We start from the raw sequence: 72,089 nt of genomic DNA on the forward strand, positions 1-72,089 counted from the left end.
CACACACACACACACACACACACATATGCACGAGCATCAAATATCATTTTTCTGATTGTTTGTGGAATTCGATTCGCTGCATCTGTTCAGACTCCAGCTACCAGAAAGTTTGTTACGACTTGCATTATTGCGTGGGTGTATTATTTTTCATCATCTTTCTGGACAATCCGATCGGCTGCAGTAAATAAATTCGGAAAAGATATACGGCAGGAAGCAGCAAGTGATTGAAATGGTTGGCAAGAATTATTTGCCTATTCGAGATGCATTATGCTTCTGCTTATGGTACTTTTTTGGATGAACTTCTCGTCGGTAGTACTATGATCATATCGTCGGAAGAAACGGCGCCGGTGGTGTAGTGGTAAGCGTGATTACCTCTCACCCCAGCAGGCCTGGGTTCAATTCCAGTCGGCGCCGCTGGGATGTTCTGAGGCATAACATCTCTAATCACGCCTTCCTTCGGATGGGAAGTAAAGCCGTTGGTCCCCGGTTCATGAGTTGATGGGTCGATAGGTAGGGTCCAGGTGTGGGAGCTGCCTTCCTGGCACGTCGGTAGCATTGGTGCTCAGCACGGAAAACAAGATCGACGGAAAAAACAAACCAAAGGAAAAAAAAAATATCGTCGGAAGTACTGTGAATTTCTAGTAGGAAGTTCTCTGTACTTCTCCTCGGAAGTTCTTTGTACGTCTCTTCTGACGTTCTCTGGATTTCTCATCGGATATTATGTGAGTTTCTTCTCGGAACTGCCCTGAACTCTCCACGGATGTTTGCTAAATCTTTGAATTCCTCTTAGGAAGATGTTTGAACTTCTCGCTGGAAGTTCTCTGATCTTCTCCTTGGAAGTTCTCAGATCTTCTCCTTGACCGTTCTCTGAACTTCTCCTCGCAAGTCCTCTGGACATCTTGTCGGAAGTTCCGTGAACTTCTCCTCGGAAGTTTTGGTAGCTTCTCCTAGTAAGTTCTCCGAACTTCTTTTCGGAAGTTCTCTGATCCGCTTCTCGGAAGTTCTCTGAACTTCTCGTTGGACGTATCATGAACATCTTCTGAACATCAGAACGTCTTGTCGAAAGTTGTCTAAACTTCTCGTTGGATGCTCTCTGAACTTCTCGTCGGAACTGAATGAAATTCTGTTAACTTCTCGGAAAATCTCTGAACTTCGCGTTGGAAGTTCTCTGAGCTTCTCGCCGGAAGATCTCTGTACTTCTCATCAGAAGTTCTGTGAACTGCTCGTTGGACGATCTCTAAACTTCTCATAAGAGGTTCTCTGAACCTCTATTCGGAAATTCTATTAACTTCTTGTCGGAAAATCTCTGAACTTTTCGTTGAACTTCAGGGAACTTTGATAGTGAACTTCAAGGAAGTTCTGTGAACCTTAGGGATTTTTAAGTATTCTGAACTTCAGCGTAGATCTGTAAACTTTTCGTCGGAAGTTATGTGATTTTTTTTTGTTAGAGAGCAAAGTGCACTTCTGTGAACGTCCCTTTCAGTTCAGATAATTTCGCCTGAACTTCAGAGAATTTTGCCTGAAGTTCGAAGAACTTCGCATGAAGTTCAAAGAATTTTGCCTGAAGTTCAGAGAATGCCGCCTGAAGTTAAAATAATTTCATCTGAAGTTCTAAGAATGTCGCCTGAAGTTCAGAGGATTTCGCCTGAAGTTCAGAGAATTTATTTTGAGCTTCAGTAAAACTGCGTTTTCTAGTTCAAAAAACTTTCTTTTATGATCAGAGAACTTCCCATGAAGTTATCAGATCATTCATAAATTACATAAGCACTCTCTAAAACTCCATTGGAGTATAGTCACCGACAGACCAACATGAATGAACATAGCAAAAACAAAACAAAAATTGACCAAAGCACACTACTGACATCTGGCTCAGTGTTCGCAGGAAATATTTAGGTAAGCCATGAACCCGCATGCAAAAGTTATGAATTGTTCGTGCCTGATCTATTCTGGACAAATTATTTTTATCTAGATAAAAAAAAACCTATGGTTTTGACAGTTCAAATTACGGCACATTTAAATTGACCGTTTACGATTTTCGGGGAATAGAATTAAGTGTAGTGTCGGTTTTTCTGTGGTATAGTTCTAGGATGCTCAAGGAAGCATTGCAAACTCTTAAGAATTTCAGTGCACTTCATAGCCATAAATTAAAATCCCTGCACTATGCATAGCGATAGTGCTCGTAAACAGATGTTTCGATATCATGGTGATCGTTTAGTATTCTCCCGTTGATCTCTACATTTTCAATTTTAGTCCCTGCCAGGCGTTTACGATGATCGTCGATTTGGAAAATGGAAACTTCTTCGTCCGGTAGATGACGAATCGACTCCTTCCTGAAGAAACCGTTAAAATACATTTGCTTGCGGAACATCACTGCTTTGATCCTGTTGATTTCTGCCGTGTTATCGTTCTGGTACTGTTATAACGTGTATATAACTGAAGAAAGAAACTAGCTTTCCCTTGGCGAAGTCCACCCACCAGTCAACCCAAGATTGATAGCTTTACCTTGTCCTTTTCCAATACGTCCACTTCCTTTGCACCTCTTTTAGGTTCAACCATTCCATAGCAAAACGATATAGTTGGTGGTTCTCAGAATTTCGTAAAAATTTGAAGTTTTATTCCTAATCCTGATATAAGGCCCGTATTTTTTTGTTTTTTGTTTTTCTTTTTCATAATAGTGTCCATTTCCATGTTAGGGTGGTCCAAAAAATCGATTTTTTTTTTCAATAATGGCACTTCAAAAATTCATAAGTTTTAAACCCTTGGGCCGATTACAAAGAACAAAACATCAAATGAAAGGTAATTAAAACAACTTTTTTTAGAAAAAAAAAACATAATGATATTCAGAAAAAAAAACAATTGCATCGAAAAAGATTGGTTGTATTTGTGTTTTTTTATGGTTTCCATGGTTTTTAAAATGAGGGCACAATATGTTTTTAAATTTTCCTAGAAAATGTTGGCATTTTTAATCAACAAAGGGGAAATGGCTCTAATGTTGGCCTATGGATCTAAGATTGGGCCCATCGCTTAAAATCTGCTGTTTATCAATTTTATCTATCACCTCTCAAAAATTGATCTAAAATCATCCTAGATTAGGATGATCTTCAAGAAGTTGAGGAGGAGATCGGTCGGCTGAAGAACAACAAAGCAACTGGTGTAGATCAACTACCAAGTGAGCTATTAAAATACGGTGGCGAAGCAATGGCTGGAGCGCTGCACTGGGTAATTGCGAAGACAACAAATCAAGAAGACTGGCAACTTTGCCAGAATCCAAGCGACAGATACAGTAGCGCTGCGCTTGAGCGAAGGTGGAAGCAACGCATAGAAAAATGAGCAAATACTCAAACCCTTCTTCTGATGATGTAATCTTTGCTATCAAATTCGTTCGAAGCATTTACCTTTAAGCGGCAGATGACGTGATTGTACCTGTCTCATAGCGTTCGTATGAGAAAATGGAAGAGTTGCCAGTCTTCTTGATTTGTTGTCTTCGGTAATTGCCAAGATTTGGGAGGAGGAGATATTACCGGAGGAGTGGATGGAAAATGTTGTATGCCCAATCTACAAAAAGGGTGACAAGTTGGATTGCTGCAACTACCGCGCGATCACACTGCTGAGCGCCGCATACAACGTACTCTCGCAAATTCTATGCCGCCGTCTGTCACCATATGCAAGAGAGTTCGTGGGGCAATACCAGGCGGGATTCATGGGTGCCCGCGCTACCACGGACCAAATTTTCGCGATTCGGCAGGTTCTGCAGAAATGCCGCGAATACAACGTGCCCACACATCATTTGTTCATCGATTTCAAATCCGCTTACCACACAATCGATCGAGATCAGCTATGGCAGATTATGCACGAGTACGGATTTCCGGATAAACTGACGCGATTGGTCAAGGCGACAATGGATCGAGTGATGTGCGTTGTTTGAGTATCGGGGACACTCTCGTGTCCCTTTGAATCTCGAAGGGGGTTACAGCAAGGTGATGGACTTTCGTGTCTGCTATTCAACATCGCGTTAGAAGGTGTGATCAGAAGAGCTGGGATAGACACGAGTGGCACGATCTTCAAGAAGTCCATCCAGTTTCTTGTTTTCGCCGATGACATTGACATTATGGCACGGAACTTTGAGACGATGGCGGAAACGTACATCAGACTGAAGGCTGAAGCTAGGCCATCAACGCATCAAGACAATGTTAACCTCCCACCCCGAGTTCAGATTGACGGTGACGAAATCGAGGTGGTCGATGAGTTCGTGTATTTGGGCTCACTAGTGACCGCCGAAAATGATACCAGCAGAGACATTCAAAGACGCATTATGGCAGGGAATCGTGCCTTCTTTGGACTCCGGAGGACGCTCCGGTCGAATAAAATTCGCCGCCGCACGAAGTTGACTGTCTACAAGACGCTGATTAGACCGGTGGTCCTCTACGGCCACGAGACCTGGACTATGCTCGTGGAGGACCAACGCGCCCTTGGTGTTTTCGAACGGAAGGTGTTGCGTACCATCTACGGTGGAGTGCAGATGGATGACGGAACGTGGAGGAGGCGAAAGAACCACGAATTGCACCAGCTGCTGGGAGAACCATCCATCGTCCACATTGTAAAAATTGGGCGACTCCGTGAGCTGGGCACGTCGTAAGAATGCCGCACGATGACCCAGTGAAAATGGTTCTAGAAAGCGACCCACCAGGAACAAGAAGAAGAGGCGCACAGCGGGCAAGGTCGATCGACCAAGTAGAAGGTGACCTGCGGACCCTTCGCAGACTACGAGGCTGGCGAACTGTGGCCATGGATCGAGTAGAGTGGAGACGACTTCTTCGGACAGCAGAGGACAACAAGGCCTTAGCCTGATTGGTAAGGTAAGTAGGATGATAATCATCCAAGTTGATATGGTTTTAACAGATGATGAACTGAATGACAATCATTTCAAAATCATCTGATAATAGTTATAGGGCTTGAGTGAAGCAATAATCATTTGATCAAAGGATGATGTTTAGGTTCATTGTATAGGAGTAAACAGTTGCAGAGTCGTCGTTATCAAATAATGTTCGTACATGGCCAATCATACCAACTCAGTGACTGAGATTAATTGACTCAGAGAATTTTCTTTCCATACGAAATTTACTCAGATTTGGTAAAAAAAACTGCAGTTACTCAAAGCTTGTGAGTTGGTTTGATTGGCCGTGTAGGCCATAATTAAGAACAAGGCTCAATATGAGGTCCGTTAGGCTCATAATTATAAAGCGCAAAAAGCGTTGATATTTCTCAATGAACAATTACAGTCATACCATTGATACTTCTCAATGAACAATTACTGTGGTATTTATTTATTACGCTAGCATGTTGCAAAATGGTAAGTCTATTCAATTCATGCAATTATCAGATTTTTTGATGGCCACCGCAGTTTAGATTTTCGTTGGCGCAATAATACGGCACAATCATGACGCTTAGAAATCGAAAAGTATGAAAATTTCACTCAACTTTTACTTTAAAAAAGATCAATAAATGTACAAAATTTCTAATTCACTTACGGATTACAATTTCGCAGCTGATGTGATATTAGTTTTTCATCACTATTGTGTATTATTGCAGAATTAATAATTTACTTGCTTGATAGGCTGAACTGAGGGGCAAGAATGAAATTACATCCCGTAAACCAATTAAAAAAAAACTTTAAGTATTGTACCTCTCACCATATTTGAGGACATAGCATCAACTTTTTTTCAAAATAAATATTTAATAAAAAATCTTTTCAGAAAATTAGCAATTTTACATTTATATATGATTGTGAAAATATTTTTTCGGCTTGACGATGTTGTTACCTACAACTTATTTTCAAACGTAATTTTGATCATATAGGGGAAATGGCTCTAATGTTGGCCTATGGATCTAAGATTGAGCCCATCGCTCAAAATCTGCTATTTAAAGGGTGTCCACGATGAAATTGCCACACTATGAAATTGCTCTAACTTTTTAACCGTTGGGTAGAATTTAATGAAAATTTGGGTGGATTTAGTTCATAGTGCATTATTTACATCCTGCAAGTTTTAAAGTCCTGTGATCAAAACTCGCGGAAATGGAGTCGAAAGAACAGCTCGTGCGTGATAAAATCTTGCGCATTCATCACGAGAACAAGGATCTCTCGCATCGTTCCATCGCTAAAACGTTGGGAATCGCGAATTCCACGGTGTCGCGAGTGATTAAGCGGTTCGAGGAACGGTTGACCACCGATCGGAAGGCCAGAAGTGAAGGAAAAAGTATTCCGTACAACACCAAAAATCACAACCGCGTAGTTGGGACCTTCAACCGAAATCCGAACGCCTCCGTTAGGGATGTGGCTAAGAAGCTGCACCTAAGCCGAAGTTTTGTCCAGAAGGCCAAAACTAAGGCTGGGCTTCGAACGTTCAAGGTACTAAAGGCCCCTAATCGCGACGAGAAGCAGAACAAGTCCGCCAAAACCCGTGCGAGGAAGTTGTACCTCAACATGCTGACGAAAGTTGAATGCTGCATCATGGACGACGAAACATATGTGAAGGCCGACTTCAAACAGATCCCCGGCAACCTGTTTTTCACGGCCAAGGATAAGTTCAGCGTTCCGGAGCATGTCCGCACTCAGAAGATGTCCAAATTTGCGAAGAAATTCCTGGTTTGGCAAGCCATCTGCACGTGCGGGAAGCGGAGTGCACCTTTCGTGACCCAGGACACGATGAACGGACAGGTGTACATAAAAGAGTGCCTCCAGAAGCGGCTGCTTCCTCTCCTGAAGGCCCACAACGTCCCAACAATCTTCTGGCCGGATTTGGCCTCATGCCACTACTCCAAGGACGTGCTGAAGTGGTATGCGGACAATAAGGTCAATTTCGTGCCGAAAATGTTCAACCCTCCCAACACTCCGGAGCTCCGCCCCATCGAGAAGTACTGGGCGATTATGAAGCAGCACCTTCTTAAACGACCTAAGGTAGTGAAGACAGTCGAGGAACTGAAGAAAGTATGGGTTTAGATGCAAAAAACGGTTGATTCACAGGTTGTGCAGAATCTTATGGCCGGGGTTAAGGCCAAGGTGCGGGCATTTGCGTATGGACTGTAAATAAAATACGAGTAAAATGGTAAAATGAAGTTTAATAGTTATTTCTCAATCCCTGAAAATTTGATGGCAATCGGATGAAAACTCGAATTTTGCGAATCAATTTTGTGTGTGGCAATTCCATCGTGGACACCCTTTATCAATTTTATTTAGATGAACGCGTCATTGGGACGGTACTAATGGATATTTTTGATCGCTATTGAAAATTTAGTCGATTGCTGAATTTATGTATGGGCCCAAATTAGGGGTATTTAGGCCGACATTACATCCATTTTCCCTATACTGCCCATAATCGCATATCAGTCCCATCTCTGTTTGATTTCCTATCCATATGGGACTGATATGCGATTATGGGTAGTATACTGGTTTCAAATCGTGACTTTTTGAAAGAATAAAACCCATTTTTTATGGAGGCCCTTATAAAAAATGTGTCCGGAAAAATCTACAATTTTTTACTGGGAAATGTCATCTTGGGTAGCAACCAACATATGCGCAAAGTTTATTTAATTCTGAAAGTGTCCGGACAAAAGAGGTATTATGTTAGCCGTTTTGACCTGGAAATACTCGAGGGAGCCCTCTGGTTTCTAGACCAAGTGATATTTTGGGCCACCCTAACTTGGTGGAAATCCAGGCTACTTCGATCACTTTTCTCATACAAGTTTCTGCAATTTACATTTGTAACTTGATATTCTCTTCAACTCGATGATCCCCGAGGATGGTGGCTCTTTGATCTATGATGCAGAAAATATTTATTGTTGCTGTACTGAGCTACACGCATGGTGAATAGATTGAATAAAGATGAATGAAGATTTTGAAAATTTCTTGCTAAAAAATTAAACACGATGCACGTAGGTTTGAAAAATTCAAGTAGATTTTTCGAAGATTGATTTGTTTTGACATTTTTCGAGCATCTAAGATTGAAAATTAGATGTGTCGCACCCCCTGATGACCCCTTCAATATCGATAAAGAGAGAGTTTACCCAAGTAACAATTAAGGTTTTATTACAGTTTTGAATAATTTCATTAGCCATGGTCTTCAACATCATAAATTCAAAAATGTTGCATGAGTACTGTATCATAAAATTGTTCACATTAACACCGCAATCAATTTTTTGGAGTAATTTTCAATCAATCAACTCCTCTCCGCTACGAGGCAAAATTTGTAAAATTCAAGTTGCAAAAAAATCACAACATGTAAAAATCCCGTAAAACTGCACACCGATCCCAGTTTTGGGTGCACATCATTCTCAAACGCCATGCATTCCATCTGCGATGTGCAAAAAGCCATACAATAAGGTGGCAATCTGGCAGTGGTGGTGGCTGAAGCTTTTAGAGCGCGGTGAGGAGTTGTTTTATTTTGGATAGATATAAGCAAGTCGGGGAACCGAGAAACAAAATCTTACCCCCATTCTGCCCACCATCACCGCAGTTCACAGCGTGCAAACTGCAATGGGAAGTCGGCTTTTAACAAGTGAGGAAAAGGAGGTTTTTTTATTTGCTCTCTATCTGCCTGAAAGGCAGCCCCCATTCGGGAAATATGTGCGGTTTCTGGTTTATTTATGTTACACCATAATGCACTTTGTTTGGCGGAATTGAATGAGCGGAAACGTTTTTAAATTTCCATTCTCGGCTTCCCGAGATTTTACTTTGCTTGATGTAGCGCAAATCTGACTCATCAGTGGAGCATTTCGAAAGGATTCACTGGTTCCAGCGATCCAGCCTCCGAATGCGCAAAAACAACGCTCATTAACTTCGCAATTACTGCTGAAAAGATTAATTTCTATGATTGATAGAGGCAGTAGCGTCCGCGCTAGTTCAGTTCTACATTTGCGGGAATGGAAAACAAGCATACAAATGTCCAACTGGAAACGAATGCAAATGGCTCTCATTTCATATTTTCAGCATCTTTTCTTGTATTGCATTATTTTGTCAGAAGATAAATTGGCAGTAATGGAAAATTAAATCCATTCACCATTAGCCATCTCGACAGAGATTGTTGCATCAACTATAGGGAGCGAGCGTTTGCTGGCATGTGCCACAACAACGTTGTAAGGGAAACGTGAAACATCACATCAGCGCAAAAGGCTGCAACCGGTTGAATTAATTGGCAAATTCTGACTTGGCATACTAATTCCGGTGTCATTAGTTTTGATAAAATTTATAAAATGAAACATGCTGTAAGCACTCAGGTGGACGGGTGGCTGGTTGTTCGTGGGACGTCGCCAGATCTTCCATCTGTTGTAAACGCTGCTGTCTGACTGGGGGGAGAGCGCTGCTGTGATGCTGATGAGTGAAAGGTGAATGCCGAAAGGATGACGAGATGAAAATATGCATTGTAATGCTTGTCGTGCTTGTTGGATGGCTGGCTGGCTGGCTGGCTGGCGTACTTTATGCCTTACATGTGATGTGCGTTCCAAGCTATATTACCACACATACCCTTGGATTAGGGTGGTCCAAATCGAAGAATAAAAAATGTTGATCCAAAATCCTGAATATGAGCGCCATTCAATCCGCGGTCAATCTTTATTTTGGGAGACCCTAATACGGCGGTGAATTCGTCAGCATTCCTGGATCAACATGTACCCACCCAATCTCAGGTATCACCGAACGGCATCCGTTCGTTCCACAATTGTTTTTTTAGCTCACCATCGGTGTACTGGAACTTGAATGTGCCGCGTGATTCCCTTCCATATCCCGGAGATGGATTAATCTCTGGCTTTTCCGTTGATTCACGCTACGATACGTTACTGAGGGCGAGGGATAACACCGTTCTGCAATATCGTTGCCTCGGCATGTGTGGAAACCGTAAGGAAGGGTGACATTATCACCCTTGAAACTATATTTCCCAAGCCAACCAAATTAACTCCCATTTACTGTGCGTCAAGCGAAGCAATTTTTGTCAACCCACTTACGGGGATAGCTCATCAGCGATCAACACCAAAGGAGTTCAGTTAGCATGCTTCCATCATGAACGCACACAAAAACCTATAGGAGCTTACCATCCAAGAACGGCACTCGGGCGAAATTGTGTTTGACAAGAATTTATGCAAACAGAAAGCCTTGTCACCCGACTCTCTCGGCCCAGGAAGGAAGAATGTTTAATTAAATTTGACGTTTTTCCGAAACAAAACATGTCGTTTTCCCACGGCAAACCACCACCGAACTTGGTTGGTTTGTTGGTTGGTCACGTCATCGAGGGCAAATGGGTGAGCGGGCAAGAAAAAATAATTGACGGGTTCCAACGACGAAATTTCTGTCTTTTAGAGGCGAGTGGACGAGTTTTCCTCTCCTGGCCCTGTCGTCATAGTAATGACACTTACCTTAATTTACTTACAACACCGACGTGAACGGCGGCGGTGACGACGGCGATGACGATGGTGAGATGCTAATTAAAAATGAAATACAAGGTTCAGTGAAAAGTAATTGAATTTTTGCTGCTGTGTTTTCGTCTTGCGTGATTTGAACACTCTTGACATTTTGTGTACCAGTTTCAAGAGCAGCTCTAATGGCGGTAAGCTCCAAATCGGATTGATTTTATGCCGACCCTGATCTTTTTTTTTTGAAAATTGATTCATTTGTACAGGCTCAATCGAATAAACTTTACAGAGCCAAATTATCATTTGCGTTATATATTATTAATGTCTTAAATCTATAGTTGAATTCTAAACTTAAAAATTGAATCGAGTACTTGCGGTCACCTTCACCCTGATATGCCAATGTTTACTTAGAGTCGTGTTGATTAACGCTGATGTCGACATCAAAGCAGCCGGATATTCTTGATCGGATTTAAATCCGAGGCAGCTGCGTACCAGGCTTGAGGATACGTCACAAACAAAAATGAGTTTAGGAAGAAAAAAATGGAATCAACCAGCAGATGGAAATGATGTGGAAATGGTAATGACGTTTTACTATATGTGCATGGAATAGTTTTTAGTACATCTTTGGTTTTGTAATTACAGATCTAAAAACTTGGTGTCGCATGGCCAGTTTTAGCTTTGCAAAGCCAAAACTGGAAATGCGACACCTAGTTTTCAGATCAGCAATTACAAAAATGATGATGTACTAAAAAAAGGGTCATGCAATTTGACAGATATCAAAATGTCATAACTATTTTCACCCATACGCCTTCTGTGAGTCAATCGTCACTTTGATTCTTCAATAGTAAGGATAAAAATGAATCGCTGGCGTAGAAAAGGGCTCTACTTTTCTGGAGGATTTAGTTAGGCAAACAGTTGAGTCGTGCCTTGTACCAAGTACCTGACGAGGCGAAATTATGCACTCGGAAGCGAGAATCACCATCATCGCTGTCAAGAAAAAAAGGGCCGTTCATTTTGTCGTGGATTAAGCGGAAGCCGGTTGGGAAGGTCCCGGTAAGGATACCGTCACTCTACCCTGCCTTTGGACTCATGATGGGATCCGTTGATTTTTTGGAAGCAATAAGTGGCACAACTGAAACCTCTACAGCAAGTGAGTGCAGCCGATTATCCACACAGGAAAAAAATCTGAATTTTACTGGTGATGTAAACATCCATGCATGGAAACATTCATGCATGTTAACTACCTTTTCACGTAAACTAGCAGCTTGCAAAAAATGTTGTAAACAAAGGTGGACAGTTTTTTTTTAACTAGTCCGTTTATTTGGAAGGCTTAATCGCGTTAGCTTTACGGAGCCGATAGTTCATTGTTCTTTGTTTGTAACAAAATTCTCTTAATTCTATGTGTAGTAGGAGTTGGGCCGAATACTCGCGGCTTACTCGAGGTTAGAGAGGTACATTGTCGAAGGATAGGATCACGGGAATCCCATGAGTTCCTTGTTTCATGGTCAGATCATATTCAATTAATCATTTTATCAAGCTTCTGCATTCATGTTCCATCAGATGTCACTGCTGTTGTTTGCGGTGACATCAATCGGAAGCTACACATAATTTTTAATTGTTCACAGAGGACAGTGCAGTGCAAAACATGTCTGGTACCTCTATATATGCATTTAGATTATTATTTGAAGTCCCTCCTTTTTTACACATTCTGCACACAAAATAGCTCACCCCTCACAGAATTTCCCGCCGAATTTTATGTATGGGGCGGGGCATAAAGTATCTTTTGCGCAGAATATGTAAAAAAGGAGGGACTTCAAATGTTTAAGCAAATGCATATATTGAGGTACCAGACATGTTTTGTAGTGTCAGGTACTCTATTTTGTAATCTGTGAAAGGGAAATCACAAATCGAGTGTCAACAAAATACATGGCATGTTGAGAGATTGAGGTCGTGAGAGCAAATTTTCTCTCTCTAATTTGAATTTTTTGGCTCTCTGGGGACTGGGAGTAAAGCAGGTAAAATTGTATGGGGAAAAATCATTTTTATTTAATTGTAGCTTGTTTAGCATTAATTTCCGGGAAAAAACTGAACGACAAAGTCCCTGATTCATTTCTTTAGGTTGTCGTTTACTTTTTTTGACCTGAATATGCACCGAAAGCGAATTATTCCCACTTCTCTCCATTTTTATATGGGGATTTTTGTCACTTCCTACCAGCGGAACAGCGCCAGCTCTGTGGAAAATTGTCGAACAAAATGATTAATTGAGGAACGAGTGAAGTGAAGTGAGCACGGTCTGGAGTATAACAAGGAAGACACATATCCGACGATATGTAGTGGTGGTAGGTTCTCATAAATCGAGATTGTGTGTTCAGCCCAAGAATTTCTTCAAAATTTTCAATTATACGTGTGTTCTTCACTCCGCATTTGATTAGTATTCTGAGAGAAAGCTCCCAGAAACGGTTCTTGAGGGGTGTTACTCCTGCCAGACCTCGAGACTCATGTTATGCGTTGAGTGCATACAGCTGAGAGCAATACGCATACAACGATATTGAATTCATTCCAATTTTATAAGGTGACATTTTCTTGCCGAGAGAAAGCAGAAAAAAGGTGGAGGGTTGCATACAATATATAGAATATTGCATGACATATTCTGATATATTATCTCATAAATTTACACTACCTATAATGTGAACATGTCGGATTTATGACGTTCCATTTATGTACATCATAGTAATGTAAATGTACACTATTTTTTTTAGCTGTGCATGGCATGCGGCCGAAATCTACAGGGCAAACAACCGACCTGGAGAGCGGTCTCTTTCGTGCACCGATTAGGATGGTCTAGCATTGGGCAAGAATCGATCTTACTGAATCGATTATTTTTTGTTTTTAATAATCGATTCACCGATTTAATCAATCATTTTGAATCGATGGTTTTGAATCGATTCATTTTCAAAATGGCACAGAAATGTTTCAAACATAACGGATCATAGGAAAGTTGGTGCAAATTAACGCCAAGTTCAGTCTAAAGTTGATATTTCGTTACATAAGCTATCTTGTAATGACATTTCACTTATAATAGTCATTTAGTGTGATGATTGATATAATTTTGAAATAAATTGTGTAGTACGTACGCAGTAAAGGTTGTGAGTGTTACATACATTCATGATGAGAATATAATAAATGACTATTTTGATTTCATTTGACATGTGGAAGTTTTTGCTCAGGATACTTAGTTTAGCTATGGCTTCGCTGAGTTGACCGTGCAGGTTTGGCAGCCGTCCGCATGGCAGGTATGCACATGCGACGGAGATGTTCGCCGGTGCCGCCAGCTGGACACCAAGTATGGGAAGCTCGGAGTCCATATCGACAACCTGGAAAGGTATCGTCTTCAAAACCCCGATGGCCACGGAGTGCCGGAAGTTGTTTCCCCGTTTAGCTGTCCACGTATACTTACCGCCTAGAGAGCGGTTCATTTGGTCTGTTGTCGCTTTGTTAGTTTCCTGGAGTGCAATGACCCGTCGTGGCAAAGGAGCTCTAGATCACCAATGTGGTTCAGGAACCCGTTAATGTTCCACTGCAGGATAAAGTTTACTGGCTTAGGCAAGGTAGGAGTGGGGTACGAGCGCGCTGTGATTGTGGAACTAGTGTCATCGCGACGGTGACTGCCACTATGGTCGACGGGTAGATCTATATCGTAGGTGTCCGATCCATCGTGATAGTCGAAGCCAGCTGACAGATTGATGACGTATGCTGAATAAGACAGAGCCCCACCAAGGGCAGGTGTAGAAGTTCCACCCACCCAGGGCAGGGATGACCCAACAGAGAGAGAAGAGGTATTACATGATGGCGTACTGGGTTTGGCAGCTTCGGTCGTTGTTATAGCAGCGTGTTCGAGTCCCTCGAAGTCCTTCGGGGAATGGGTCGCGATACTTGAAGCAGACTTGACTCCCTCGTCATCCATAGGGGGATGAGCGTTTCCGCCCTTGTGCGTCCCTCTTCCAGACATCCCCCGGCGAAGGGGGGTTATCGTCAGTTCCGGTGTGGAAATGGCGTCCGCACCGACGGGGCCCCAACTACCGGGGGCTATCGCTGGGCTCTTCTTTGGTTTCTTCGTCCACGGGCCGCAGAGGTCCGGTAGTTCCGGTGGGGTTATGACGTCCGCACTGCCGGTGCCCTGCGTGCCCGAAGCACTCGTTTATTCGACTGGTTGGCTCGGGCGCCGAGGGGTGTCCGAAGATTCCGGTTGGGGTATAGCTTCCGGTTCAACGGTGCCCCGGATACCCGAGGCCAAAAACAGACACGGTTGACGGTGGCTGGCAGTTGATGGAGGTGATGAGGTGAACATTAGAGTTGTCAAGGTGAATAGCGAGGGTCGAGGTGCCGTTGAAAGTAGTCAGCGTATAACGTACTACTTCCACTTTTCTTTCATTTGCGTGGCCTTTTCCGGAGAGACTGGCGAGGTACGGGCGAGAGTCGATCTTTGGATTTTGGGAGCTTGGGCTATGCGAGGGGGGTGACCAAGAGGGTCTAGCTGGCTGATGGGTCGCTTCGATGATTGCGGTGTTGAGGGCTGTTCAATGGATGTAGCGGGAGTCGATGGCATAGGGGTATCTTGTTTGCGGCTGGTTTTTAGGTTTGGGCTGTTTTCTGGCGTGATGGTGGCATCGCTGCTGGATCCCGACGAGATCGAGCCATCACTTAAGACGGTGATGGAACCGTCTGCTCTCTCGGGAGCTTTCTGCGATATGGGCTGAACTTTCTCCGAGGTGGTCCGCGAAGGTAATGACGGGGCTGAAGGAAGGACGACGGTCGACTCGAGGACGGTCCTTGTGGGGGTCTGTATGGTAGATTCCAGCTGCTGTACTTTCTGTTGCGTCTGTATCATGACGGTCATCATGGTCTGGACCATGGACTCGAAATGTTTGGCTTGTCTCTTCATCATCGCCTCAATCGCGTTCAAAGACGGATTGACTGAGGCAGCGCTAACTGCGGCGGCAGCGGCAGTGTTTCCAGAACCATTCAACTGGAGTGCGGCTTGCAGCTGGGCGATAATAGTGTCCTTTTCTTTGACCGTGTTTGCCAACTCATCGATTTTCCGACTCATTTCGAGGAGGGCGTTTTGCGTGCTTGCGTTTGTGGCATTGGCAAAGGAGTTGCCTCCGTTGCGTTGTTCGTACTTTTTCCTTGCGTCTGGATACGAAAGACCTCTGTCCACCTTGATGCGTTGAATTTCATTCTCCCGTTTATAACTCGGGCAGGAGCGATTAGACAGTCCGTGGTTGTCTGCTTTGCAGCTACTGCAGAAAGGTTTCTGGGGACAGGGACGGTCATTGGCGATCGGATGATCACCCGAGCAATTCCCACAAATTGCTTTTGCAACTCTACACCGGAGCTTCCCGAGCAGCACACTTGTCACTGAACAGTTGTCGATACTTGTATGTAACTTATTTCTGTCACAATCAAGTTGCAGCAACCTATTATGATGGACGTGTGTTGCTTGGGTTGGTATGGCCGAATGCCCAGCAGTTGAAGCACCGCGCATCCTGGTTGGGGATCTGAACGGGCACCACCCAAGCTGGGGCTGCCCCCACTCCGACCCTCGAGGTGTTATTTTCGAGAAGGAAGACATGGTGATTCTATATGACGGTGTGCCCACGTACTTTAACGGGCGGTATACTTCTGCCATCGACGTATCTGCTGTCAGCCGCTGCTTTACCGGAAAAACTCAGTGGAGCGCGAACACTGATCTCTATGGTAGTGACCACTACCCCATCAAAGTTCAAATTTCGACCGCCATCTTCCCGATGACAACACGGAGGCCCCGATGGCGCTATGAACAAGCGGACTGGGATAGCTATGGTGAAGCCTTTCAGTCCTTGTTACTACAGCGTAATCCGAACAGCATTGAAGACTTTTCAGAAGTGGTATACGAAGCAGCAACAGCAACCATCACAAAGACCAGCAGCGTTCCGGGGCGAAAAGCGCTACGCTGGTGGAATGAAGATACGAGGAAAGCCGTTAAAGCCCGGCGTAAAGCACTTCGGCGTGTAAAGCGCCTTCCTATCGGACATCCCGATCGCGAGGACGCTCTCCGTCACTACCATGAGTCGCACAATCAATGCCGGCAAGAAATCCGTGTCGCCAAACGAACCAGCTGGATGGACTTTCTGGAAGGAATGAATTCGTCACAGTCTTCGGCCGACTTATGGAGGCAAGTCAACGCCCTCAGTGGGAAACGGCGCATGACACCGCTCCACGTAGAGATTAACGGTGAAGCTGTCAGAAACATCAGCTGCAATTGTAGCGGACGAACTCGGCTCGTACTTTGCCGATCTCGCAGCCATCGAGAAGTACGAAGACGAATTTAAGCGGAAAGCTAAGCCTTCGACGTCATTCATTGCAAGTTTTTCTGTTTCTTCTGACGCTGGAAACTCGGACATCAACCAGGCATTCTTCTGGCAGGAATTGCAACATGCCCTCCGCTGCAGCAACGGAAAGTCGGCGGGTCCTGACGAAATCGGGTACCCTCTACTCAAGAGGTTACCAACGCCAGGCCAGCTACGGATGCTGGAGCTTTTCAACAAGCTCTGGCTCACCAACTCGTATCCAGCGTCGTGGAAAGAGAGCTTAGTCATCCCCATCCCAAAAGCCAATGAAACTACCCGTGAAGCTAGCAAGTTCCGGCCAATAGCCTTGACATGCTGTATGGCCAAGGTCCTGGAGCGAATGGTCAACAGGAGGCTAAAGCATTTCCTTGAAGCCGAAAACCTTCTAGACCATCGACAGCACGCCTTCCGTCAAGGGTACGGAACGTCAACTTATTTTGCAACATTAGGGGAGGTCCTCAAGAGTGCCAACGATAGCGGTCTCCACACCGAGATCGTCTCGCTGGATATATCGAAGGCCTTCAACAGGACGGGGACGCCCCTCGTCTTAGAGCAGCTTGTTAACTGGGGGCTGTGTGGACCCATGGTCCACTTCATCAAAAATTTCCTGACCGATCGCTCTTTCAGAGTCGCAGTGGGCAACACGAGGTCCCAGCTTTTCAGAGAAGAGACGGGCGTCTCTCAAGGTTCAGTTATCGCCGTTACCCTCTTCCTTGTGGCCATGAACGGAGTTTTCGGAGGACTGCCGAAAAATGTTTACATTTTCGTGTATGCAGACGATGTACTTATCGTAACTACCGGCCCAACAGCAGCACGCAACAGGATCAAGGCCCAGGCAGCAGTCTCCGCTGTAGCCAGGTGGGCCAGCGCGGTAGGCTTCCACCTTTCGGCCACGAAAAGCGTCAGGTACCACATGTGTCCATCCCGGCACCGTGTCAGCGGACCACCTATTAAAGTTCAAAGCCAGCCAATACCACTGAAGAAGACGGTCCGTATTCTGGGGGTACTTGTTGACCACTGGTCCCTCAACTTCGAGCAGCACTTTAAGGTGATCAAGAACAACTGCCGCAGTAGGATCAACTTGATCCGCACTATCTCTCGCCCCCACCGGTCTAACAATGGTTTTGGTTGAGGGGACAGATGTGTGCATATTATCGTATACTCTTTCGGTACTATAGATCTGCTAAGACACAATTTTAACTGCCCGAGCGTAAGTTGAAGACTCCAGGTATAGTGTCTTTAAACGGGGATTAAGGATCGTTGCAATAGCAAATGTATCCACCAGATCAACGTCAAAATGGTATATAATCACCTCTGGAGCTCCAAACTTTCTCTTTCTCGTTCTTGCCTACCGAACTGTCACACTGGTTGTTTGGTAGAATCCATGTTCAAGGCAAGTGATGTGCAAATCACTTCAATATCTTCAATATTAAATTGCAAATGCACTGAAATTTTCTTTTTGGATCGAATGAAAAGGATCGATCCAGTCGATTTTTGTCGTGTTTGGGATCGATTCAAAAAATCGATTAATCGAACCAAAAGAATCGAAATTTTGTGTTTCGATGCAAGATCGCCCATTGCTAGGATGGTCCGGTGGAGGCGGTGGCTTGGAGAGACACGTTATGCGTACGGTATGCGTGAGAACCTGTGCCTGTACGGTATGCGTGAAGAAATTTTTTTATTTGTGTTTCTTTATTGAGGAGACTTTTTGCCCTGGACTGGCTCATCTCCGGCAAATGTAGAAGATCATTCCAGAGAAAGTAGGATTAGGAGTGAACAGTAGACAAGGGACTAGAATATAATGTGTATGTTAGTCCATAAATAAGTCGTCTCTAATTAAAGTTTGACAAGAATACCCTTTTGGTGGCAATTCAAGAATGATAAAGAGGGTTAAAATTACAAAATATATCTAAATACGTGCCTAATAACAACACCAATTTCAACACAACAACAAAACGAAGAGATAAGGATTTGCTTTCTTCTTAGAAAATGGGTATTTTCAAAGCACTTAATATTTATATCAACTAAATTTGTAACGAAATTAAATGATTTGAGCAATACAATTACATGCAGCCGTTAATGTGAACCAGCATCTACGTCCTGAACTGCCTGAAATTTTGATGAAGGTTTTATTGAGGATCAGTGACTATAACAATTTTGTCAATATCGCGCGAAAGTCTGTCAATGACAATGATAAATCTCAGCACTGGTAAGCAGGCATGGAAAATCATTTGCATTCATGTCGTGCATTCATTTACATTCATTTGCCTCACATTTTTTTTTTTTTACTGCATTCCGCAAATAGATGTAGATAGCTTTTGTAGGTTTTGTTATTAGCTACAACTTTTGTTAGTAAATCAAATTCGTATCTCTTATGCACGACAAACCAGAGCGAACCGAATGTATTTTACATTCACTGAAAAACAGTAACAAGTGCTGTCCGCTCTAGTTCGTGATGCATAAGAGATACAGATTTGAGTTATAAGCAAAAGTTGTAGCTAATAACAAAACCTACAAAAGCTCTATACATTATTTTGCAGAATGCTCTTGATGAAAAAAGTTAGAGGCAAATGAAAATCAATGAATGTACGAAATGAATGCAAATGATTTTCCATGCCTGCTGGTAAGGCGTATCGCTTGCCCTTTACCAGATCCTGTTTTGGGTTTTGCAGGACAATTCTGTTAAATCAAATTCTCAGATTTTATTGATACATAATACTGGATCTTTCAGATCAGATAAAATTTTCGAGTGGCCTTCTTTAGTATGATATTCCATGCTGATTTTTTTACCAATCCTATAAACTCAGGAGTGAATGTTGAATTCATTTCAAACCCAGCGTGCTTCCATATCAGATATTAAATGGAATAATTATCCTTTTTGAAAAACCACTACGGCCTAAAACTGGATCTTACTGGAATGGTTAATAAAGGAACAACTGATGCTGAAACTGGCGTTGAAGCAAGAAGTTTAAAATTAATCATTAGGATTATTGTGATGCAAATTTTACAGCTTCGGTATCGTTGTATCATTCAGAATGCTTTAAACTTCAATTCTATAATATCAGTTAATACACGACATGCAAGTTTATATAAAAAAATGCGAAAACAAAATATGCTTACTGTGCCAAAACTGCATCACTTACCCTATTCAACTTTGACGGCATTCTGTTGACTTAAACCAAAGATAAAGCTATATTAGTGAAATTCAAAAATGTCCCACGCTAGTTCGCCCTAACCTCCATACAATCTTCAAACCATTTGCAGGACCTATAAACCATAATCAATCTTTGGCATTTTTTGCACAGAGTTATATTTTGGGGATACGAATCAAACCTATTAGTTTGCAAATACTTTTTCAAAACGAAACACCCTACTATACATAGGGGAAATGGATGTAATGTCGGCCTAAATGGTCCTAATTTGGGCCCATACATACATTCAGCAATCGAAAAAATTCTCAATAGCGACCAAAAATATCCATTAGTACCGTCCCAATGACGCGTTCATCTAGATAAAATTGATAAATAGCAGATTTTTAGCGAGGGGCCCAATCTTAGATCCATATGCCAACATTAGAGCCATTTACCCCTCCACGTCACGGCCAAGATTTTCCACTTCGCCAGATTAGCCACATCATTATGCAACTCATAAGCTTCTTTGACCGTTTCCATTCAGGCTGATGAAACAGAAAGGGAAGGAAATAGTCAAGTGGAAGGAGATGTAATTGTCGTGTTATTGCGGCTTGTAGGCGGATAATCGCAAACGCTTTCCGGAAGGTCCCGTTCTCTAGCAGCAGTAGCATTCCAAAGGAGTACAGTTAGTAAATAGTCCAGTGTTTAATCGCATCACCTGTCGGCGGCGAAGCGTGAACAGGAAATTGAGCGTGAGTATGGAGATTCTCAGAGATCGGATTATGGTCGGGTTGGTCGTTTACACACGGATGCGTGCGTATGGCAATCCTCAGGGCGCTGCTGATGAGCTTCGGTCGATGCTAATTGTTTCTAGTTGCTCCGATTAGTGGCTAGGTGAGAACTGTGTAATTTGCATTCAAATTAGAGGATTCATTGTTACTTGGAAGGCGGGTATCCGTCTCTTCATGACTGCATTTAATCGGTTGATGTTCCAATTCAGGATTAAGCTGAACCGCATTGTTTGCTTCGAAAACAACTCCTATCATGTGTTGTAGCATATTTTAAACGACCGACGGGAAGCTGGAACCGCCATGCAATTGATGGAAAGTTGTTTTTCTTTTTGCTTTAGGCAGTGTACCTATGCAAGTGAAAAACATTCCATACGGAACAAAACTCCGAACTCGGGATCAATAATTTACGGTGCAGCAGAAACACCGGACTCTGGCAAGTACGGCTCTATGCGGTCGGTTGCGCGTCTGGCCTCGGCTGTCCGTTCCTGTAAATAAAGGCCAATAGAGCCATCGCTTCCGGCTGGACCTCTTGACATGTTCCCATGTTCGGAAAGAAGGCCGGCAGTGGCATTGTTTGATGCCGAGGAAGTTGTTCTTCTGCTTCGGCACTCTCGAAGCCAAGGCTTTGTGAGTGTGTGAGTGTGCCGAGGCTGGTTACGTGGGATGCAGAAAGTCAAACTTTGAGTGCTGGACCACCGACCGGTCGTTGATGGGACGACAGGAAGCACTAAACACAGTGGCTAAAAATAGGAAATTTACTGCTGCATTGTTTTCGACTCGACTTGATTGGCATCTGGAAGTGGTTATAAACTTTATATACGAGTACGGATACCAGCTGGATGACACCGCCGACGATGGAAGGTCGAAGTGTAAAACTGGTGTTTGGGCAAAAGTTCCATTAATGAAGGTGGGAATGAAAAATTCATTTAATGGTTTGAAACTCGGACGTTGGACAGGTCGTAGGCATTCCACTCTGTTTGTGATGCTGAATGGGAGTGATGCATGTTTTGAAATATGTTTGAAAAATGTAAATGTGATTGACGTTTATGAACAAATTAGCCGATTCCTAAGTTTGATTCTCGCTTAACAATAACGGTAAGTAATCTGTATTGTATCATCCAATCACGCTTGTAGTCCTATAAAAGCGACTTAAAACAGTTTCAATATATAAGCGAATCTGATGGATGGTTTGGTTAAATCCGAAATTTGCACTAATGATTTGATTTTTTGTGGATTTCAAATGAAGTAATGAAATTGGGTTGTTAGCGGAATGCTTAAATAAAACAGCAAAAAAGGTAATCTTCCATTTAATTCCACTTTGGGGATTGGGATTTTCCTTATTAGAGAGTTGATTAGATTTTTCTCCTTTAGTTTACTTAAATCTTTGGTTTTAATTAGCTAGGTAGGTTCCGATTCAATACATTGTAGTTTCATTTTTATACCTGTGATCTTGACTTTTATACCTAGGGGATGAGTACTTAAGGGGGTTAGATTTTGAATAGTTCTTTAGTGGGAATGGCACTGATGAAGACTGCAAATTGTAGTCGAAATACGTATCGGTCATGGATACCAAAATTAATTAAGTGGAATTAAATGGAAGATTACCTTTTTTTGCTGTTTTATGTATTTCAAAGTTTCTATTCATTTATCGCACTTTTATCTGCTGAAATGCTTGACAACTGAACTCTCATCCGCATGCCTTAATAGATATGCAGCATACGAGAAAGGCACATGTCACCGATAAAAGATCTAGCTGCACGCTAGAAGCCTTTTGTGTTATAAGGTTATAAGGATAATAAAGGGCTACCCATCCCCTTGGCTAGTTTTTCCACCTTGCTGTTGGTGGGTGGGCTTAATTTCATGCTTTTTGGTGGAGTGTTGGAGACGGTGGGTTTGGGGCCGGCGTTGCTGGCTCATGCCTTGATATAATGGCGTCATGGGCAGGCAATAAGGATTACTAAGCTTTCCCTCTCTGATGAACCACTATATGATCTAGTCCAGCAGTGATAGTATCACACTTGTTACTCCTTTGATTGAGAGCCACGTCGTAGTACGCTTACGTATAGGCACTTCATTTTGATTTGGGATAAGTGTTTGAACTATGGCTCGGGATTTCCACTGTGACATACCCATATTTCTATTGTGTATATTGTATTGATTTCTATTGTGACATACCTATACGTATTTTTGTGGTGCGCCATAGTGGAAGCGTGTGAGCATAGTTGGAGCATATACCCTATATAATTTAAAAATCAGCTAGGAAACTTCAAAATGAAGCATTTTAGTCACATGAAGGAGTGGGTCGAACTAAGATATAATAAATAGGTATAGGCCAAAATCAAAAGTACTTGAAACACGTTTAATTTTAGATTACAAGCACAAGTGCAGGTACTTAATAAAGCTCGGGTTATGATTGATTAGGTGAATTAGAGCTTATAATAATTACTTAAATTAGACTAATGAGATACCATAATCATCAAATGAACTTAAATAAGAAACTTCAGAAAGTCTAATCACATTAAGGAGATTAACAAAAGAATTAGGATGGGGGGGGGTCCGCTTAGGGAGGCAACTAACCTTTAAAATTGTAGAATAAATCTTCTTATTTAGTCTTGAATTTAAATAAGAAAACGCAAGCAGACCAATAGCATTAAGCAGATTAACAAGGAGAGGAAAAGTTTAGGAAATAAGAAAAGGAAAGGAATGTGACAATTATTGACTTTTAAATTTTTGGAGGTATTGTATTCCCCTGAGTTTGTTGTACTCGATTACTATATTATTCTCTCAATACGCGAAATCTCTTATATATGCGGTTAAAGCATTTGAGTTAACTTATTTCTTAGTGTTCAAGTACATACATTTGTAAACAGCAGTAAATGTTAATCTATGAACTAAACCCTACGTAAAATCGATCTTTCCTGATGTGGTATTGATGCATGTTTAACTTTTCGCGGCTGTCGGAATCAATGCGCCTACGTCTACGGAGCTTACGCAGAAGTGATTCGCAATTCGGAAGAGCTTACCAAAAGTTTTTTTTTTGAGCTTATGTAGCATAGAATTTGTTCGGTGTGGTCGCTAAATTTTGAAATGATTGATACGTACGGTAAAATAACTAAATTGAAACAAAGCTCAATAGTAAAATATGTAGAATATCTAGGGAGGAAACCAAAATTAATCAACTTGCCAACATAGGCTATCACATTTATTTCGGTGGCACTCTTTAAATGATAATAAGCCTTTTTTTTTCGCTTCGGTGGTCTCGCACAGCTTTCGGAATTTGCTTGGTTTTCGTAACTTACATATTTTAGATATTTCGTTCGAAACGGATTTACTTATTCAATCGGTTTACTACGCGGATGCATCTACGCGCACACGTCACAGCATTTTTTCTATAACTATCTTGAAACAATACATACGGAATCCAGTGTTCAAGCGGCCAACATACACACTAAAAAAATCTGAATTTTACTGGTGATATAAACATCTATGCATGCAAACATTCATGTATGTAAACTTCCTTTTCACGTAAACTAGCAGCTTGCAAGAAATGTTTCAAACAAAGGTGAAAAGTTGCATACAATATATGGAATATTGCATGATATGTTTCATAAATTTACACGATTTATAATGTAAATTTGTATGATTTATGACGCTCCATTTATGTGCATCATAGTAACGGAAATTTACACTACTTTTTTTTAGCTGTATAGGCTAGTCCTTCTGCTGTATTGTCAAAGATAGAAGCGAAATTTATTCAAATGGCTCAAGTCTTGTAAACTAAGCTGTCACGCAGCTCCAGCTTGATAGGGTAGAGAACTACTTCGGCCTAATCGCCCATTTTGGGCCTATCGAGCAGGAAACTTCAAATAAATCCATGATTTCAGAGTTAACAAATCAATTATGCGATTGGTACGATACTTTAGTTAATAAGCTGAGGGACGAAGTCAATGCGAACGCGTGATATGAAGGTTTGCACCCAACATTCCCAAAAACAAAAGAAGCGCTCCGATCGACTCAATTTTTATCTTCATCCGATAGGCCGAAGTGAATTCATTGGCGTTTCAATAGCGTTTTAATGCATTAGGCCGAGTTTAGAATCCGTAGGCCGAGTTTAGCGTCAAGAAGCAGTGTTAGACTTTTGACAATATCTCAATGATTGGTTTCTCTTTATCAAATCTTACGGTACGTACGGAGAGGTAAATAAATTTGGAAGCCATCAGTAATAATAACATTCCGTTTGGTGCTAAACTGCGCTAGATTAAGAGAGACTAAGTGTGGGTTGTGCATAATAGGCCGGAAATGGGGTAGTTAACCCTACTCAATAAAAAAAAAATAAGGGTAATAAAGGGCTACCTAAATTTATATTAGTCATCCCTGCGCTTTGGTCAGAGAGCATGTAGGGCGCGTTGTGCCAATTTGGTCGTGGCACATTTCGAGTATGAGAGAGTGATTGTAGTTAGATCAAAAGTGCCTGAGAAAAATGCAAGCATTTTCGCGGATTACCCGGAGTTGCGACAGTGAAGGTATGATCACAGAAAAGCAGGCATAACATGCTTAAGATGTTCATCGAAATCGCTTTTAACGGTCAATTTAAATGTTTCTTAGCTGAAGGTACCGCTACTTGTGGCGCACATAATCAATTTCCTTGCGTTTGACGTTTACACATTACACCCATATGTTGAGTGTATTGCCCATCACAGTGTATACGACAGATATCGGTAGGGTTTACGATGATAAATGTTCAATGTGTTGTGTCTGTTTGTCTGTGATATAACATTGAGGTAACGTTAGGATAAAATCAAAACATTGAGAAATATAACGCATCACTTTCAGGAATACTTACACTTACACTTCGCAACCGATGAACCATTCTGACGGCCATATGAGTACCCAAGTAACCATTTAGTCACAGACAAATAGACGTAACTCTTTGAAAAAGTTTTTCTTGAAAACATAGTATCTCAAAACATAGGACCTCAGTAGCGACATCTTTCGGGCTTCTCGCGGAAAACAAGCTTGCTTGCTAACTCGCAAACAATATTGCATAAAAGTTCTATAGAATGTATAGAAACGTCAAAGTGATCCGATGCCAGCGGTGCAGCGAGTAGGTCGCGGAACTGATAATATTCAAATCAACCGTTAAATGCGTGAACGAAGATACACAATGAAAAGTTACGTCTGTTTGTCTGTGATTTAGTCGCAATGTAGCTTGTATTTACTTACTTTGCTTCAGTATGGAACGTTATTGACGATGAATTACGTCTATTTGTCTGCGGTGTGATTCTTCGCATTTCATTTGCCCCGTGGCAAAGCAGAAACCATTAACCAATTCATTAAACAAAGTTCACCTCAATCCATTATTGCAGGAAAAAGTTAGCACCATTTGCAACCGATCATCTAATTACATCTTAATTAATCCTTCATAATGATACCTACCTAGAATCTACCATGTTCTCATTTTTTGTTTCGAATAAAGTTGTGGTTTGTTTGAGAACGTCTCTGACCAATATATATTACAATGTTCTCAAACAAACGCAAAGCTCCACCACAATCCGATTATGTAGATTGAAGCATGTCAATGCATTTCGGAAAACGATTCATTTAAATGCAACCTACCAATGTTTCTTATGTTGCGGGTAGAGACGATCCGCTCTAATTGACTTTTTATTCATCAAAATATGTCTTGCATGAAATAGTACATAGTAACTAACACAGCATCCCGGTAATGGAATATTACATTGCAGCAGAATTGTGGCTTCCTCTCCGTCGTCGTCATCGTCGTGTAATCAGGTAAGTGCGCATTTGCTTGTGCATGTTTGAGAGGTGGTGACGAGACAAATGGAGGGAAAACCAATAAATTGACCTCAGGGTTTCTGCTTTTAAGCTTGCCTTTGTGTGATTATCATTACGATGGCAGCTGCCAGCACTCCCAGCACGAGGAACGAACCTTCGAAGATGGCGAGGAAGTTTCTCACCGCATCCAGGAGCCACTTCAGTGGAAGATTGAGGGCTTCCGCTGGCGTGGGGGCTGAGGGAACGCCAACATCCTTAAGTTTCGTTTCCAGGAATCCGTCGTCTAGGGTGTAGGCTGGGAAGTAGTCACTGACGCGTTCCCGGGTCCAAAAGGTTGTACTGTTACCTTCAAACCAGGATGTGTAGCTGAAGTGATACAGAGAAGCCCGGATGAACTTGGGAGCTTTTGATGGAATGTGATCTTCATCGAGCAGTTTAATCACTGCTGGTTCGTTTTGCAGTAGTCGTTGAACCAGTGGGTACAGCCACTTTTGAGTGTTTGGCTTGGAGTTGGAGGCGTCGTAAAATTTGAAATCAAACCGAGGGAAGTAGACCCAAGCGTATGGCATGGAGCCTTCTTGATTCCACGGTTTGTACTGGAAACCGTATTCCTTCCACGGCCCGGTGAGATCATCGGAGTATTCTAAGATAATCTCCAGTCGTTTTGGTCGCATTTTGATCAGATGCTGACCGTACTGATTAACTACGTATAAGTTGTGGAGACCCTGGTAGGGTTTCGTGAAGACCGATGTGCTAATCGCCGTGGATTCTGTCAGTCGGAAGTGCGGAACGATCGATGCAAAAAGGATGGTGAATGCTGCCAATGTCGGTAGGAAAAGCTGCCAGTTTTCTGTCATCTTGCGGATTCCATCGGCCTGTAGGGATCAGAATGGATTGTAATTTCAATCGAGATTGACAAAGAGTAAAGCTTACCACACTAGTAACACCCGCTTGCTTGGTAACGATCTTTAGTAGCTTTTGCACCATCATGCTCATGACCAGCAGTGGTGCCATTCGAAGCATCATTTGCATCATATTCAGATACTGAGAACGGTTGAAGAGCAGCTTGAAGGCAAGTTCCCCGTTCTTGTACCCAACCCCAAACACCAACCACGTTCCCACTACTACCAGGATGGATATTACCTTCACGGTCAGTGCCCCCGTTTTGTCCTCCTTCCGGGGTTCCTTCCTGGCTGGTGATCTGTCCAACTCTCGATCATCTACCAGTGTCAATAACAGCGTCAGGACGATCAAGCTTAGGAAGCCATAGTTTCCGCTACCAATGATATTCAAATGCAGAAATACCTGCCACCATAAGGCAAACATCCGAACCTTCTGGTTCGGAGCGAAGAACAACCATGAGCACACCAACTCACTCAAATAAACGTAGATCGTACTTAGCCTGTGCAACCCATCCGGTTGCTGATAAGTGTACCAACTGTACGAAGTTGGCAGAGGCATAGTTTCAAAGTGTCGCTTCAGGCCGGTAAGATCCCACCACATAGGGCACCCGCTAGCCAGCTTCACCGATCCCGATGCAAACACGAACCTAAACAGGAGCCACTTCATCAACAGTAGGGCCAGATCCTCGATGGGACCGCGAGGATCGCCGAGTTTCGATGGGGCTAGAAGGATACATAGGAATCCGGCTTCCAGTAGGAGTTCATCCGATTGCTGCCGAAAGGATTGTGAGATTTGAACCAGCGAGAAGTACAGAGTCCACAGGGCGATGAAGCTATACAGCCGACAGAGATCTTTGAAGACAAAGCCCAGGAAGGCGATTACGCATCCGGCTAAACAGAAGAGATCGATTGCAGATCCGGCGTCCAGTCCGACGATCGGTGCGAGCCGAAGAAAGTTGATACGTTCCGGTAGGGTGCCATTGGCGAGGATCCGGTTCGCTGGGAGGATTCCTGAGTTGCCATAGAGACCTGCCGAGATAAGTGAAGCAAGAAGAAAAAAAATAAATGGATTACGATCTGAGTTTCTAGATATCAATGCATATTACAAAATATAAATAAGCTTTACCTATAGCAATTCAACATAACCAGGTCAAAACGAAAAAGGGGTGTCAGAATATCAGCGCAATCGACAAAATCGATGCGACGAAGGGACTGCTAGCTTTTTATTTCTGTTGAAGTCGAATAGCTTCACAGGATTCTAGAACCTCAATCGGCGTCTACAAACAAATGTTCAATCGCTTGTCTCTCTTTCTTCCGTCACTTCATTGGTGTTTCTTTCAGGCTTCAGTAAAGCGGATGAGTGAAAGAGCGCTTGACTTTGATAGTTTCGTCTTTCATGAAACACATCAACAAAGGTTTCACGATGTATATGACAGAAAATGAAAATATCTAGATAGAGCTGGAATTAGGACGTAACAGCTTTTGTAAACAATGACTTCTATCGATGATTTCTAGGAACTCAATGCACGCCCACGCAGACCAGCATAAGCATCGGATAGAGAAAGCCTTTCCCTACCCGATGAGAATGTTGGTTTGCGTGGGCGAGCCTTGAATTTCTAAAAATCTTCGATAGAAGTCATTGTTTACAAAAGCTGTTAGGCCCTAATTCCAGTTCTATCTAGATATATGTATATTTAAAGCATTTCTCGCGTGAAAACACTTGAAGAAAATGGAACTTAACGCATATTAAACAAATTGAAAGAGTGGTGATAGAGTGTCGGTGAAAGGGATCGAAGGCCACAATTAAGTTTCGTTTCAACTCAATAATCGGCGTTACTTTCATTCAAAGCTATGAACAAAGCATCGACGAGAAAATCCACAACCAGCCGTTCGTTCTAAGCGTGCTTCTGTTTCATTTTCGTTTCGTGTAGATAGTCTTGCTAGGCTTTATTGAAATGATGCGTTGTATGAAAGAAACAAAACTCGAGTTCATATTAGAGCTTTGAAAATGTAGAGCCCCGATCCTCACATTCAAGCACAGTCAACGACCGAAGAAAATTAAACCCCACAAAGGGTACTAGCATGCTTCCCTTTAGCCACCGCATGTGTTGCTACAAGAAACTGTCTCGTCAGCGAAACGAGCGGCCAACAACCCGAACAAGCGGACGACACGATTCAAAATTAAACCGCTTTTGCCCTCCGCCATAAATGCTTTTAACATTAATGGACAACCCGGTCAGTCAGTGGTTGAATCCTATCCAAAAGGCAACCAACCCAACTTCTCGGATGAACACCACACACACACAAGACGGGAGCAAAAGAAAAGGAGCAAGGATGAGTTATTTTTACTTTTACCAGCGTTCTGGTTCTGCAGTAAATGCAGAATAAATGTAACCGAGTGGAGAAAGTAAGTCCCCTGCGGTCGTAAAAATCCATCCATCCGAAAAGGGTACCAACAAGGGTATTTTTTCAGTTGCCTAATGGCTTCAATTATGTAACAAACACTGCACATCAATAACTTCAACAACCAGAGTCTGTTCCGCTTAGCTAGCGATTGAACGTTCCGGAACGAAGATCTGAATCAAGGTTCCAACCAACTCCAACACTAATAATTACGTTACCCCACACTTTGTACCGGAACCACACTACAACACACTCACCAGCAACGCAGGGATAGTGTCTTTGTAGTTCAAGTTCATCAGCATCAGATTTAGTTGTGGATCCCTTTTCTAGTTGAAGGAAACGGTCCAAGAGGATGCTTTCAGGAAAATTATCGATTTCTAATTTAAATCGAAATGTGTGGCTGTGAACGGAAAAGAGTAGGATGGTGAAACACATTCATCTTGGATCGTTGATGAAATTATCTGTGTCGTCTTTTGAGTGGGTAGTGCGTGTGAACAATGAAGAAAGACGAAACTTTTGCGGTGTTGAGTAGGACGCTGTAGCAGAGTCTAATCTAATTTCGAATTAAAGAGTACTGGAGTGTGCACAATTTGAAGTGGAGGGATTCAGAGTAGTTTAAGTGATTCAGCGTCAAACAGGTTAAGTTTTAACGCCTTTAAACAAATCAAAGGCTTGTGTCCTATACGTATGACGTAGAACCACGCAAAATTGATGTATGTCATCCATTTTTCGGGTTGTCGTTTAAGGCGAGGGGGAGGTGTTGTTTTGCATGTATAACCTTTCCAAGTTCCTCATTTCTTCATTGTGGTAGGTGGTCACGCCATGATCCACCTTAATCCACTGACCTGCTCCTGCTTGCTGCAGGACCAAGTGCCACGCCGTCCGAAGCGGTAATGAGCAGAGGCATGACAGCATATATTTTCAGGTTCAAGGAGAACGATGTACAACCAAATGGTACTCGATCTGATTTGATAATTTTATCTCTGTTTTCATGAAATAAACGATTTTCCCTAACCCAGTCGTCATGGGTTAGGGAAAATCATTTATTTCATGAAAACAGAGATAAAATTATCATTTGTTCATTGTTTTCAAATGTTTTTTTTTTTTTTGTGTAAAATTGAAAACAAAAATTTATTTCAGCAGATTTGTAATGTAATATCCTATCGATTGACGTATTTGGATTTTATTTTCATCTATAAATGACAAAGTTACAAGCGTTCAAAACTTAACACTATTTCACCACACATATTTTTTGATTTGCACCCCAGTATAGTCGACAAAGACGTAGTTCAACGTCAAAAAAATATCTCAAGATTTTTCCTGGGAAATAAGTCAAAGTGCACAATAGGGATCGATTATGTAGCATTTTAAGGAATGACTTTAATTCTTTTCCAAAAGGCTTGAATATCTTCGATACAAACATGGGAACTCAGAAACAGAAATTTACCATCAGCAGAGAAAGGTGGAGCAAAAGTTCGACCATAGTTGAAAAAAATAAAATTTCTCAAAACTCCACGTATTTGAAATCAAACGAATTCCATACACAGGATCCCTCATTCAAGGTTTACAACTTTCTCTTACAGAACTTTTGTGAGTTTTCAGATCATTCAAAGATCGTATGCAAAATGTAAAGACAGTTTTTGAGAAGTTTTGTCACTACAAATCTTGAAATACCCCATGCTGGCATAAAGAAACATGACATGTCCATTCACTTGTCGTCGGAATTTCCAGGACACATTCCAAAATCATTCTTTTCCAAATTCGAATTGAAAACTGCTCAGAATATCCTTAGAATACTTTGTAAAATTCCGGGAAATCTTCCAAAGAATTATTTTGAACCTACCCTCACATGAAAAATCTTTTCAGAATTCCTTTGAAATTATCCACAGGATTCTGTTTAAATTCACTGTTTAGATATTTCGCATTATAATATCTTATTTTCATCACGCGGTAGAATGCATAACGGCCTCCTTTTCCTAACTAAAATAATCGTACCGAGTACTACTTTCTGGCACTTGAAAACTTGTAAAAAAGTAGTACTTTTCGGCACTCTTCTGAGTATTGCATGCTTATTTGTCTGACCAAGGTTGAGAAATTTCGTTACTTTTTTCATCAAATAAACAAATCAGAACGTTCTTTCAAACTTTCAACTTCGCGTCTACCAACTGGATTTTGTATTTCGTGCGTTCGTAAAGCACGCCCATGTGGCAGTCCGAATCGGAGTCACTGATCCTGAATTATTTATGATTTTAAACCTCGAACGATCTTGATACCTTGAAAACTTGTAACAGTCATGTTCCACCAAGTGCTATAGGTAGGCACTAGACTGATGCAAAATTTGACTTTTTCGCTCCACAGTGCTTAAATGGTTTCAAATCGGGTCCTGATTAGCCTCCCAAAGTTACAACTCATTTGGTTAGAAACAGACTTCGCACAAGCCATTTGAAGTTTACCTGTAAATTAATATGGGAAATCTCAACTTTTTGTTCATTGCCTTCTAGTCTTTTTCCATATTGAGCTGCGAAACAGTTCGATAGCCATTCTTATAGAAAATTTTCTCAGCTACAACTTTACTGAAGCTTGTTTCTATGTAAAACAAAACAGGAAAAAGTTATTAATTCTTTAAGAGATTGGTAAACTTATGACATGATCAAGCAGCTGCTCTGTAGGCAACACTGTATTTTGCAGTGTGACATAGTAGCCATGATTTTTATGTCCTATTCAACGCCCCAGAAACACCAATGTTGCCTGCTGAGCAGTTGATTGAGCATGATCATAAGCAAGGAATCAAAAATATCTCCAAATGACAAAATAACAAGCGATCAACGAACCGAATAATAACGCTATGTCAGAAGTTGAAAACAATAATGATATAATCTTCACCGTTCTTTTTCATGACAAGCAGCTCGTGCGACCCGATTCATTCGGGGCGGTAGAAGGAAACGAGCAAATTGTTGGCAAGCTGCTTCACGAAGTAAAGCCGAAGATGATACACGTGTGTTAATGGGAATTTTTTTGTTATGTCTTTTCCCGATTCATATCAAGCTATGTCCTCATCCGTGTATATTGCAACAAAGCAGGCAAGCAATATATCATTATCCTTCTACCACTCGGATCGAGCTTTGTTACAGAGCGAGTTTGTCATGGTAGTCGTAGCAACCGTTTTGTCTGTATCGTTGGTTGCTTTATGTGTTTGGATTCGCTGATCATAAGACATCAGCGCATTGAACCATTGATAACTTTCGATCCTTGCATTTAATCAAAAAGTGGTCTTGAGCAATGTTGTAGCTGGGAAAAGATCCTACAAGTACAGTTGAAAGCTTTTGAAGCAGACCGATATGGTGAATTATTGATAGACATGAATAAAAATCTTGGTTTTACCAAAGTAATTCCCATACAAACTTCAAATGGTTTGTGCCATCTCAGTTTCTCACCAAATGGGTTCAAATTTTGAGAGGTTAGTCAGGATCCGATTTGAAATCGTTTAAGTATTGTGGAGCAAAAATTTCAAATTTTGCATCACTCTAGTAGGCACTCTACACACTTATTTTGTACCAACAATTACGTCTTTTGGCAACATATTGGGGTGCAATCTCAAAAAATCAAAATCGACCGCGTTACCAAAAGTGGTCAGGTTTGGACCACTTATAACTCTGTCAACAATGGATGAATTTAAATTCTATACAAGCCAATCGATTGGAAATTCTGTTAAAATGAACACCTTATCAATAGGTTACTATTGAAAATTAGACAAATGTACAGCTGTTGCAATGGTGATCAAAATTTTCACCGATTGCCTGCAAAAAGCGCTTTCCCTAACACAGATTTCAACCACTGTGGGCCATCTATTCCAAGCACGTCATCCTCTCTCCAAACACCATACAGCTCACCAGTCGCAACCGTGTTGAACACCCTAATAGCTCAGCATTACTCAACCATCACGACAAAACGGTTCTTTTCAGGACCACCATAAATTACTGTTGTTCAAGAGATAATTTTCATTGAACGTTCGCTCGCTTTGCCACATCACCCCCAAAGCTCTTTGATAATGCACCCAGCAACCAAACGTTTTGTGGTCAAATCTACCGTCTTGTCTAGGATACAACCATAGAGGTCATAGAAGGACTGGAAGAAACGTGCTCAATTTTTTGGCTCAGCTCTGGTACTCTCTTCGGCCCCAAGCTAATCGATGCACCCCTCGAAACATAGGAAAATCCACGAACCCCTCTGTTAGTTAGTTCGTTTAGGTCAAATTCTTAATTCTAAATTTGTTTAAATACCATTGCTTAAAAGTAAACTTACCACATGCACTTAAAAGTATTTATATTAAAATCCTTTTCCTAAAGTCAATTATATAATCCTTTCCGCACCACCCTATTACCTGTAAATCGATGTCGGTGTTTTACATGTGCCTCACTGACCCGGGATTATCACAATAGCCTATTATGTGATAGCACCAGCTTCTCTGGCTCTCTGAATAGTAGGTAGTCATCTAGAGTGTAGCAGACTGTAGTAACCGAGATCGGGATATATAGAGAAGACAGTTGATCTCCACCCGGTCACCGATCTGGACGTACACACGTTGCTATCGGTCGTACAATATAGGTCGTACAATATAGTTACGAAGTATAGAACATTTTTATTCGGTGGAAGAAAGACTCGGTCCGTTTGCCTTCTCTTGGTGCCCACAAGATTGCCGTGTCGGCGGAGTCGCGAGTTTCCCGCGAGTGTCCGCGAGTTTCTTCGTTTCTCGTATCGAACACCCTCTTTTGTATCTGCCAAAGCGAATCAAAACAAACATAGTGTATTACCAGAATTTTGACTATAATGGGATACGTTAATCGATTTGCTTGGGACCAATAGGCTAGTCAAGCAGTGAGCCAATTTAAAATCGTTAGTTTCCACCGGTTGATACAACCTCTTTTTTTTTCAGTGTGCTTGAAGAGTGTCGCAACTGTGCCGGTAGTGCCGAGAGCACCAGTCATTGGACTGACTTTGTTTGTTTGTGAATAATGGCATGTTTGGTAACCCGGTATTTTGACAGCTTGCTTTGTTTTCCTTGTTGCAATATGAATGCCTGAGGATACTATCGGGAATTCTCCAATCACAACTGAGATACGGAACTGGAATGAATATTTTATGGTGATGAATGATGGAATAGCCGGTGTAGAAGCTGTAGCCGTCGTAGAGCGAAAAATATCAGCCATGTATCACGACAAGCAGCTCCGGTCGGATAGTATTTCTGGTAGACACTTAACATAAGTCCGTAGTCAGCTGTTCTCCATAGAGAAACAACGGATACAGTGCAGACGAGAGGAACTATTTGGATTTTATTCGTCGTCAAGCAGTGTAGACCGTTTTACAATAGTGCTGTTGCCTTACATGCTATTTTAAAATATACGTTTTATTTAAAATTGTCAACATAAACAAATATCTAAAAAATAACAATTGTTTTAAACTCAACGAGATGAAAGCCTAGCAGTTAGTGTTCTCCTTACTGTATATTAATTACAATAATTATTATACTGCTTCTCACGCTGAAAGCCTTGAGTTCAAATCTCATCCGGACAAGTCACGAATGACCTAAAATGTGTTAAACAAAACAAATAAATAATAATTGTTAGTTCAGAGATAGATGAACTTAAATTAAATTTTAAATTAGACGATAACAGCAGAATTTTAAATTATGTTGCTTTCATTTAAAAAAAAACTCTTGACTGTATAGTAAAATAACAATATGTTTTAAGATTTATGTCACGACAATTGAAAGCAAAATGAGTTTTCATTATGAACTGCAAAATTTAATATCAATTTGCTTTCATTTTGCTAACCGATTCAGCGAAGCTCTTTGCTAAACTACACACTTAGATTTTTTTGCCGAGATGGGCACCACCGAGCAGCTCGGTATTTTATTTTGCTGGATCTCAGCGAAAAACTTGCCGAGATTCAGCAAAATTTATGTTTGTTAGCTAAGATTTCGGCAAAATTCCCGTTTGTTAGTTGAATCTCGGTTATTTTTTGACTGAGATCCAGCGAAATAAAATGCCGAGCTGCTCGGTGGTGCCCATCTCGGCGAAAAAATCTAAGCGTGTACGCCCCAAGAGGAAAGTCACTCAGCACATTGTGCCAAAATTAGACTCGGCACAGCTTGGGCACATCCATCGGTACAGCTTCAGCACAATCTCGTAGGTATTGGATTGTTGTAAATAAAATGGGAGCGCTGCTGGACAACTGTCATTGACGTTGTTCACAACATTACGTACTGTTTGACTGTGTATTCAGGTGCAACCTCTAATAAAATATACCAGAGGAACTCAGAACAGCAGTTCACTTCTCGGTTCACTTATAGATCTAAATACGAAATTGTGTTTCTAGCGTGGGCTCAATAGAAAAAGGCAGTTAATCATACCCCTTAATTCTAATAATGCTGCAACTCACACAAAACAAACTAAAGAAGTCATATTCATCATCCTCTATAGTGAGTCTCCAACAATGTTCCGCACCGGTTCCAACTCTTTTCGGCCGCTCATAGACCGTTGCTTTTCACATCACGAAAGGCTAGGTTTCTGGTTTGCCTTAGAGAGCATTATAAAACCCTAAAACATAGGACTTCTATTATTTTATGAACACCAAACACCAACATTCCGCACACCCGCCACTTCCCTCGTCATTCTCAATCCGATTTATCCTTGCGATTTCAAACCAAAACATTCAAAGTGTTAGAAATACCGGGTTGCCGGGATGGGTATTTTACAAACACTCGCAGCTTGCTCTATGCCCGGCACAATTGGTACACCTGCGGCACAATAGCGGCACACTGACAAAAAAGATGACCAAAGATTGGGATGCGGAGTAACCTACCTCTTGGTACGACCCATACTGAAAAAATGTTCTTTTTACAACTTGTTGCTTAAACAGCTATTTTGGTTTTAAATGCTGAAAAGCGACACTTCTGGACACTATTTTGAATTCCATTATGGTCTACTTTCTAACTAAAATAATAGTATCGAAAAATACTGCTTTTTAGCACCCAGTGCCGAAATATTCAATTTTTCGACACTCTTTTGAGTGCGAAAAATGTTTGTCGGAAACTCTTTACAAAATTCGACTTGTTGCATTAATAGCAATTTTATGCATAATAATATGCATTCAATATTGCCAAAGACATCAACTATATAGGATTGAGCGTCACTTCAAATCGGAATCGACGTCTGAGACCAAAAATACTAAAAAAGGTTGTTTAGGGGAAATGGATGTAATGTCGGCCTAAATGCTCCTAATTTGGGCCCATGCATAAATTCAGCAAAAAAAATATCCATTAGTACCGTCCCAATGACGTGTATGTATCTAGATAAAAATGATAAATAGTGGATTTTTAGCAATGAGCCCAATCTTAGATCCATAGGCCAACATTAGAACCATTTCCCCTACTTAAGCATGACAACTTTCTTGATGATACTTGAGACTGACCCAAGCATAGTAAGCCCATATGAAATTATTGAAAAATACATTGTCAAGTGACATGACCACGCTAGAAGGATTGATAGCAAACGAAAGTGAAGGATCCTGGCATTGAACTCACGATCAACTCATTGTTCGGTATGATATCAGTAAGCAAAAACGGTAGGTACGGTCACCAAGCCCCTTAGGTCGATGCCATAGTGAGAGTGAAGAGAAGCGAAGAAGCGAGCGAAGTGTTGAAGCGAATGTTTGGAATAATATCATTAATGGAAACTCCCATTTGTGATATTATTCCAAACATTGGAATGCAACAAACCACACTGCAATCGTTGGACATTTAAGACTGGCGACATAAGTGGAATAAAGTCTCGAGAAGAAGTCATCTAACGATATCAAGCTTACGATATAATTTACTTTTTCACACCGCTTTGACCAAGTAGCGATTTCCGACGTTTTCAACAAGCAAAATAACAAGATGCATTGACAGATTTGCAAATTGAACCCATGATCTCCGCTCAGCAATATATCCCAGGTAACAATTTGATGCTTAACAAGTGTTGTTTAACCAATTTTAATTCAGCCTTAGATTGAATAATTGCTGTACATAGACCACGTTCACCTTTGTTCAGCTTTTAAACATCTATATCTGGTGATTTTAATGAGCCAAAAGCTTAACAGTAATATACATTATAACCTTTTTAACGCGTTAAATAACAGTCTTTTCCCACACTTATTCAGCCTTCTAGTTTTATTTCAAAAATAATAATGGAAGACCATTTCAAATTTTATGCATTTAAATGGAACTGCTTTAACTTTTTTGTACGGACTTATTGGATTTACATATGTATATTGTTAATTTAATATAATTCTAAAAACTACCTTTGCATTTCGGGATTCGAACCGGCAGTCGCTGATTCACAGGCGTAAACCATTTCTACTGGACTATTTAAGCATATGTGTGGCAAAAGGTATGATAATCAACTTGAAGTTTCTCAATAGTTATAGTAATACTATCGACTTGTGGACTGTTTTGTAAATAAATTGTATCGGCTTTCAGTCTTTTAGCGAGTAAAACGATGTTTTTCCTCTACTCCTAACGTTTCAATGGTATTCCATCTTTTTCAAGGGATCTACAAAGAATTGTTACATAGCTTGAGATGTTTCAAAATTTACAAGTTTGGTGACTTACAGAAAATAACGTTTTTTGTCAGGTGGTCTGTGATTAACAGTGATTATCGTCACTTGATCGAAATCTTGCATCAATTTACCTATAATTAATCGTCAATTAGTTGTCGGAGTCTAAATACACATTCTACAGTCATAATTACTATCAAACAGGAAAAACAAAAAAACGGAAAAGCTATCGGTCATTACTTTCTTTGCGCTAGTCACTTTGGTTTTAAACTGTCATTTTGTATCGTTCTAGTCAAGTGGGTAGCATTTGTGGGTCTAATTGTCTGTTGGGTGTAAGTTGGTTGGTATTTGTCAATCTATTTGTTTGGTTTGTTTTCGTTTTCCTTAGTGTGTGTAATATCCCTGCGTAAGTTGTACTCAAACTGTCACAATCGCTTCGCTTGTTTACCGCTTTGTCTGTGTTGATGATGTGGCAAACCTCCAGCACGGGAAGCGCCGATCGTCGTCGGTGGCAGTCCAGAATCTCTGTCCTTTCTAGTGCGAAGCGGTGTTGGTAGAGGAAAAACATCGTTTTACTCGCTAAAATACTGAAAGCCGATAAAATTTATTTACAAAAAAGTTTCTCAAAAGTGATGGAGTAATACGACATGCACTAAACTAAGGACACGGGATATACTACAATAGATCAATTTACTGGTCGCAGTAGTATTAGGTCCCTAACAGAGGAAGTTGAAGTACGTCAAATTTAAGTTGAATAACAGCAACCGGAAGAGTATAATTCAGCGATGCAGAATTTTAAACAATAACTGGTGACAGTAAAACATTCCCCTCATTTTCAAGTGCAGCCTACACAACGTAGACGCAAGTGCGTGATTTATGTCGGTGGTTATTTGGATGTTATTTTAGTGCCATAATTGAGTAATATTTTTGGAATGCGATCTTAAGCTTCAGTGCAATATACAAATTTTAATACTTCCGACGTCATGGGAGCCCACATCTACCTGGAGCTTTTTCTAAAAATCTCCTTTTCCTTGTCTCTACTGCTGCCACTGCTTGTAATTAGAAAGGTAGGCAATGAATTTAGAAGAACTAGTTAGAGTTGTGTTAAGCTTAAGTAAGGTTTGTTAAATCTTTAGATCAGCTAACTTATTGAGGTTGGATTATGGGGATACAATTCGCTTCATGCACTACTAATCAAGTGTATATTCAGCCTGATGTTAATCAACTTTGTACACCTTAAATCAACCAATAATTAGTTTCTGTTCTTACTGTTCAGCTTGAATTGTTACTTGGGATATGCCACCGAGTTCTTTACATCACAAACTCTCTAAACATAAAAAAAAAACTATCATATTGCACTAAAGTACCTCATTTATAGATGCGATTACCCTACCAGTATCATCCTGAGAAAAAATAAATCCCTAATTTCACCGAAAATCACGATTCGCAGTTTTGGGCAATCGAGTTCAATTTCCTGGGAAACAGCTAATAAAAATGACACGCTGAATATACATTTAACCTAAAGATAGCCGACACCAGGAAACCATTTCTGGCTGACCGACTCTGTCGAGAAATAAACATCGAGGAAAAGTCAGCTGAAATTTCTCAGGAAGTCGGCAGACACTTCCGGGCAAGTGAGCAGGACTTCTACCAGAAGAAATCTTAAGAATCTTCCGGTGGTAATACAACAGAAACTTTTAGCACAAGTCTGGAAAAAAATTCCAATTGATGTCGATAAAACTACAGAAGGAAGCCACTTCTAGTCACATAAAAATCAGTATGAATTTCATTGTTTTGCCCTATGAAAAATAATGTTGACAAAAAAATAATAAAATGCAGCAGACTGGAACCGAACCATGAACGCTGAGGTTACGGGCCCCGTGTGTTAACCACTAGTCTTTTAACGAAATGAAATGGTTAAAGGCCTATAAGAGCTACCTGTTGTTAGACGAAAATCATTCATAAGTCACGCTTATGAAATTCATATGTGTCGTTCATTTGCCGGTTCCAGTCTGCTCCGATTTATTATTTTTTCGTCAACATTATTTTTCATAAGGCAAATCAATGAAATTCACACTCATTTCTTATGGATAAAATTCATAAGTGTTTCTTATGGAATTCTTACGTTTTTTTGCCTGCGTGTATGAAATTCTTAGTTTATTCTTGCCTCAGTTTCTTTACTTCCCTTCCGGTGATGAGGAAGCTTATTGTGTTCGCGAGCCCTCCGTTTAGGCTGGACTCATTGATTTAAAACTTTAAGTTTTTTTTCAGCTCTTCGACATTTTTAGATTAATATTATAATGATTCACTATTTTCAGCCTTCGTTCAGGAAAATATAAAAAACATTGGAATGCATGATATCCATTGCATAAAAACTGTTAACTGTCCAAATAACCTCGATTTTTTCTAACTATTGATGCATTATGAAAGATTATCAATATTTTTAAAAGCATTCCATATTGCGTTAAGAAATTCCATGGTGCATAATAAAGTGTTTGTTTCAATTCCAATAAAATATCAGAAGTTGAAATCAGTTGAATGTATTGAGGTTAACTGAAATTGAGCTTATTTGTATTTTGTAATACTTGTCTATTTTACATTCTTTTATATATTGCATGACTAGTAAATTACTTTTATTTCACATGTTTAAAATCTCATTATATCATTATAACTAAAAATTTCATTTCTAGAAAATAGTTGTCCTGCAGATCCTGAAGGACCAGAAGGTGTATCAAACAGCTTATCATTGTTATTTACCTTTTATTTTATTATAATATAATATGAATTTGGCCGGTTGCTGTTGGTGCAGCTTCACTTGGTTATTTGGCTGAGATCATTATTTTTTATTTATTTATACAGTAACCCCTCCCTATGGTTCAAATAAAAATTCAGCTTATCGTTTACCAAAACGAACCTTGCTGCAAACCCTACCCTCTTACCCAACATCCCAGTGACTCCTCGTCGAAGTGCAGAGGATTTCTCGGCTTCCATCAAAGCGAGTGTTACGTCAACACATTCCTACCCATTCCTTTCCTGACCTGCGTTCAGGCGCGGCTGGCGCTGGTATTGCCTAATTTGAGATCACCAGTTTTTACACATTGAGGATGATTGCTAGTCCCAAGCATCGTCTATTGGTTCTCTGTGTAATTACAGCTGATCTGGCAATAACAGAGTAGCAACCGTGGGCGGTCAATCATGCTCATGCTCAGTGGCTTTACTTCCCTTCCGAACACTGAGGCAAATAGACCTAAGAATTTCATAAGCCTCGACTTATGAACAACATTTATGAAATTCATAAGCGCGACTTATGAATGATTTTCAGGTAGCATGAGGTTGTTCTTATACGCCTTTAACCATTTCATTTTCACAAGCGTTGAAAGACAAGTGGTCAACATACGGGCCCCTTAACCTCAACGTCCATTTGCCGGTTCCAGTCTGCTCCGATTTATTATTTTTTCGTCAACATTATTTTTCATAAGGCAAATCAATGAAATTTACACTCATTTCTTATGGCTAAAATTCACAAATGTTTCTTATAGAATTTGTACGTTCTTTTGCCTGTGTGAAGGTAGGCGTGATCAGAGATTTTATGTCTCAGAAAATCCCGGCGGCGCCAACTAGGATCGAACCCAGACCCTTTGGCACCGCTATAATTTCAGCTCATGCCAGTGTGGCCACCGTGGAACGTCTCCTCCTGGGAACATCGTCCTTTGGAGCAAACACTACCAGGAAACATATAATATCAAGAGAAAATTTTCATTACGTCGAAAGTAACAAAGGTAAACAAAGTCGAACTATCAGTGTCAATCGATGCTCCTGTTCTTACACTATATACACACTTAGAAATAACTAATTTTACACGTGACGGAATCCGTCTTTGTCATAAAGAATAAGACGTAAACAAACATGTCATGTACAATTGAGTGCTCCGAGACTGAAAAGTTCGTAACTCGACGAAAAGTACGTTTGATTTAGCTGAATCTCGCGTCTATTATGGCTCAAATTTATGTCAAAATTGACGCTCGTTTATGTCAGTCTCAGAGCATCTAAATTTACACGAATTTTTCTAAGTGTGTACTGTCCAAATATAGGATCACATCCCAATTTTAATTTTATTTACTAGTCAAACTGCGTTTTGACGTAATCATGTTTCTATGCCGTTTGTCTTAAGGAGAAGCTCACCGGCCCAAAAATAAAAAAAAATATTTTCGGTACGTTTTTATTTTTCTAAAAATATTGGGAAAAATTATCAAAAATCCAAGAAAATCAGTTTCTTCCTTAGATTTTTGTCAAAAATGACATGCAAAAATTTTTTTTCTATCCCATCATGAAAAAAAATTGAACTCTCAGAAAAACCGAAAAGTTGATGTTTTGTGGTTTTTTGAGTCCAACTTTATGCCATAATGACTTATAAAACATGTTTTTGCACGTGAATTTTCTTTTAAAAATTAAGAAAAATGTGATTTTTTTAGATTTTTGATACTTTTTTTCAATATTTTTAGAAAAATCAAAACGTATTTTTTTTTTCGGAGCGGTCTGCTTCCCCTTAAGTAACAGCGTAGAGAAACCCGTGAAAAGTGTACGTTCGTCTCATTATTAAAGTGAATAAATCGAACTGTTTGTTGCAAAGATGATTTCAGCCGTCCTCAAATGATGAATGGGCTGCACGTAAGGAGACGTGATTGATAATTCTACCAAATATCTTAGTAAACACACTTTTACTTAAGTAACCTTAGGGAGCCACCAAACGACGTATAATAACTTTTTACTCAAAAACCAGTATTTTGTAGCATGAAAGTTAGTGATCTGCTTTGTATCATTAAAACTCATGCTATCACTATGAGACTATATGTGTTTAATTGCAAATAGGAATAACTTTTCGGTCATCAGAACAAAACATTATTTTTCTCGGATCGGTGCGAATGTTACTGAAAATTTACTCTTAACTATAATGTTTGTCTTAGACGGATAATGTCAGCTCATACAATGGACAAGCAATTTTTTCTAGAATGTATATTTTCGTACAAAACCATCATGAGATGATTTTCCACCCACAGTACATTTGGGGGAATACGTTTTGTTAAAAAAAATATGTTAATATAAAAATTACAAAATAATTTAAAAAATCTTCCGTCGGCCTCATAACAGAATCTGTTTAAACTGTCTGAAACATAAGAAATTCTTAGTGCTTAATCTTGAAGTTGATCCACCACAATTTCTCATATGGGGTGATCAATTGATTACTCTTGTATATCATGACACGTTCGTCCCAACGTACTACTAACGATTTGGTTCTGACACCTCCAGTTCAACTAAATAGCATGTGCCTCCATAGAACGAAACATTTTACTGAGTGCCGAAATATACCTAACAATATCACTTTCCCTCAACTCCAGTGATCAGTGAGCAACATAAACGTTTAACTCTTTCTCACTTCTCACCATCTCGGAGAGAATAATTTATTTCTCTCCAAACTCTCTCACCTGCCCCAGAAGAGAACCTTCCATCCCAAACAGATAAAAACAAAAACATCTTCTGCAGCCTACTACCCACACAAACGCGTTCAAAACGTTACGAGCACTGACTGACGTCTCGAACCGGGTGCATTTAATCGATATTCCTGCATTCATAATTAAAGTGCAACCATGCCAAACTTACCTTCCGCTTGGGAGTAGAAGCTCAAGAAAGCCACCAGATAGACGCCGCACATTGCCCGCAGTATCAAATTCCTCACCAGCGGTGGGTGATGGCTCTCCTCCGGTTCCGAACCGTGGCCTTCGCCTTTTCGACCGACCCCGGTATCACTTGCACCTGACGTCGTTTTCATCTCGAGTTGGAGCTTTCGCTTCACGCACTCACTCACTTCGATGCACAGACGTCTATGGCTTCGGTCTTCTGTACACCACTCTGCGTCGATTTTATTCTGCTAAAGTCTCAACAAATTTACACTACACAATTTTTGTTTTTAAAATACGGAAATTTCCTGTTGCAGCGTTCACGCGTTCACAGGCAACTCAAGTGAAAACAAAATAACAAAAACACACTCGCTCTCTGTTTGAAATTGTGTTCTCGATTGCTAGGTGAGCTAGAGCTAGAGAGAGGACTGATAGAGGAGACGATAAAGCAGCTGGCTGTTTCTCACTATCCGAGGTGAAACGATAATTATGAAGTTCTTCTTGTATTCTAAAAATGCAAATTGAAATCTTTTTGGGACACAACACTCAACACGTCCAAACTCAATCGAAACAGAATTATGAATGTGCCATCGGTGTCCGCTAGAAGCGATTTGGTCGACTTCTGCCGTTTCCGGAACGGTGAGCATGAATCCTGTTCCAAGGAAATCGGAGATTTACGCGTTCACATCTGCACATCAAACACACTTGTAGGTAATCTGATCCTCACGGTGAGTAATAGAAAACAAACAAGTACCTCTTTTCATCGTCGTACTGAACCGGGACAATATGTAGGAGCAAGTTCAGTTCGGAATGCACCATTGTACTAAAGTTGTGTCAGACGGCAGGAGTATATTATTCTCCCAGGTGTATTAGCACGCGCATATATCGATGGCCTATATGAAGAAAGTTACGAAACAATAATCTCAGCACACCCAGGCGTCGTTATCTAATCGGGGCAATGATACTCACCTAGCCACACGGTATAACCGTCATGGTTTAGTGGTTCGATAACTCCCCGGATAAAAATAATCATAAAATTATAATAAAATACAATATATTCTATTTTTGACCATTAACACCATTAACCATCAACAACATTGAAATTGTATTGTTTTGGTCAAATGATCAAATTTTCACAACAATAAATAAACATCAAAAGTTGTTGTACTAAGATTTAATTTGGTAGAGAAAAAATTGATTTTTATGGTTACGGTAACTAAAAACCCCCCAATTGCTAATATCGCATTTACAATATATTCTGGGTTCAATCCCAGTCGGCGCCAGTCCGCTTCCTTCGGAAGGGAAGTAAAGCCGTTGGTCCCCGGTTCACGAGTTGATTGGTCGATAGGTAGGGTCCAGGTGTGAACTGCCTCCCTGGCGTCAGTAGCATTGGTGCTCAGCATGGAAAACAAGATCAACGGAAAACAAATCAAGGTAAAAAAAGTTCTGTGATAAATTTTTATTCGGGTCCTGAATGGTTGTAAGCGAAACGATAGAACATACAATGAAATGCAATAGAAAGTTGATTCTGTTGCTGCCTCCGAAGCCTTACAAATTCGGAGCCTATGGAATAAATTTTTTTTGCCATTTTAGGCATTTGTTGTTGTTTACGACCTTAGCTGAAATGTTTGGGTTCTAATCTCTATTAACAAACACACACCAATTCAGTTTTCCATCCACTGCATACCATACCAAACAAGCACGTAACCTACATTGCGCTTGGGATATTTTCCATCGTCCAACAGATGATGATGAACCTACCAACTTCCAGGGTACAACAGTGCACAATGTCCCATTATTGTAGGCAAACTTTGCCGTTTTCCTCGGAAAACAATCTCCAGCCAATTCCAACGGTGGTGGTAAAAGTTAAATTGACTTTAAGATGATTGAATTAAAGTTTCGCAATTGCTTTGAACGGGTTTCACTTGCACGCTGCATGCGGCTGAAAGGAATTGCACATATTATTTTACCACCCAAAATTTCACTAAAATGCTTTCTGTAAAACAAAGAACTGCGTCAATGCCAGTTCAAATAATGGACGCAGTCGTTAGCCCCACCCAAACAAAAAACAACGTACTAGAGAGTTAATGAGATTAAATTTATAACCCAAGTAACCAATCAGCCAACTAATTCGCCTTTTTGCAATCCATCTGCAACATGCCATCTACAAGACTCTCTGACTTCCTTCCACGTAATTCCTAAAAATCTAGCCGAGCTTTCATGAACTTCTACTTAATTCCTTGCTCTACAAAGAAGTTTTGGGAAGTTCTAGCTTTTCAATTTGATTCACAAGTGATCGCTGAACTACTCAAAATTCCAAAGCTTTCTATTAAGCTTTCCAAAATTTTAAGAAGTTTGTTTATTTTCTGTTCCATGATGTTCTATAAAAACAAAATAGAAATTCTATGCAATTCCCTAAACAATTACAATTATTTTTTTATGAAGTACTAAAGACAGGTGACTTCCCTGGGCATAGAGTTTCATTGTGTTTACCACACAATATACAAATTCATGCATTGGTATTGGTATCGAAAGCTCTCAATTAATGACTGGGGACGTGCATTTGGAACACTAAGTTGAGAGTCCGCAATGAGCTAATATGCGATAAGCAATTATCTTTAAATGCGAAGAATAAGAGAAAGGTCCCGGAATTTTAATAGAGTTTTTTTTTTCTGAAATCAAACACTGTTTTATTTACTTCATTGAAGTTTCCCAAACTTATACATTTTCCTCACTTTTACGAAAGTTTCCAACATTTCCGTTGATACTGAATCCATACCCATTCAAACCCCACCCAAATTCGAAATGCACCAGTACCAACAAGCATTGCAAATTAGAAAAAATGGGAAGTATTGAAATTTTGAACATATTAGTAAACACATTATTGTATAATTATAATAATTCTACTACTGAAATGACAACTTCAATTCCAAGTCCAGGGTAGTCCTACTAATGCTCAAGGAAGTCTTGCCGGGAAGGCCTGCCGAGCTTCAGCAAAGTCCTGATGAAGGTCAGGGAAGCCCTGCCGAAAGTCCTGCCGAAGTTCAAGAAAGTACTTCCGAAGTTCAGGGAAGCCTTGCCAAAGTTCAGGGAAGTCTTGTTGAAGTTCAGGGAAGTTCTGCGGAAATTCAGAGAAGTTCTGTTCAAGTTCAGGGAAGTTCTGCCAATGTTCAGCGCAGTTTTTCCGAACTAAATGGAAGTCCTACCAATGTTCAGAGAACTCCTGCCGAAGTTCAAAGAAGTTCTACTGAAGTTCAGGGAAGTCCTGCTGAAGTTCAGAGAAGTCCTGCCGAAGTTCAGAGAAGTTCTGCCGAAGTTCAGGGAAGTTCTGCCGAAGTTCAGGGAAGGGCTGCTGAAGTTCAGGGAAGTCCTTTCATTTCAATTCTTGGAAATCAGGAAAGTCCTGATGAAGTTCAGGGAACTCATACCGAAGTTCAGGGAAGGCCTGCCGTAGTTCAGGGAAGGCCTGTCAAAGTTCAGGAAACTCCAGCTGAAGCTCAGCGAAGTCCTACCGAAGTTCAGAGAATTTCTGCCGAAGTTCAGGGAAGTTCTGCCGAAGTTCGTGGAATTATCTAATTATCTTTAAAAAATACCATAATATATATCAACATACCTTCATCAAAAAGGCTGAAATTTTCAAATAATATCATGAAATACTTGTGAAACAACTTGTGAAAATCGAGGATCATATTTTTTTCCTTGATTTGTTTTCCGTCGATCTTGTTTTCTGTGCTGAGCACCAATGCTTCCGACGCCAGGGAGACAGCTCCCACACCTGGACCCTACCTATTGACCCATCAACTCATGAGAAAAGGACCAACGGCTTTACTCAACTAACATTTTCAGCTTTATAAGCCAATTTTTCCAGCATTGTGCTGTAAAGTAGCTGAAAAAAGGCTGCAGATACAGCTACAAGCAGAAGCTAGCAAAATAGTTTTGAAGAGCGTTTACTCAACTTTTTCACAACCATTATTCAATTTGTCAGTCACACTGAATAATAGCAGCCAATAAATGCTAATGTCACTTCTATACTAATATTAATCAACGTTCAACTGGTAGCTGCAAAACAAAGCTAATAAAGTGAATATCCCAACTAACAATTTTCACAACGTAAACGCTTTACTCATTTCATGTATACAGTCTCAAGCTGTATTTAAACGTTATACGATATGAAGAAACCTTTACTCAACCTCTATACAAGCAAATCTGGCGAACTTACTCAGCTATTTATGGCTGTTGGAACGGTTGGGAGAAGCTCTTATTGCATGCATACCCATATTAACGCTTCAATACAGCTGTTATCATGCTGTTTAGTTGTGTGTGAACTTGAAAGGCGCTTATTCAACCTTTTCCCGGTTATCCAATAATCACTACACAGCTTTGTCTTGAAACCGGGTTAAATACTGTTTACGCTTTTTTATGAAGGAATTTATTGAGTTTATTTTGCTTTGAATCAAATTAATCGAAATTAGTTACAAATCATCACCAAATTATTTACCCTGCACTGGAGGAACCTGGAATCGAACTCGAGACGACCTCATTGGCAAACCTTGACACTACCAACTGTGCTACGCCAACACTTTGAACTTGTGTTCACAAATCAACATTCCCTTCTACAACAAATTCACCGAGTAGAGGCTTTATAATAGTGCACATGAATCACTTTTCTCGACTAGTTATAAAAGAGCAGAGTAAAAGCTGTAAAACTACACACGTCTAAAAATAAACCTAGTTGACTGTGAAAATGCTTCCTAAGTTGCTCTAACACAGTTTAGAAGGTTGAGTAACCGCCTTTCAAGTTCACACACAACTTAACAGCAGGATAACAGCTGTATAGTAGCGTTAATGGATATGCAATAAGAGCTTGTCCCCAACCGTCCAAACAGCCTCAAGTAGCTGACTAAGTTCGCCAGATTTGCTTGTATATAGGTTGAGTTAAGGCTTCCTCATATCGTATAACATTTGAATACAGCTTGAGGCTGTATAATTGAAATGAGTAAAGCGTTTACATTACGAAAATTGTTAGTTGGGTACTTCCCTTCAGAGATGTTATGCCTCAGAACATCCCGGTGGCGTCAACTGGGATAGAACCCAGGCCTGCTGGGGTGAAAAATGATCACACTTACCACTACACAACCGGCGCCACCCACGATCAATTTGATTTAAACAATATTTTATTTAGCGATGGCAAAGGTGGGTGATTTCATAAATAGTAAAATTTATCTAATTATCTTTAAAAATATCCGGATATATCAGAATACCTTCATCTGAATTTTTTACAAAATATACTCAAATACTTGTGATACAACTTGATAAATTTGAAGATCAAATTGTTTTAAAAAATATTTTATTGATCCATGGCAAAGGTGGTTGATTTCTACAATATTTGAATATTTGATATCTAATTATCTTTAAAAATACCAAGATATAACAGAAAACATTCATCAAATAATCTAAAATTTTCGCAGAATATCCTTAAATACTTGTGAAACAACATGTGAAACAACCTTTCACACCTTTTGACCTTTTGAGTTGAAAAATATTTCAATTAGCGATGACAAAGGTGGGTGATTTCTAAAATAGTTCAATTTATCTATGAACAAAAAAATCCAGATATATCAGAAAACCTCCATCAAATAAGCTGAAACGTTCACAGAGTATCCTTCAATAAGCTTAAACATACACACACGTGATTTGTTTTTATTATATCACAAATTCACGCGACTTACAAATACTCTCAATTTAGAAATATTTTTACTATTTATTTTCAAGCACTTTCATAATGGAGTTCTTGCGATAACACATAGATGGCATTGCCGAATAGCTTCCGGTTTCAATTATCGATAATTTTTGCAAAATATTTCGAATTGATATACCAAAAGACTTTAAGACATTAATCATGTATAATGAAAATGATAACTCGGCTCTGTAAAGTTTATTCGATTGAGCCTGTACAAATAAATTAATATAAAAAAAAAATACCAAAAGATATCTTACAATATGCATCAATTATTGCGAAAGAAAAACGTCACGCGCGAGCTTTATCCTGCTGACGGTGCTGATGGTTTTTCTTGCTAATTCATTCATGGATCGCCCCGTCGTGTGCTTTTTTTTCGCTTCTCGGTTTTGTGCGAGGGTTCAAAATCACATTGTCCTTAAACCTGGAGCATGCTTACGCACAGATCCATGCAAAAGCCAGTTGATTGCTTAGGAAAACGAAATCTAATGCTTGGAATTGCGTTACAAAAAAATGGTTTGCATTGAAATAATGCATTCTACAGGTATGTTGTTTTCGGAGGAAATGTTCCTAACAATATTTTGAAACGATCTACGGGAGTAAAATATGACTTTTCATATGAAATACTTGTGTAATTGATGAGTTACACAACGTAGGAGGAAGTTCTGCTCGTGCGCGATCAATTATAAATCCTGGGCTGTTGAAAAGACCTCTGTGAACCCACAAGAAATTTTCCCTGCTCGTTTACGCTGATGAATACCGACCACTCTTCAGCTGATCCGTAGAACATTTCGTATACTCCTCGGAAACACCTGTCAGGATGATATTTAAAGCCATGTTGGTCTTTCCACACTGACTTTATCATCGAAGTCCCTGCCACTGAGCATAAGAGGATCATCATCCTTTTCGAAGGACGGGTGAGGCAGTCCCGAATTCAAAGCACGTTAGGATTTTTTTTAACTTTATTAGCGAGATTTTTAGCTCATTGGCGTTGACGGCACCGTCGAAAAATTTGCTCTCCCAGCAAATTTAGGCAGTTTCTTATGGGAATTTTCGGCGGAGTGAAAGGATAGTACAAAGTCCGCCATGTTTCACGCACAGTCTGACGTTTGCTTATGGATTTTCTCTAAGGAGTAAAGAGCTATAGAGTCGCCGTCAACGCCAATTGGCTAGTTCATCTCGTACGTTTGGAGCTCTTGCTAGTGGGCTTCTTTGGTACCGACTTCATGGGGTTACTCCCGTTCCACTCTTCCAGAAGTTTCATACAGATCCTGAATATCATCTTTAGCAGGCTTCTTCCGTGAAACTTTAGAAACCGCACTATTCTTCGAGGGCTACTTTTTCCCACATCTGTCCACCAATTACATCTGCGGCCACTGAATCCGATGTTTATTCAGAATCGATGATGATCTCCGTCTTTCGATCCAAATCCAATGTCTTCCATCTTTCGATCTAAATCCGTCTAAAATTTTGGTGTTTCTCTTCGAGTTCCTCCAACCGATTTTTCTTATACAGGTAACGAAGTTCCTTCCACGCTCGAGCACGTGTCGGCTGCGCCAACTGTTTTTCAATGGAAATGATAACTAATCACCCATAGCTTCATATTACTAGATGAATTCAACACCTCTGAAAAAAAAGCAGCTAAACGGGTTGTCCCATCATATAAGAAGCAATGGTGCAAATCAAAATTAATACGCGTTTTTCTCAAGGGGGGGGAGATGGCTGTCATATACGAACAATTGTCGCCTACCTCGCATAACTGGTTCCAAACGTAAACAAGCCATAAGAAATCTACAGGGTTTGTTTACGTTTGGAACCAATTTCATACAAAAATGATCAGTAGACTGATTTGACAGCACGTCCTACCCCAGGTTTTTCCAGGCTTACTGTGCCATGGGATGAAATTGAGTGTCGGAGATTGTGAGATTGTGATTGTGAGTTAGCTGAAGAATGTCTCGCTGCATATGCCCAAGTCTGGACGGGCGGTAGCTGGTGGCCGTGAACGATTCCTGGAGAAAGCACTAGATGCGAACCTCCTCCCAGATCACCATGACAATACAGGAAGTATCTCAACAAAGGTAATTGCTATTATATATTTTGCAAACAGTGACAGATAGCGGACATGAAGAACCAGTGGAGGTGCCGGGCAAAGGTGTTTATCCTAGACAAATGGTAGGTTTCAAATTCTCTGTTGTCGTTGTCGTAGACGCCATCGTAGTCGCTGTCGTAATCGACGTCGTAGTCGTAGGCAGTACCGTTAGTATATTTAAAATTAAACATCAACCGCTGAAAATATGAATTATCGCGTATTTCCGTTGTTCATTACATTCCAAGTGAAATTCGAGAACGTAATTTAATTTGAATAGCTTGTTTAACCAGGTCTTAAACAATCGTCACGTCGGTCATAGCTTGTTATGATTGTCTGAACCATGCGTAAAGAGAAAATCGAAACATTGAACGTCGCGTGAAAGTGGATCTTAATGAAGGCCTTAGTACTCTTTCGTAGCTTTTAGTTTTAGGATTTCAAAGATCGTCGGTTGCAGTGGCTTGCTTACTGAGGAGAAAAACGCGGTCCCAGATCCTTTCATATTAAAAATATTAAAATATCGCTTGTTTATCGTGTATTTTCTAAAACGTTTCGTTGTCGTCGGTGCCGGGTTTTAATAGTTATAAAAACTTGAGTAACGCTATAATGAGTTATGAGAGGCTCGGTGGCCTTAGAGCAACCGTTTTTGCTTACTGAGCAGAACACCATGAGTCTAATCTCAAGCCCATGCACATTCAAGATTCGTCAATGATTAAAAAGGAGCTCGTCTGCCTAGTGGCAAACGTTTTTGCTTACTGAGCAGAAGACCGTGGGTTCAATCCCAAGCTCCTTCGCGTTATACGATCGTTAGGACATCAATTCAGCTTATCGTTTACCAAAACGAACCCTGCTGCAAACCCAACCCTCTTATCCATCATCCCAGTGATTCCTCGTGGAAGTGCAGAGGTGTTCTCGGCTTCCATCAAAGCGAGTGTCATGTCAACACAATCATTCCCATTCCTTTCTTGACCTGTGTTCGGGCAAGGCCGGCGCTGGTATTGCCTAATTTAAGATCACCAGTGATCGCGCACGGGAGGACCCTACTGCGTTGTGATCAGTAAATAAAATAAAACTACACCGATTGCTTTGCCGTCCTGCCATGGCGGAGGCATACGAGACACTGTTTATTGTTTTGTATGAGGTTTTGTAGGCTGAAGTATCGATACAGTGGGTAAGGTAATTTTACATATATATGACGTTGTACAAACACCAGTTTTTACACATTGAGGATGATTGCTAGTCCCAAGCATCGTTTATTGGTTCTCTGTGTAATTACAGCTGGTCTGGCTATTACCGGATTAGCAACCGTGGGCGTTTAATCATGCTTATGCTTATGCTCATGAAATACATGTGTAATTGATGAGCAAAGGTAGCGACCACTATGATTGTGGTCCTAAAATTGAACTTAGAAAATGTTTACTGAAAATTTAAACAATAAATCAATCTTGTAAAAATTGCTAGAGATAGCAATTTTATTTTTTTTTAATTTTACCCTTAAGAGTTTCTTCTATTGAGCGCTGCGCTTTTTTGAAAAAATCGATGAAGTGAGTCATTCTAAACCGATCCACTTTCACCTTAATATAAGATTCCAAAATTTTTTTACGAATGCACTTGAACTTCTCAATGAATCTCAATGAAGACAAAGAAAAATGCCAAAACTTGAACGAGCTTTCCCAAATTTCTACAAAATTCATTAAAGTTTAATGAATTTCCACTAAATAAGATGCATTTCTACAAAGTTCACTGAGTTCTTACGAAGTTCACTGGGTTTTTATGAAGTTCGCCGAGCCTGATAGCTTAATAGCTGAACTCCTATAAAGTTGGTTGCACTTTTTGAAAATCTCCAAAACTTCTACGTAGTTGAAAAAAAAATCTAAGATGCTAAGAAATTTCAGAAGATTTCTGAGATTTCTTGAAACTTTATAACATTCCTTAAAATTAAAAAAAAAATGTTTCCCGACAATCTACAAAGTTCCCTGAAAGCAATCTCTTAAGTCTTAGCACATCTGTTTAGTACACTGTGGTGGACATTTCACGAACAGATGGCGCTAGTGTGTAAACGCCAAACCCAAATTTACTATGCGCACCACCCACATGGTGATGGTATTACCAACTGATATACTTTAAAATTCACCGTTAAATACTTGCTCAATGAACAACTTGTGAGTGTTATGTCTGCTTGTTTGTGGTCATAGCATCAACGAATTTTCATTGAGTTCTAAGAAGGTCCCTAAACTTCTGTAAAAAACTCAGTACAAAAAATCTGAAAAGTGTACATCTTTCACCACCAGTAATTTTAAAAAGCATAAGTGGAGACATTTTGTTGATCCCCCCATACACTCAAAAAATTCCACACGTCATCATCATGTGTCTCACACTTAATTTTGCGCTTATTGTGAAACACATCCATTTCATGTGTGAATCTTATGCTATGAACCATGTCTGAACACTATGGATTTGAATTGTGACACACTTGGATTCTATGTGCCTCATATGGTGATATCAATAGCTTTGCACATCATAGTTCAATATTCTACAATATTCTACGAAATACGAAACACTTTAAATCCATCTGTTTTGAACAGTAGTGTGATTGAATGTGCAATACACTTGAATAGATAGTGAAAGATTTTCAACATTTCAAAGTTTGAAACACCAGAAATTATCGTGTATAACACATTGAACCAAGGTGAAATACACTTAAAGTAAATGTGATTGTGCATTTAAAAAATCAAGTGTTTAAACCTTTCGATCAAACGTGTTGAATTTTTTGAGTGTACTACCGATGATGTATGGTTTATGTCATATCAGCTCCCCTAGCCCAACATCCTACACTCAAAAAAATTCCACACGTCATCATAATGTGTCTCCCACTTAATTTTGTACTTATTGTGAAACACATCCATTTCATGTGTGAATCTTATGCTATGGACCATGCCTGAACACTATTGATTTGAATTGTGACACACTTGGATTCTATGTGCCTAACATGGTAATATCAATTGCATTGCACATCGTAGTTCAATGCTCTACGATATTCTACTTTATCGACTTCTACTTTACCGACTCTAAAAATGAGTCGACAAAAATATAAACAAAGCTGCCCAGCGGGCCAAGCTTACACTTGTCTTTTTTAATCGTCTGATTTGAGGTTCGATCTTGAACTGTTGAGGTGTGCTACTGCCGTCGATTTCCCTGCGCCACGGTTGTTCTCATATATGATAAAGTCACAACTCTTGTTTTCGATGTTTACTTTTATGTTATGAGCAAGCATCGCATTGAAATGCAAAACACTTCAAATCCATCTGTTTTGAACAGTAGTGTGATTCAAAGTGCAATGCACTTGAATAGATAGTGAAAGACTTTCAACATTTCAAAGTTTGAAATACTAGAAACTAACGTGTATAATAAATTGATCCAAGGTAAAATACACTTTAAATAAATGTGATTGTGCATTTAAAAAATCAAAAGTTTAAACACTTCGATCAGACGTGTGGCTTTTTTTTTAGTGTAGTTACGCCTATGACCGGAGGATGAAGCAAACTGGCAAGGTTACTTGGGATACTCTAGATTTGACAAGTAGTGGCCGCTGAGGCATGTTAAGATTGACCCCAAGAGTGAGCAAAATTAAGTTTAAATCTCAATAATAGTTCGTGATTTTTTCATAAATCCAATGGATAAAATAACAGACATTTTTTAATCGAAATTTAACAAAACATCTACACTTAAACTACTTTTATATTTTTCTTACGTCAAACCAATCCTGACATAGAGCTAATTTCTTGCGTTCAGATTCTAAATGGGACAGGCTTTAATAATGAAGCTTACAATCAAATAAAGAATGCATTTTTTCAAGTCAATAACAATAAATTCTGTTTTAATTTGAGAGTTTGTTTGAAAGAAGAGCTTTCGGCTGAACAATTTTAAAATGAAGACAAAATAAATGGAAAAATTATTGCTTCTAGATATTTCTAATTTGAGCAGTTCCAAGCCGAATGCCGACAAGGAAACACTCGATCTTCTCCGATTTTCAAAAAGTTTTGCATAATTGTGTGTTATGGCCAGTCATTTACATTTTTACAAAAAATTATCCATTTTGGATCTGGTATTGTTTTTTTTTTCAAAATGGAGTCTTTGTCATTTTCCAATAAACTGTAGCACAGAAACGTCACTTGTGATTGAAATGACGTCTGAGACAAATTTGGAGAGGAAAATAAAATCTTTTCGCTAAAAAACCAATATACATATATACATTACCATTTCGATGTTAGGGTGATCCAAAAGATTTTTTTTTATAATTACTTTTTTCAAAAATTCATAATTTTTGAACAATTTGGTCGATTTTAAATATCAAAATATCGATTTTTTTAACTTATCAAGTTTTGGGTTTTCGCTCAATACTGCAAAATTGAAATAAGTATACATAGTGTGAGCATGTTATAGTTGCTTTAAATCAATGGAGACGCATAGTAGTCTAGTCGCATAGGAGTATTGAGCGAAAACCTAAACTTGATAACTTCAAAAAATATAACTATAAAAAAAACACATCGCTGATTTTTATAAATGATGTGCAAAAAAGCCAACATTTTCAAGGAAAAATGTAGAAACATATTGTGCCCTCTATCTACAAACCATGGAAACAATAAAAAAAAAACAATTACAAGCAATGTTTTTCCAAACGCTATCCATAGTTTTTAATATCATTATATTTTCCCTAAAAAGTCGGCTCAGTGGATTTTTTTTTTTATTTTAGTCACTTTAACACTCTTGGGTCATTCGTGACTTGTCCGGGGTGAGATTTGAACTCGTGACTTTGGCGTGAGAGGTATGGATGTTAACCACTACGCCGGGGTCGCCCCCTGGCTCAGTGGATCAAAACTAACAAGTTTTTGAAAAAAGCAATTTAAAAAAAAAAACGATTTTTTGACCAACCTTTCATGGACAACAAAACACGGGTCTAATATTTTGCTATAAGGAACAAAACTACCAATTTTTACGAAATTCTGAGAACCACTATGTTGGCGAACCTGGATGAAGCGGCGGTGGACACGGCGAACAGGGCAGCAGCAAAGCAGGAACTACACCAGTGGTCAGTGAAGCTGGAACAAACGGGGCAACTAGTGGCACAATTCGTGGAGTAATTTTCTTCAATACAGTGAGGAACACGAGAAAGGTGGTTTTGTGAGTGTTTTTTATTAAGACCAATTTTATACTGATTTAAAGAGGGCCAACCGATCATTATTTTCCCTAGCTGGTTGAGTTCGGGGTTTATAGGGCACGATCGTGAAGCGATCGGATCTAAAGGAGATAATAATATGGAGTGATAAGCTAGTCTACCTACTCTCGTATCTTATCGTTTGGCTCATTATGGATTGGAGGTATAACATTTCAATTTTTAATGGGGTTCTAATTTCGGGATACAAATTTCAACAGTGTTCCCCTACTTATTAAGTTCTTCAACACACTACATCGTTATGTTATGGAATGGCTGATAAAGTGTATCATCAATTTTTATAATTAATTTTGAAAAAAGAAATCGTGAAAAATGCAATCTTTTGGTTTAAACATGGACACTCGAAAATTGATGAACATCGATAAACATCAACTTTTGGTCTTAATTGTAAATACGTTACAACTTATTGAAAAAGGTCAAAGATGGCATTTTTTTTAATACATGATCCAAAATGGCAGGTTTTTTTTTGCAAAAATGTGTATGATTACCCATACAATTATACAAAGTTTCATGCAAATTGGAGAAGGTCGAGCCGATCATGCAAATTGGAGAAGGTCGAGATGATCAATTTCGGTCCAAACTCTGAGCTCCATCCATGGCAAGCGCTGGATTAGATCCCTGCAGAACATCGCAGGAGATGCAGACCCAGAGGCTACTGACGACACAGCCTCAACAAGGAAATCAAGCAAGTCGAAAGGGATTTGACCTGTGCCCATCAAAGCTGAAACAAGCAGCTGCCAATGATGGAAGTTTTTCACGTAAGCCCTTTGCATCACTGAAGAAGCTCAGGATACTTAAGTAAGTAAATAAGTAAGTAAGTGAGGTAGTAAGTAAGTAAGTTAGTAAGTAGCAATGTTTAGAAAATGCTCATGGAGAAAACAAAATCATCAAGAATAGTTTTTCGCAAATATGGTGTTCTAACGAATGGGATTGTTATGTTGAAAAGTCAGTCAACGTCTTTATTAATTTCTTTACCTATAATCGTCTCGGGGTGGTGCAGATTTGTGGATAAAATCCTTGAGCGCATAAATTTGATCAAATAATTTCGTCAAGCATGATGCACCCTTATGCAAAAATGAGTGCTCATGGACTCAGTTTACACATTGTTCGCGCCCGTCGCGGGAAATCTTTCGGACACACGAGAAATGTACGGTTTTACACAACGAAAATACACTTTATTACGCGAACACAAAATTACATTTATTACGGTAAAGGACGGAACAAACGAAGTGTCTTCCGCGACTGATATTTTGCTATCTACGTACCTATGTGCCACACAGCTGACCTGATCGTTAGCGATCGATCGTCAGCTGTATGTACATAGGGATCAAGAGCGGACCGGCGGGAGAGATTCGCTCTTATACTTAGTTTTCTAGGGATGCACATGTGAAACTGTGTCATCGATACTTTTATCTTCTCGCTCTAACACACATGCTTGGCTATAATGGGTTAAAGGAAATTACAAAGCCATTATACCATCTAGGAAAGTTTTCTCGCGTCACTTTTCAAAAGGTCCTAAATAACAAATGTAAACAAATCAAGTTAAGCGATCAAACTACTACTCTTCTATCATTGTATGTGATACAAAAACATCCATCCAAATTTACATTCATATATTTAAGATAATCATAGGTAAACAATTGTCCAATGTACAGTTTGAAATGATGGGTACATGATTGTTACTTCGGTCATTCGGAGTGCCATGATTGATGCTCATTTTCCAAAGACGTGGTCAATCTAAAGTAAGGTACTCTACTCTGAAATCTGTGAAAGGGAAGCTAGTATCATGCAGACCAAACGTCCAATGTAACACTCATTGATTATGTCATTGAGAAAAATCGTCCAATGTAACATGTTCGATGTACAACTTCACTTGTCAAAACGTCCTATGTGGTTTTTTTTTCTATATTGTAGCATGAAATTAAAAGTAAAGTTGTGATTTTACCGTTTCTACTGAATTTTCAACGTTCTTATTCAGATAGCATTGCGACATGTATTATTTCTAAACATTAAAAATAATAATCTGTCGAACTTCAACTTCGACTTTCTCAAAATGGTGGATATGTGACATTGGTCTATTTATAAAGTGACGCGAGATTTGATCTTTGGTCCCCGCCCCCATGTAGCGTAATTTTCTACATGCCTGGTCTCCCTTAAATCACATAACATATGTGGAACTCGATCATCAAAAATCGACCCCATTTCACCGATTTAAAGTGGTATAGAAGGACATCGATCTGTCAAATTGATTATGCCAGCTGTAAAATGAGAAAGGGGATCAAGGGGCTTGTCAATTTTTTTGAATAATTCTACCGTGGTTCATAATTCTATGTGTTCCTAGCACTTCTGAACTCATGTTTTACTATTTCCTTAACCATTTATGTGTTTTATTTAAAATTATAACTAACTTTAACAAATTCATCACCTCGATTCACACATCAAAATTGTGGTAAACTTAGAAGAAACATGTAGGTAACATTTCCTTCTTTGGACACTTTCTATTTTTTGCAACAAATTGCATCAAACTTTGATTTCATTAGGTTTCGTAGGAGGAAAAACATGCCCGCGTAAATTTGGAATTAGGTGCTTACATTTTGAAGTCCAGAAAGAAGCAGCAAAATTTGGAACAAGAGTCAGAAGTGCCATTAAAAAAATATTCAGTGCTTTGAGCTGACTTTGTATCATTCCATTCGCAAGAATTTTGCAAGCAGAACGATAAATGAAATCGAGTGCTTATCGATACCTGCAATATCCAAGATTTCCCTATGTTTCTCAATTGCCGTCAATTGAAAATTTCCTCAAAAATCCCTACACAAAGAACTACTCCAATTACTTTTTAACAAAAAACATGGTAAGGTTGATCCTTGTTGATTGAAAAGGCAAAAGAGGAGCTACACACAATCATAACAAACTTTTTTTCGACCACTATGGCTAAGGTCCCAGGGTGGGACTCCTAGCTAGCTGTATCAAAGTTAAGCACTATTTACTAACGAAAATAATCGCTAATATGCATCAACTCGATATTTCGTGATGTAATCATAAGTCGACTCACTAAAAGCACATTTAACAATATTTCAACATACCACGGACAAAATGACAGTTTTACACCTATTCAACGTAATCCTCAAATTTTCGAATTGTTTGCATTAAATTATATTCAATTAACGCGTAAAGTACCAGGACGAACGATTTTTTTTCAACAAACTCGTTCTCAGCAATGCATCATCCGATTTTCATAAACTTTGATTTTTATTCAAGGGGAATAGTTGAACTAACTTTTGTCGTAGGTACCACCCCCTTAGAACCCTCCTCGTTCTTGGGAGATGTAAATATGTCTGTGTTTTTATGTACTTTTTTAACTAGTTTGAACAAATGTTTTATTTTTTCAAGCGAACTGGTTGTTTGGTGCAGAAAATGTTATCAGATAGATGAAATATGATTAGTAAGACTTAATTTACTACGATATAATCGGTTCCGGGAGTCCCGGAAATCGGTTCTGTGGGACATAGTAATATCAACCAGTGAAAACTAACGATTTTAAATTGGCTCTCTACTTGACTAGCCTATTGGTCCCAAGCAAATCGATTAACGTACCCTATTGTAGTCAAAATTCTAGTACTACACTATGTTTGTTTTGATTCGCTATGAAAGTTTGACCGATAAATTGAGGGGTTAGTGGATTTTCCTATGTTTCGAGGGGTGAATCGATTAGCATGGGACCGAAGATAGTACCAAAGCTGAGGCAAAAAGTTGAGCACGTTTCTTCGGGACCTACTAGTCTTAGAGTTACCTCTATGGTAATATGTAATATCTCGGGCAAAAGTATCTTGTGGCATGTCAAATCATGTCAAATAGGTAGAATCAATTGAATGAAGATGATTTGAGATGATTTTGGCCAGTTTGCCATCGGTTCCGGAACGCGGATCTATGAATTCCGGCGAACGGTTTGTTGGAATATAATTACATTGAGGCTATGATATCATATTATGCCAAAATGACAAGCTATAATCAATTAAATCAGGTTGTAGTGTATCTAATGACATATGGGCACATTGGCGTCTGTTCCGGGAAATCCATGGAATCCGGTTTTATACCCCACAGTAACATTCGTGGTATAATAATCACGTTGTATATCAAATCCTGTTAGCATGGTAAGATAAGGTCAATAAAGATTATTTGTGGTGATTTCTTTGGCCTATGGTCACATTGGCATTGGTTCTGGGATTCCGGAATTTCATTTCATAGATTCCGCAATACGATGCGGTAAGGGGGATCTTGTAATCCGGTTTTCTAGGCCATAGTCATATTTGAGGCAAATAAATCATACTGGCCATGAACGATTATTTCAGATAACTTCATTGTCATATATACACATTTGCATCTGTTCTAATGCCTCCAGTATCTGGTTCCGTAAATTCTGAAATTATGAGTAGGAATGATACATTCGAAGCTACTATATCGCGTGGTACGTAAAATCATGCATGTTCAACCGAGGTGAATATTATAATGCACACAAAATATAAATCTGAGGACAGTAGCCACCATCAAGGACTGACCCTGGTGCTCCGGAAGTAATTATAAACTAACGGTCCTAGCTGCCCCGTAACGTGGGTAAATCACCTTTTCGTGGTACGTTACGGGATGTAAAATCTACCACCGATTCCTAGTCCTGACTACTTAAAATTAAGGGAACATGATTTTTCAGGAATCAAAGGAACACATCTTAGTCCTTGTTACTTTTTACGCCTTGTTGATAGTGACAAGACTCGGATTAGTCTACCGAGGATGATCTAGAAACAAGAAAAAAATGAGTTTGTTAGTCTTCATCTATGTGTTTCCTAATCTTCTATTCGTTGTTCTCTAGTTTGAAGTGGTTTAAAAAACTATTCTTAAAACAACTATTCAAGAAAACCAACCCCATGATTGTGTAGAGAAAGAGTCCTCCTATCCGATAAAATTATGGGCTTACATGGATTGACTTTGACTTACGAGACATTTACGCAAGAAGTCATTATTTATGTTTTCGACATTGGTGTTTATGAATGCTCAGTGTCGAAATCACGAAAATTTTATTTTGACAGATCGATGTCCAACTATGCCAGTTATACCACTGAGGCAAAACAAAAAAGGGGTCAGATTTGAGTCAGCTTTTTGCATGAAGTTCCACATATGTTATGTGCTTAAATACTACGTATGTAAACATTGCTTCAATAGATTCATTATCATCATCATCATTTTTCAACATCTCAACTCAACTATCTAATGCTAAGGTTTCCTAATAAATCTCTCCAAGAAATTATCCTACACACTTATGTCGTTTTCGTTTTTGCGGTGTAGCTACACCGATGGCAGTGTACACCGAAATAATTTAGGGTGTAGATATAGGATGCACCTTTGTTTACAAACAAATGATGTTGAGCTGTCAAAGACTCGTGCTTGTTCCTGCTTGCACTACACCAGTGCTACACCGCAAAAACTAAAACAACATTAGAAATAAGTCAATTTGAACGTGACGGAATTCATTGTTGACATAAAGGATAGGACTTAAATAAAAAATATATGTGAAATTTAGTGTCCTGAAACTGAACATTATGTTACTGGATGAAAAGCACTATTAACTGAGTTGAATTACGCATCTTCCATGATTAAATTGTTTCTCAAAATTGACGCTCGTATATGTCAGTATTAAATAGATTTTATTAATGCTTGTAGCAGGGCAAACAATATTTGGAGCTCTAATGTTGATATAATTATTTCCAGATCATTTTATCTCAACAACATGAAATCCAGTAATTTATACCTTGCTCTATACACCTCTACGGAAGCTCAGTCCTGAGAAACTTTTGCATTTATTTTGTTGTTGTACATAGTTCGAAAGAAACAATTGGCAATGCTGAAATCAATAAAAAAAAATTCTCGTGATACCAAAAGAATTACATTTCACAAAGCAATAGTCAAATTTAAAATATAATTAACGAAATTAATTCAAAAGTTTACTTGACCCAACCGATTCTACAAAACTCAAGCCATTTAACTTTAAAAAATAAAATACCATCATAAGAGCCAAGGATGTGATCATATTGATTAAACGTTATGTTTTCATGTGACGTTCACAACACCATTGCGTTTTTATTGTAATTCCAATGATGCTTCCCTCTCCTCGATTACGTTCAACTTAAAACTTAGATTTCCCAGAAACTGGGAGTGGCTCCGAACAGAAACCGGCATTCTGATTGAATGACTGATTGATCATAACCGCCTGCCTAGTCTCGTCTTGTCCGGAAGCCGGGGTAGTAGAGGAACTGCTTTAAGAAGCCGGCCGGTTCCGAGGTCCCGATGTCCGACTCCGTAAAGATACCAACCACTGTAATTTCTATTAAATTTGTTGCCAGAAACAGTGCGCTTACAGCGCTCGTTTAAGGCAACAAATGTGGTCGGTACGGTGGAGCATTACGCCCTGTTTGGACAGCTGCATTTCGGTGGTGAATTCTGCAATCGAAAGAAGAACAAAAATCGATTAGATAAATTACGACAGAAAAGGCATATAAATGGGTAGCCAAAAACACGTGTTAACAAATATATTTCATTGATTCGCTATAATTTTAAATCGAAATCTTACTTTTCCCTAATCTTATCACAGCAATTTGAATACACACAAACTAAAGCAGCTATCAACAGAAAGATTTATAGAAGAATTCACGTCATAGTAACGAAAGAAATGCGGCGTAGAATATTACTAAGCAGACGGACGCCATTTTGAAACCGGAAAAATATTTTAAACACGCTGCCTTTCTGGAATCGACTGATAATTGTAAATTATGAACTTTCTATTTTTACTGTTTAGACTTTATTCCTAATCATTGAGAAACTATTTAAAAACTATAACAAAAACCAAATATAATACTTACAAATTTTCACCAGAATTTCACAACAGGAACTTTAAGTTCCTTTTTTCCACTGCCGCAGACTAGCAATCGATGATGACAGTTCAACCGATGGACGAAGAATGAGAGTGAGTAATTTAGCAGTGACCGTTTTATAGGGACCGCTCTCCGTTTTCCATCCTCTCTTAGAAAATGAAACTGGATTCTCTACACTAGCATGGATGTACCTATGAAGTCTACCGAACAAAGTATCTACCTAAACATTGAACCTTGCAGCCTAGGCAGTATCAGTGTCTGCGTTTTATAAAACCATGTAAAAGGAAGGGACAACATTTTATCTACCCGTATACACACAATTAAAATAGCTTGATCTTCCATTGGTAACCATATTATGGGATCGCAAAAAAGGGACGTCAAAACAATAACGAAGAATAAAAAGTGCAATGAGAGAGACTGAAGAGAATTTTACTCAAATAAGGACGTGGACAGTGATGCCTGAAAAAAGGTATATTATAAATTGTTATAGCTGAAATAGGGGAAATTGTAACATTGTAACAGCTAATTGATGGATATTTGAATGTTTCAATAAAAGAGTATTAATTGACAACGATATATTTTCTATTCACTAAGGACTTAATTTACCAATCATATAGCTGAAAATAACATATTGAATAGAAACGAAACCAAAGCTGATTTATTCTTAGTTTAGACCTGTTTATACTAGCAAACGACGATTGTTGGCAACCCGGTCCTGCTGACCGTTGATTGTGGAGAGATTTCATGGCGGTAGGAACAGTCGGAAAGTGATTTCTGTAGAATTGTGAAATCCTTTATTGACTCAAAACGTTTACGATGGTACATCTGCTGAGGCGTGCATTTTGGAAAATAAAAAAAAAAAACGTGGACGCAAAATTCATATTGGTTTGGCTTGTTTAACATGTGGGACGATTATGATGCGATGATGTTATATTATGAAGATAATGCGTTACAGCTACAGTAGCCACACGATTGGACACACCAGCAGGGAACAATAAAGATCGAATTTTCCTCTTTGAATGGTGGAATTTACGTTTTATGTTTTTCTGCAAAACGATAAAAAAAAGTGCTTGCTAATGTTTGAAGAAAACCTCTTCAAAACTGAGTATCGTGTTTAAGGCGCTAGATGACGCAGAATGTGTTCCAAAATAAAATTAAAGTGTTTTTTTTTCGATCAAAAACAAATTTCTCTTCATAAGAGTAAATTCACAGTTTGCCAAGTTCCTAAAGGAACAGAGTGAATACATTTTAATGAAAAAAAAAACTTTGAAACGAAAAAACTTCCTTTTGAAATTTTGAAAACTGTTTCACGTACCTTTTCAATCACCAATATATGAAAAAAAGGAGTTAGGAGGTTCTAGTTTCTGTAAATTTTGCGTATCACGCTTTATGAGAACAATTGCCTCACTTTTTCAAATATCTATACATCAGTTACATTCAACCGCTTGCAAAAGCTAACTGTAATTTTACTTTTGAACCGTGTAACAAATTGAAGTATGTTTTTCTTTGCATATCAAAAGGTATTGTAAATTCAATAAATGTTTGAATAAATAGAGGCAATTTACGTTATACTGAGATTGATTTTAGGGGGCCTTAGGAGAGGACGAGTTCAAATTGCATGCAGGAAGGCAATAAAAAACAGCGTCGGGAAATTTAACTTTCTTTTCTCGGAGTGCATTTTGAACTTTACTACTGCGATTATTTTTTAATTTAAAAGAAAATGAGCGCTATATTATGCTCCCTGTATGAAACTTTTAGCAAGGCATTTCAAGGTATGGCAGATGAGGGTAAAAGGGGCAGGTGGGGTAAAGCGTTTAGGTACCTGTTTCGTCAGGAAAACGTTAAATATCGCTGTTTTGATCATGCCCCTAACTGCTGTCTTATTTCATGTTAATCGGAACATTTCGTGATATGCTAAAACTATCAAGTGATATATAAAATCACAAAAAATGTGATGCCGTCCTCAAAATGCGTTCTGCTGTTATTTATAAAAGCTAAACTGGGCAGTTTTAGACCAAATAATTAAAAATTCATGAATTTATGACTCTACCTTCTCCGATTTTCATGAAACTTTGCATAATTTTTTGTTATGGGGGCCATTTTGGATCTTCTACTCTGATTCAAAATGACGTCTTCGACATTTTTCAACAAATTGAAGTACGAAAATGTCACATCTGATCGCAATGACGTCTTGGAAAATTTGTATAGAAATATTAAGTCTTCATAGGAAAAAAAATACACGTTAACTGTATTTAAAACTTTTTTAATATTCAAAACCTTGGACACTTGAAAATTTTCACAAAAATTCAAACATTATACAATTGAAGTTGTTTTACAATGTTTGTCAATTTTCTAGTGTCCATGATTTACAAAATTTAAAAAAGCGTGTTTCATGAGCATTAATTTTTTTAAATGTAAAAATTTAGCAAGGACATTTGAAGATATTTTTGTGTTATACACTTTTTTGGAGTTTTATCAAAAACTATTTAAAAAAAACTACCGTGAATATTTGTTCTAGCGAGACTTCATTTTTCTCTACAGCTTTGTCTCAGACGTCATTTCGGACAAATGTGTCAGAGACGCCATTTTGAACACAAATTACAATATCCAAAATGGCCGAATTTTTGCAAAAATGCAAAACTTCCCTTAACAAAAGAATGGTACAAGCCAAAAGATGCCAACTGACGAATTGGTTTTATTTACCTGTCTCCGATTTCCATGAAACTTCACACAATTGTTCTCTGGGGCAATGAACCAAGCTTGAGCTGGAATTCAGCCATTTTGACTAACGCCAAATTTTTCAAATTGACTTCTTTATTCAATCCTTTAAATTTGTCGAACCTCTTAACGGAATCCTTTTATCAAGAGCTTTGAGTGGGTTGGTTTATTTCCTTGAAATTCCGTTATAATTGCTTATCTTTTGACAGATATGCGTATTTCGTCTATTACTTGCAGACTTCATCATTGCCAAAAACTCAACACCACTTTTTTGTTTAACTTATTTACAGATTATAAATCTGCAAAGCATAAAAAAATACTGTTTTTTGTTTGGTTTGAAAGGGTTGAGTTGTCATGAGCTTAGGAGGGTTTATATTTGTAACCAGTGGTGTGCCTGTCTGTCTGAGATTAGTGAGATTGTCGCGATTAATGTTTTGTATTTTATCTATAACAATATGCCAAGGAAAGGTTTGAATACAAGCTACCAACACCACCCATCGCCCACAAAATCACCCACTGGACAGTACACAGCCACACCACTAAACGACAGGAAGATCCTCTACCTACCACCAGATGGCACTGTTTACTGGATTTGGAGGCCATTAGGAGGTGGCATAATGGGGCCATAATGTACACTTGTACACTTGTAACATATTTTTAACGTCAAAATGAGCCGAAATTTTTAAATCTTGAATCGGACCAACTACACAGTATTTGAAGATGTAAAAGCAATAATAATCAAAAGGAATAATGATCAACAAAATTGGACTAAAGAATCAGCACTAGAAAATTCAAGTCATTTGGTAATGTTGTCGGACTACAGCTGTTCATGTGTGTGGGAAAAATTTCGTGTGTTCACCCGTTATTTGGGACAGTTTTCCTTCACACACTTATGCTACACAGGTCTTCTGCATCGACAATATGCCCCTCCTACTAGACATAGAAAGTAGTGAATTTTGCTACACACAATGAACAATAAATTATCGGCTCCGTAAAGTTAACGCGATTGAAACTTCCAAATGAACGAACTAAATAAAAAGGTCTTCTGCAATTACTATTTCCCTGCCATCCTCTGCTGCCCTACTATTCAATCATATGCCTCGTAACGTGGGTAGATCACCTTTTCGTGGTACGTTACGGGATATAAGATCTACCACCGATTCTTAGTCCTGACTGCTTCAAACTAGGGGAACAGGATTTTTTAGTAACACTAGTTTACAAAACAACATAAAAAGTGTGAACTTTAGTGGTTGACCAACGTTTCTAATGCAAAATCCTACGCTGAATTCAATGCCGTGGTCAGAAAAAATAAAAGTAGAGCCATTTTTGAGATATACAAAAATTTTGATTTTTTGAATTTTGGACAAAAGTACGATTACTAAAATGTCAATATCTTTGGAACTAGTGCACCAATTTTAATTCTTTTTTATGAAAGTGAAGCTAAATAAATTTGCTATCGTTCACTAGAATATTATGTCTTAATTAATAATTTAATTTTGAAGTCATTTAAAAATTTGCAGCATTTTTTTTTTATTTTTCCTGCTAATTTTCCATAAAAATCTTGTTTTAATCAACATTTTTAATGGGATAAAAAGATTAAAAAAATCATTCCATAATTTATTCTAAAAGTCCATTAAAAGCTGGAGAAAATGAGCCTTTAATGGATGAAATCGGTTGGAAATTGTCGAAGTTATGAATTTTTTTGTAAAATCATGGAAATTGAATGTTCCAAGATTGGCCGTTGTCCCGCTCCTAGGTTCATGCACCACTTCCAGTAAGCCTTTCTGCGGACGTGTACGCATACGGTGCATTTCACTAACACTACCAGCTGTCACGCAAAATTAAATGGGATATTTTCAACAATATAATTTACGCTAGTGTTTGTGAGACCGCTCGGCGAGAACCTAACGCAACCAACTCAATTTGACAGCTTTCTTTCTTTAACATTGCTTAACGATGTATACGACAAAACGTGAATTCAAGAATTCCTCAAAAGTTTTGTTACGCGTGTGGCAACTATATATTTACAAAATCGGTCAATTTCACTGCTTCGTTGCAAACTGCATACAGGCTTTATTTTAAAATTGATCCTGGAGACTTTGACGAACCGTGGATTCCAAAAGTATTATGTAGTTCGTGCAAAACGTGCTTGGCTAGGTGGATGTCAGGCGCAAGGTAAATTGATTTTTTGAATATCTTTCATATAAACAATTTATGTACAGCATGGTAGTGCTTTGTTCTTTCCTGATCGACATTATCTTACTTCATCTATTTTTGATAAGTGTTAATGTCTTACTTACTAACTCACTTATTTGTTATCTGTCAGTCGCTATTTGTCCTTTGACATGCCCACCATATGGCGTCGACCGTTTTGTCATGCAACGGATTGTTATTTCTACTTGACAAAAGTTAAGCAATAAGGACGTCACAAAACAGTTGAGTATCCACAAGTGGCTTCAATGACAAAACCTGTTCCACATTCAAGTTCGGTTCCGTATCCTGTTTATCCAAAGCGGAAACGAGCGCCCTCTGTTGAATCGACCGTTACAAAAAGTGAGGAGGAATTCAAGGAGGAATGCGAGGAAGACTTCGAGGTGGAATTGGAAAGAAACCCAAAACTGTTTACACAATCCGAGTTTAATGATTTGGTGCGAGATCTCGACTTATCGAAGGAGAAATCCGAATTGCTGGCATCACGCTTGAAAGAACACAACATGCTGAGCAAGGAGGTCACAGGAATCGTCACAAGAAATTTGACAAATATTATTATACAAAGGACAAGGCATGTTTTTGCCATGACGTAAACGGCTTGTTTGAAGAGTTTGGTGAGCCATATGATCCAGCTGAATGGCGTTTATTCATCGATAGCAGCAAGTTGAGCTTGAAAGCCGTTTTACTGCATCAAGGGAATGAGAAACCTTCTATTCCAATTGGTAAAGACAACGTTAAAAATGATCCTCATGTGGTAAAAGAACGCATAATACTTCCACCACTACATATAAAACTTGGGCTATTCAAAAATTTCGTCAAAGCGTTGCAAAAAGAAGGGCCGGCATTCCAGTACTTGAAATCAGAATTTCCAAATTTATCTGACGCAAAGATAAAGGAAGGTGTATTTGTTGGCCCACAGATCAAAAAACTGCTCAATGATTCCGCATTCAATACAGTTTTGACACCAGATGAGGAAGAAGCGTGGAAATCGTTCCAGCGTGTTGTCACAACCTTTTTAGGAAATTTCAGAAGCCCAGATTATGAGGAAGCCGTCGATGAATTGCTCAAAAATCATGAGAAAATAGGTATAAATCAAAAATATTGTGTTTGTTACATATAATTAATTTCAAATCCTTTTATTTCACTGAACACAGGTGTGAATATGTCTTTGAAGATACATTTCCTACATTCTCACATGGATTTTTTCCCGGAAAATCTTGGTGACGAGAGTGATGAGCACGGCGAACGTTTTCACCAACAAATGAAGATGATGGAACGTCGTTACCAAGGGTTTTTGGATGAAGCAATGATGGGTGACTATTGTTGGTTTCTGATTCGAGAAACAAGTTCAAAACATCGAAGACAAAGTCATTCGATTCTCAATCATTTTTAATAAAACCTAAATAAATTTCTTTTGTATCAACTCGGTTTTAAATCCTGATATGCCTTAATCAAATTGATATGTAGAGAAAAGAATCTCCCATGAAAACTTTACATGCGATTTGGATGCTTACAACGACACCTAGAAAAGGAACTCTAAAGCTGTTGTATTTAAGCAACATTTTTAAGTGTTTTACAAAAATGCTCATAACTTCGACAATTTCGAACCGATTTCATGCATTAAAGGCTCATTTTCTCCGGTTTTGAATGGACTTTAAGAATAAATTATGGAATGATTTTTTGAATCTTTTTATCCCATTAAAAATGTTGATTAAAACAAGATTTTTATGGAAAATTCGCAGGAAAAATAAAAAAAATGCTGTAAATTTTTAAATGACTTCAAAGTTGAATTTTTAATTAGGACATAATATTCTAGTGAACGATAGCAAATTTATTTAGCTTCATTTTCATAAAAAAAGATTTAAAATTGGTGCACTAGTTCTAAAGATATTGACATTTTAGTAATCGTACTTTTGTCCAAAATTCAAAAAAATCAAATTTTTTTGTATATCTCAAAAATGGCTCTACTTTATTTTTTCCGGCCACGGCATTGAATTCAGCGTACGATTTTGCATTGGAAATGATCATCACCTTACCGAGTTCAAAAAGCTGTAAACTAGTGTAATCAAAGGAACGCATCTTTGTCCTTGTTACTTTTTATGCCTTGTTGATAGTGACAAGACTCGGTTTAAGATAGCGTACCTGACACTGCAAAACATGTCTGGTACTTCTTTATCACTGGCGTGAACAGGATGGGGCATAAATAGGATTTTTATTTCCACGTTTAAAAAATTATGATATAACATAACTTTCTTGATAACTTGATTTGAAGGTAAAATAATATCATTTCATAATATAAGGGCACTGGAAACCTTTTATTGCGTCAATTCCTTTGAGATGGTGCCTGAAAATTGCACCACAAAGGTGCATGAAGGGACAAACTTCAATGACATTTTTTGGTCAAAAAATTGCACCACAGTGGTGCATACAAAAAAAAATCTGGTGTATTTTTTTTTTTTCAGGGTGGTTCATGGAGGGTTAAAAGATTCACCTTCGTGGTGGTAAATCGAAGAAAAAGCTTGTTATTGAATATTTCTGGTGTAAAAATAACATCAACTAATCAAAATAAATAACTCTGGTGGAAAAAGTGAATCACGCTAAAAATCTGGAGGTTAACATTTAACTGAAAATATTTATCTGGTGGAAAGTTCGCAACACTGTGGTGCTACATTTAGAAGCAAGGTTTATTCATTTTTCTGGTGCATAATTTGCATCGTTCTGATGAATGCAAGCTTCATTGAAAATTTATGGTGGACAATGGAGGAATTAAAGCATTCCGCTAACAACCCAATTTCATTACTTCATTATGATGGCTACCAAGCCTTTGGGATTTTCCTTATTAGAGAGTTGAATAGATTTTTCTCCTTTAGCTTACTTAAATCTTTGGTTTTAATTAGTTAGGTAGGTTCCGATTCAACACATTGTAGTTTCATTTATATACCTGTGATCTTGACTTTTATACCTAGGGGATGAGTACTTAAGGGGGTTAGATTTTGATAAGTTCTTTAGTGGGAATGACACTGATGAAGACTGCACATTGTAGTCGAAATACGTATCTGTCATGGATACCAAAATTAATTAAGTGGAATTAAATGGAAGATAACCTT

At 39.2% G+C, this 72,089-nt stretch overlaps 1 protein-coding gene across 1 annotated transcript; it reads right to left on the reverse strand.

Moving 5' to 3' along the window:
- Positions 1 to 26,330: 26,330 nt before the first annotated feature.
- On the reverse strand, positions 26,331 to 44,799 carry LOC135706315 (lipase maturation factor 2-like). Its single transcript, XM_065227923.1, has 3 exons — positions 44,061 to 44,799; positions 27,436 to 28,433; positions 26,331 to 27,377 (listed from the first exon to the last, which is right to left on the reverse strand). Exons 1-3 carry the CDS (start codon positions 44,227 to 44,229, stop codon positions 26,589 to 26,591), a joined length of 1,956 nt encoding a protein of 651 aa, XP_065083995.1. The 5' UTR covers positions 44,230 to 44,799; the 3' UTR covers positions 26,331 to 26,588.
- Positions 44,800 to 72,089: the final 27,290 nt, after the last annotated feature.

The sequence above is a fragment of the Ochlerotatus camptorhynchus genome, unplaced genomic scaffold (genome assembly GCF_037179485.1).
Source record: "Ochlerotatus camptorhynchus isolate MF236.1 unplaced genomic scaffold, CSIRO-AGI_Acam_v1.1 ptg000277l, whole genome shotgun sequence".
NCBI lineage: Eukaryota > Metazoa > Arthropoda > Insecta > Diptera > Culicidae > Ochlerotatus > Ochlerotatus camptorhynchus.

What these genes read in the sequence shown, in the direction of transcription:
- LOC135706315 (XM_065227923.1), bottom strand. Translation starts at nt 44,229, where the DNA reads ATGAAAACGACGTCAGGTGCAAGTGATACCGGGGTCGGTCGAAAAGGC. An exon ending in CTTCTACTCCCAAGCGGAAG is followed by an intron (nt 28,434 to 44,060) that starts GTAAGTTTGGCA and finishes TTATCTCGGCAG; the next exon opens with GTCTCTATGGCAACTCAGGA. An exon ending in AAGCGGGTGTTACTAGTGTG is followed by an intron (nt 27,378 to 27,435) that starts GTAAGCTTTACT and finishes TGATCCCTACAG; the next exon opens with GCCGATGGAATCCGCAAGAT.